Source organism: Theobroma cacao, chromosome 5 (assembly GCF_000208745.1).
Source record: "Theobroma cacao cultivar B97-61/B2 chromosome 5, Criollo_cocoa_genome_V2, whole genome shotgun sequence".
NCBI lineage: Eukaryota > Viridiplantae > Streptophyta > Magnoliopsida > Malvales > Malvaceae > Theobroma > Theobroma cacao.
The window spans coordinates 3,422,624-3,475,486 of NC_030854.1; the positions used below are offsets into that span (position 1 = coordinate 3,422,624).

The 52,863-nt window shown below is 35.5% G+C and overlaps 6 protein-coding genes across 15 annotated transcripts; 3 read left to right on the top strand and 3 right to left on the bottom strand.

The window, feature by feature from the left end:
- LOC18598030 lies at positions 2,677-9,354 on the top strand. 3 transcript variants are annotated; one of them, XM_007027366.2, is made up of 13 exons: positions 2,678-3,072; positions 3,181-3,300; positions 3,696-3,850; positions 3,942-4,295; positions 4,637-4,841; positions 5,119-5,182; positions 5,275-5,325; positions 5,444-5,497; positions 5,705-5,824; positions 6,351-6,475; positions 7,324-7,375; positions 8,196-8,339; positions 8,759-9,354. In XM_007027366.2, exons 1-12 carry the CDS (start codon positions 2,918-2,920, stop codon positions 8,292-8,294), a joined length of 1,554 nt encoding a protein of 517 aa, XP_007027428.2. In that variant the 5' UTR covers positions 2,678-2,917; the 3' UTR covers positions 8,295-8,339; positions 8,759-9,354. The 3 variants fall into 3 exon arrangements, with proteins under 3 accessions (XP_007027429.2, XP_017977492.1, XP_007027428.2); XM_007027367.2 differs by lacking the exon at positions 5,444-5,497 and having other exon boundaries at positions 2,677-3,072; XM_018122003.1 differs by lacking the exons at positions 6,351-6,475; positions 8,759-9,354 and having other exon boundaries at positions 2,677-3,072; positions 8,196-8,266.
- Positions 9,752-12,373, top strand: LOC18598031. Its single transcript, XM_007027369.2, has 6 exons — positions 9,752-10,351; positions 11,240-11,337; positions 11,462-11,533; positions 11,634-11,758; positions 11,857-11,929; positions 12,080-12,373. The coding sequence occupies exons 1-6, from the start codon at positions 10,054-10,056 to the stop codon at positions 12,182-12,184; spliced, it is 771 nt and encodes a 256-aa protein (XP_007027431.2). The 5' UTR covers positions 9,752-10,053; the 3' UTR covers positions 12,185-12,373.
- Positions 23,635-26,185, top strand: LOC18598034 (S-adenosylmethionine synthase 4). Of its 3 annotated transcripts, none has more exons than XM_018121500.1 (2): positions 23,635-23,832; positions 24,639-26,185. In XM_018121500.1, exon 2 carries the CDS (start codon positions 24,641-24,643, stop codon positions 25,811-25,813), a length of 1,173 nt encoding a protein of 390 aa, XP_017976989.1. In that variant the 5' UTR covers positions 23,635-23,832; positions 24,639-24,640; the 3' UTR covers positions 25,814-26,185. The 3 variants fall into 3 exon arrangements, with proteins under 3 accessions (XP_017976989.1, XP_017976990.1, XP_017976991.1); XM_018121501.1 differs by having other exon boundaries at positions 23,635-23,827; XM_018121502.1 differs by lacking the exon at positions 23,635-23,832 and adding an exon at positions 23,839-23,966.
- On the bottom strand, positions 26,349-27,627 carry LOC18598035 (thioredoxin-like 3-3). The gene is made up of 3 exons (XM_007027373.2): positions 27,134-27,627; positions 26,998-27,023; positions 26,349-26,733 (listed from the first exon to the last, which is right to left on the bottom strand). The coding sequence occupies exons 1-3, from the start codon at positions 27,278-27,280 to the stop codon at positions 26,514-26,516; spliced, it is 393 nt and encodes a 130-aa protein (XP_007027435.1). The 5' UTR covers positions 27,281-27,627; the 3' UTR covers positions 26,349-26,513.
- LOC18598036 (FAD synthase) lies at positions 27,789-34,362 on the bottom strand. Its single transcript, XM_007027375.2, has 17 exons — positions 34,122-34,362; positions 33,834-33,942; positions 32,088-32,133; positions 31,851-32,008; positions 31,645-31,762; positions 31,415-31,497; positions 31,134-31,193; positions 30,670-30,924; positions 30,374-30,470; positions 30,068-30,118; positions 29,875-29,955; positions 29,627-29,698; positions 29,087-29,149; positions 28,796-28,948; positions 28,566-28,623; positions 28,420-28,472; positions 27,789-28,313 (listed from the first exon to the last, which is right to left on the bottom strand). The coding sequence occupies exons 2-17, from the start codon at positions 33,932-33,934 to the stop codon at positions 28,236-28,238; spliced, it is 1,527 nt and encodes a 508-aa protein (XP_007027437.2). The 5' UTR covers positions 33,935-33,942; positions 34,122-34,362; the 3' UTR covers positions 27,789-28,235.
- Positions 37,352-44,940, bottom strand: LOC18598038 (pentatricopeptide repeat-containing protein At2g29760, chloroplastic). 6 transcript variants are annotated; one of them, XM_018122104.1, is made up of 6 exons: positions 44,691-44,940; positions 44,030-44,207; positions 43,515-43,700; positions 42,697-42,784; positions 41,640-41,706; positions 37,352-41,560 (listed from the first exon to the last, which is right to left on the bottom strand). In XM_018122104.1, the coding sequence occupies exon 6, from the start codon at positions 40,289-40,291 to the stop codon at positions 38,129-38,131; it is 2,163 nt and encodes a 720-aa protein (XP_017977593.1). In that variant the 5' UTR covers positions 40,292-41,560; positions 41,640-41,706; positions 42,697-42,784; positions 43,515-43,700; positions 44,030-44,207; positions 44,691-44,940; the 3' UTR covers positions 37,352-38,128. The 6 variants fall into 6 exon arrangements, with proteins under 6 accessions (XP_017977593.1, XP_017977594.1, XP_017977590.1 ...); XM_018122105.1 differs by lacking the exon at positions 44,691-44,940 and adding an exon at positions 44,485-44,645; XM_018122101.1 differs by lacking the exon at positions 44,030-44,207 and having other exon boundaries at positions 43,515-43,723; positions 44,691-44,938.

The window sequence follows — 52,863 nt, forward strand, 5'->3', positions numbered from 1 at the left end:
CTCCTATACCCATTAGTCCGAATAATTGTTGTTTAAAATAGTATATAAAAAAATGATAAATATATGAATAACTCAATGAATTACCTGAAATTATTAAGCATGTTAGTATTACCAACCAACTAATTAATAAACACGGTCATGTAGATTTCATCATTTTATATTGTCATTGCATGTCACATTTATTTTGCAAATGGCGTGGGAATCTCGATGATGGGATTTTCCCGAGGAGTTTGTAGAGACGAGTTCTTCCGGAGATATTTCTAGGTGAGAAAAATTTCGAGATTTCATCAAAACGTTGGGATGGTTTTTGAATGATTTTTCAATAAAAGATTACCGATTCTATTATTTAAAATAAACAAGTCACGACATCATTCTACGCTTGCATCATATGTATACGTAAAACCAAGTGAAAAACTCAGTCTGGCAATTCAATAAAAATATTAATTAATACAAATAGGGATTAAAACTAAGAAAAGGCTATATTAAGATAACTTAAGATTAAATGGTACCGTTCGTAGAACGGGCATCACGGAGGTGCTAACCCTTCTCCGTGCGTAACTTCGCACTCCCGAACCCATCTCTAAGAAACGTAGACCAGTTCTCGTTTTTTCGACGGACTTAAAATTAATTTAGGACTTCGTCGATTAAGAATCGGGTTAATAGGTGACCAATCACACCTAGATAAAAAAGATTGGTGGCGACTCCCACACATATTTAATTTTCGCCCGCGTCTGGCGGACGGGTTCTCGGACCCGCACGTTACGACAATTACAAGTCTCAAATGGAGATTGGTAATGGTGAATATCTCAAAATTCTTGGGCATGGGACAGTTGGAGTGCAAACTCCCTCGGGTATTAAGTCTATTTCAGATGTTCATTATTTACCTAAAGCTAATCAAAACCTGAAAACCTGTTGAGTGTTGGCCAGCTCGTTGAAGAAAATTATACTTTGCTATTCAAAGAGAAAGTGTGTACAATCTTTGACTCCTCTCGTGTTGAGCTACTGTCTGTTCAAATGAAAAACAAATGTTTTCCACTTGATTGGTTAAAGGTGGAAGACGAGGCATACAAGTGTGTAACCAATGATGCCAAATTATGGCATAGAAGGCTCCTCCATGTTGATTATACTTCTATTCTATGAAGCATATGGCATTTGCTAGTTTAGACAAGAACTTCCCTATACCAGCTGAACAGGAAGATGTTTGTGATACTTGTCTCCATGGAAAGTAAACCAGATCATTATTTCCCATGAGCAGCTTGACTCAAGCTACAGAAAGACTTCAATTGATACACTCCGATGTTGGTGGACTTGCTGGTGTTGTTATGGTGGATTTTTAAAAAACAAATGAAGACTCAAGGAACAAAGTGGATGTCTGCAACATAGACCTCAAAGAGGTGTGTTGAAATTGAGGTCTGAAGTTGCAGAACATGGGGCTAGAAGAAGGCACGAACCTCCACATGATGCCACTAACTTACTGGTCGATGGTTGCTTTTAGTTTTTTCTTTTCTTTTATTTCTTAATTGCTGCATGTTATGTGCCCATTAACCATGATGTAAAAGAACTACCTATAACATGTTTAGTGCTTAAGTGGTTCCTGATTTTATTGTTTTCTATTTTCCTTTATTCGCTACTTGTATTTAAATTACCAAAATTTTATTGTAATCGTCATCTTCTACTCTTATTGATAGTTTCTCTCTTCTGGTTTTTTGAGCTTTCTCCTAAACCTTAACAGTTATGTCAAAATCCACTTTGTTACTCCATGTAATTCATCTTGGCTCCTTAACTTTACTTGTTGTAATCATATGACTTCTAATCTTATTCTCCTATCTTATCCATTAAAATGTTCTCTTCGTTTCTTCCTCTTATCCATACTGCAAATGATACAAAAACGAATAAAACTTACATTGGTCATACTTATAACTCACATCTTAGTATTCTTGATACATTTGTGTTCCTACTTTAGCATTGAATCCTATTTTCGTGGGTCAATTATGTGATCTAGGGCTCATTCTTCTCTTCTCTCATTCTAATTGTTAGGTATAGGATCCATAGACGAGGTAGATCCTTGGGATGGGTTGCAAGGTGAGAAACTTGTTTGAGTTTGTCTCCCTTCATCTCCTTGTGAAACATGTGTCAGCTACCACAACAACTAATTTTTTGTATCAGTGGGATCTTTGTCTAGGTCATGCTTCAGCAAGTAAACTTTGTCATTTAATTTCTTGTGGATTGTTGGTTCTACAAAATTTGAGTTTTTTCATTGTTTGAACTATGGACTTCTAAAACAACCAACTTTGTCTTTTAACAATAGTACTTTTATTTTTTATTTTCCTTTATGGGTTAAAACATCGGTTGAACTTGAACAAAACTAGAAGAAACAAAGCTAACACACCGTTGTATGAAATATTTTGAGAAGGGAAATGTCCTTCACCATGGAGAGACCGCATCTACAATAAAAACCAGGCACAAGGATTTAGTTTATGGATATCTTCTCACGAACGTGTATGGGCTGTTAGCAGTAAAGACCCAACATTCATTCCTTTTGGGGCTTCCAAATAACAGTGAGTTGAGTTGGGTGGGCCTTTATTCTCCATTTTCATTTATCTTTTTCTTTTGATTTTTATTTTTCTTGGTGTTCTTGTAAGAAACCCAAAAAATTATAAGATAATGTCTACTTGGACTTCGTTTGAATCATTAGAATATTGACAGTTGAAAATCTAATAGTAAACTGAAAATACATCCTCTAGACATCACTGCCGTGTTTTCTGCAAACTCTAAACTGAGTCTGAAATCATAATTACAGATCAGAAAACCTTGTACATTCCCAACTCTAGATTTGCCTTGTCAGGTTTTCTATTACTTCACAATAAAAAGATTATAGTACTAAAGTCTTCAATGCTGCAACAAGGTTTCACCGCTAATGGCAACCTTGTTTCACTTTCCAACTCTCCTATTCCTCTCTTCTCATAAATCCCTCATCTCATCAAAGCCGCAGCAATGGCTAAGCTGGAAAATTCATGAATACCCACCAAGAAGAAGCTTGAAAATATGTGCCTTTTCTATTAAAAGACCCAGGTTTGTACAAAGTTCTTGTTTTTATTGAAAGGTTCAAGATATCTTTTCTTCCTTTTTTTGGGTCATTTTATCTCATTGGTTTTGACTTGCTATTTGTTCTTAACTCAGGAGTGGTAGAAAGGTAAAGAGCAATGAGGAGCTTTGTAATGATATAAGGGAATTTGTAGCTGCGGTTGAACTTCCAGACGGTCAGGTTCCCTCCGTGAAAGAGCTTTCTCAGCATGGAAGGTAATTAAAACTTATACTTTTGGTTCCTTTCTGGTTATTTTTTTTGTTTCACTTGAACATGGGTTGTTTGAGTTGTTATGGAAATAGTTGGGTTGTATGAAAAGTTTATCCGTTTGGCCTTGATTGAGAACAAGTTCTGATTTGGGAGTTTTATGTGTTTCTAAACTACTAGTGATTGAAAGGTAGAAATTCATTTAGTCCTAGGTTACTGTTATTCATTTACTCAATTACTGTTATTCATTTACTCAATATGATTTATTGTGATGCCAAATTATGTACTAATGGCAAAAGAGAGAAAAGGGATGAGGGAGAGAGGAGAGGGGAGAGAAAATCTTCAGCCTTTACTTTTATCCTTATTGATGTGCTTTGGTTCTTCTTGCCTAATTGTTCTGTAGGAATGATTTGGCTAACATTGTTAGACGGAGAGGATACAAACTTATCAAAAAGCTTCTTACGAGCTCACCTGAGATAGACATTGATGGATTTAATGCGGAGAAAAGTGTAGTTGAAAAGTGTGATGCTACTGTTGACTCTGAAGATATTTTGGAAGGTCAACATAAATTTCGTTTACCCGTTCATGAACCCTCTCATTCTAATTAAACTTTGCCTGTTGTTGATAAAGTAATTTTATTATTTTAAAGGTCAGAATCAAAAGGGGGAGAATGCAATCGAAGATGTTTCCTTGCCAACTGAAGTTTTTAGCATGGGGAATAGTTTAATTGGAGTATATAGTGATTCTGATGACCATAGTTGCATGAAGGAAAATACTACGCACACTTCAGGAGATCAAAAGGAAATGGAAAATGCTATTGTTGAAGATGCTTCCCCATCAACCTTTCTCTCAAATGAGGAAAACTATTCTGGGAGTTTGAATGCTAATCCAGATCTTAATTCTGAAGACCGTAGTTCCATGCCTGAAAAATCTTTAGCCATGTCAATTTTGGAGGAAAAAGTTGCAAAATTTGTTCAGAACGGAGATTTGGATTCAATTGACTGTAAGCTTTAGTAGATAAACTGTATCGTTAGTTCATTCATTGGTCAATTTGTGCCCAATGTAATGAGGATGAATTTTTACTTTTGGTTTGAACATATAACACAAATTGCTCAACTCATGATATTTGAAGTGTCCTGCTCCTGTAGTTTACGTGTGCTGTTAGTACTTCCTCATTATGCTATTTTCAATAGAAAGAATGATAATGTCTGATGCCTGTTTTCTAAAGTCAAAACTACCAAGATGTTCCTTGATGCCTGTTTCTATATTCAAAAGATTGCCGCTTTATTTATTTGTTTGGGACTGAAACATGAAGTTAAGTATCTGCTGCTGTTTGATATGCAGATAATGTTGGTGGGATGTTAAATGAAAGTGCTGATAAAGAAAGCAACGAAGTTGTTGAAACTAATATTGAAGTAGCAACTCAATCTAGGACCAATAGTCAAGAATGCTCAGAACATGCCTATGGTGCTGCTATCACATTGAAAGGAAGTACAACTGTGGCCAAGCAGGTTGCTCCTCCCATGGCAGTGAATTACCTTCCTTGGAGGTCAGAGTATTGTGCATCTGTTTAAAGTACTGGAGCTAAACCTCTAATTACTTTTGCTTAAAGTATGCAATTATTTAGAATACTTTTCTGTACTATCTTATGACCAGTGGGTAGTGTAATGGCGCTTACTGTTAATAAACCGGGAGGCATGGATGATAAATTTTCATATTGCAGTTCATTCAACTTGAGTAAATTTACGTCATTACTTTTCTTTAATCCTTTTGTTTTGGTTCTATCAACAAAGGCTCAAGACTTCTGGTATTTAATTTATTTGCAGTCATGATAATATGGAAGCACATATGTTAAAGGGTGATGATTTGAGGGAGGATTTGAATTCTGAGGTTGTTACACATGCCCTGTTGTTCTAAGTTGGTTTAAATTCAGTGATTACTTTGACATATAATCTGTTAGTGTATGTTCTTCTATGTTGTAGACCACTGGAAGGGACAATCAAATTGAGATTAATCACCTCAAGTTTATGCTGGTATATATTTGAATGTCTTTTGTCTCTCACTACTCGCTACTCTTATGATTTTGTCTGTATATAAAGTTTTGTTACATAAACTGTGTGGTGTCTTTATTGTTTCTGTTTGTGTGCATAGCACCAGAAGGAATTAGAACTATCCTGTTTGAAGGAGCAGATTGAAAAGGAAAAGGTACATGAACTACTTCAAAAGGCATGCTTCCTAGTAAAGCATTTGCATGATTCTTGCACATACATGAGGGTGCTGTGTCCATATACCAATAAAGACATTAAACTATGTATCTAAAAGTTGGACAAGCACAGATTGAAATGTTATGCATTTCTTGAGGTGTTTCCATTAGTAAACCATTAGTATTTTGCTAATCATTGTTCTCCCCAGATTGCTTTGTCTGCCCTGCAAACCAAGGCTGAAATAGAGATCCACAAAGCTCAGAAACTTGTCTCCGAGAAGGATGCTGAATTGCATGCTGCTGAGGAAAGCCTCTCAGGACTAGAGGAGGTATTCATCTGTTACTTTGCTTGGCTGTTATCACATGCATTTGGTATATTTGAAAACAGCCTTAGTTGGCTTCTTTTATTTTAATTTTTTTATAACTATATCTTAAATGAGCATGGTGGTTTGAAGAGCTGGCAAAGCTGACCCAAACTTGAAAAACCTGCCAAACCTGACCCCAACCCAATCTGATTTGACTTGATTTTACTTTGAAAATCAACAACTTGAACCTGAGTAACCTTACTGTCAAACCTGAATGACCTGAATGTGAAATGACCTGAACCCCAAATGCTCCAAACCCAAAATAACCCAAACTCAAAATAACCCGACACTACCTGATCCGCCCAATTGCCACCTCTAGACTAGTTTTCTCTTATTGCAGTCAATAAGAGAAAAGATTATATGTTATCTTTTTGCAGTCAATCTCCCCCAGCATTTTCCTGTTCATTGTTTGTTATTGTAGTTTTTTACAAAATAAATAAATAAATAAATATCAGACCACATGAAGCTGAATTTTAGACTGCTATAATAGGTCCAAATCGAATACTCTGGAGATGGTGAAATTGTGGAGGTAGCTGGTAGCTTCAATGGTTGGCATCATCGGATTAAAATGGATCCTAAGCCATCTTCTACCATTAAAAACCCCATTGAATCAAGGTGTTCAATGTTCTCTTTTGTTGAATAGTTTTCAGCTTGAGTATTAGTCTTTAGATTTAATTATATCTTCTGGTTTATAACATTTTGTTATTATTAGCTTAAGTTACTCAAGTTGTTATATTTCACCGGTAAAGTGGTTTTCAGTAATATCCTACTGTTCCCTTTTTTAATTGAAACATTATAGTAGCACTATAAAATTAACTCCTTTACACTAGAATTTCTTTAAAGGATCTGGCATTTATGCGATATTGAAGAAACCATATAGAGGTAGCGTGTCATAGCTTGACATGGACCTTAGTTCAAGGGTATGTTTTGTGTATTCCTTCATCTATGTCAAGCTTAGAGTAACCATCTTACTTCTCAATCATTGTGCTAAGTTTGAAAATTATATCAGAAAATCACCTGGTAGACAAAGTGTGTGCATGAGCTTCCCAAAGTTGAGTTGGTGCTCATTGTTGTACCTGCCTAGATGCTTTGACAAAATTTTGAACAAACAACTCAGACACCCACTTAGTTGCAAAACAACAAACAATAGATGGCCTTGAATTAGTTTAGTTGTCTTTCTGAAAGATAATGCTTGGTCTCCTTCTAGTTGCACTCGTATAATACTCATTCCTCAAGATTTTTTGTGGCATGTTAAAATAAATTGACACCTCACTTGTATTTCATCTGAATTGCATGATATTTTCTTCTATTATAACTAGCAAACAAGGTTTCTTTTGGATGTGTAGCAGCATATCTCATTCTCTTTGTGGGTTCTTCATGCTATCTTTTTTCTCTAAATATTTTTGTCTCTGCTAATAATTGTTACAAGAAAAACTATCTTACTATGTTTACATGCTTTCCAGGATGTCCAAACTCTGGTCGACAGTGCTATGGCTTTATCCTGGGATATATGAGGTATGAACTGCTACCAAATAACATACCAACTTTATCTTGATATCTGAAGAGAATTAATTAGTATAGTTGTGGCTGTATTTATGTGGTTTCTTCTAGACATTTATTGCCCCTATATGGAAGCCATTTTCTTTTTCAATTTCCTTCACTCCAGAAGAGGCAATATTTTTAGAGCTGCCTGTTGCTACAGAAATTAGGTTTTTATCACTTTTGAGCCCAAACCAAATTAATTGGCTTTCAGAAACCAAACCAAACTGAACAACATGTTGTTCAAAACTAAGTATGAAACAAAATTGAATCCCATTTGGTTTTTTGGGTATTAAATAGAATTCTTAGATCCACATACTACACTGCCAATTATTGATGTAGGGCATGAGCCTCCACCAAAATTAAGACCAGTTAGTCAATAGGGCCCTCTGGTTTAGGATTAAAAGTGCAACTTATTATCAGAGGCTTCTCCAATGCTTGCTTAAAAAATCTATTAAAAAGCTGAAAAGTTCACAGCTCTTTCGCTAAGAGCACTATTCTGGAAAACCATGGAGAATGAGAGAAACAACTTATCATTTGCCACTGCAATTTGGAAGGCTTAAAGGGGGAGAGAAGCTTTTACATTATATCTACAGCTAAATTCTTACTTTTTTATTCCAATTGAGAAACAGAAGATCCCTCTGAAAGCTGAGTGAAGTTAAAGGGTAACTGCCTTAAATTTTGAATGTACATCATTTTTGGCTCTGGTGTTGTCATGGAAGATCATAATAGTGCCTATGCATGATGAAAGGAATGAACCTTTGTGACTTTATTCTATTATCGTGTTTGATTGCAGATAAAATTTATTGTTGATGGTAAATGGGAGATTGATCCACAGAGAGAGTCAACTGACAAGGGTGGAATATGTAACAACATTCTCCGAGTTGACAGATAAATTTCGGCTGGGTGGGAGATTCTGCATATACTGCAAAACAATAAGGTAAATGGCCTTCTTATTTTTAGCTTCTTAGCACCAATCAATGCAAAATCTAAATTGTGATGGTAACATATTATATTGATAATGACCTTAAATGATGAACCAGTATTGCTGGCTACTTGATATGTAAACTGATGTGGACCTGAACTCTGATAATGGAAGCATGATTCTTTTGTGCCTAATATTTTGATGAAATTATTATGCCTGCTGTTATTGAGAAAATCTTTTAATTATTTCATTCTCTCATTGCTATAAAGACTTTTGTTGAAACGCATGTCTTGGCTTACACTCAATTGGACTAAAGGTAAAATGCAACATTTAAAAGTTAAATCTGATGTTAAAGTTTCTTTCTAGTGGACATCATCATATCAAAAAACAAAATGCTAGCAAGCTTGATTGTTGATTTATACCTATGGTTGCAGATTGTCAGATTCCATACTGGATTGGTTTGGCACCCAGCAATATTAGTTGACAGTTGGAACAGAGAAGCACATCGCCTGCATTGAGAAAGGTGGCCGGTGTCATGCATGACCTTGAGATTTAGGGTTGTGGTTGGCTGTCTACAACACAAAAAAAAAAAGGACTTTTAACATTTTCCTTCTGATATCCCCTTGCGTTACATGCCAAATCACATAAACATTTGATATTTCATGTTCATAAGGGTAAGGTAATAGTTAGCAAAGGATGTGTAGCTTCATCAAGAAATCCATGACTTACCATAGAAGACATCGAAGCAATAGGTTTTCTCAACGTCTGGTTCTACCTGTGTACAGATGATTTGTAGCTACCGATGTATATCTCCAGTTCTTGTAAACATTGAGAACTCTGAATTCTGTAGGAGGGTTCATACGAACCTTAGGTAGAATCTTGCCATAAAAATTGTCCATGTTACCATGTGACTTAGAGCTGTAAAGATTCAGTGAGTTAGGAATTTAAAATTTGCGGACTTATGACAGTTGCAGTTTGGGAGCTCTAGCAAATATTAAATCCAAATGAGTTTAGCCATCATCTTGATTAACTTGTTGAAAGATGTGGATGGGTTGATCAGTTGCCAGTGCAAATATTCTTCTGCATGTGCGTACCATACTGAATTACTGAAGTCCAAAGTCTGTTTTCTTGTTGTGCTAGTTGCGATAATTAAGATTAATAAGATGAGATTGCATTGCTCAGCTCTTCTCCTTTACTTGCTAACCAGCTTAACAAAGTTCCCACCCAAGAAAATAAGAAGCAAATCCCAAAGTTTACTATAAAAGGGAAATCATAATTTTCCTGTATTCCAGAATATTTTTGAGATGAGTTAAGTCATTACTCTGGAAAACAAGATGTTTACACGTCCGCAACAGTTCCTGATATTATAGGATTGGGCTAAATTTACGAAACGGCAACAACAGAATGGCGGGTTTTGCACTTTTGTGCTCTTTCGGCTTTTCCAATAGGATGGTAGGACACTGGAAGGTTGAAACATCTAGATTCTGAAGGACTAAAAAGGTTTGATATTTGATGGGAATTGCGGAAGGGAGGCGTGTTGAGACCACGTGGAAAGGTTCCACATTTATTGGCGTGTCTGTTTCTTCACCTTTCCTACTTCACCTCCTGTCATCCTCTCAATCTGCTCTTTTTCTCCAACTCTGGTCTGGCCTCCGCCAAACCCAGCATTTGAAACTTGACTAAACACAGACATTCTCTCATTTCTTTGCTGTTTTATTCCGTTTCGCAAATGGCTGTAGTAAATGCTTCCACTGACTTTAGTTTGAGGGCTTCCCCTATCCTCCCTGCCGCCTCATGTCCTTATTCCCGACCTACTTCTTTTGGTACCCCAACTAGGCTTTTGCATGCGATGCAAGCAAGAGGAAAGAGAAAAGGTCTGCTTAGTCGATCTTTTGCTGTAAAGAATGAGCTTAGTGAACCTGACGATGGAGCAGATGCGAAAGTGGAAGAATTGGGGGAGCCTACAGAAACATTACTGTACTCCTTCAGTCCTTTGCCTTTGCTAGTTGTGGCTGCTCTTCCCGGAGGTAATAACCAATAAATGTTTCATTTGCATTTCAGTATCAAATCCCTCTGTTGGTCTATTCTGTTGATGTTTGATAATTTATATTGGATTTCAGTGATGGAAAACACTTGACATTTTCTTATAACATCTTTTCATAACTGCTATGGATAAATGCGCTTCACTTTAACTTACTGATTAGTTCATGGCAACTGATCATATCCTCTTCCCAGAACGTGACCTCCTGTTTACTTTTCTTGAACAATTAACCAAACCAATGATCTCTAAAAATGCTTCTCTAAAGGAGCATATTCAGCATGTGAACATCCTAATATGCAGTATTGCAAGTTTTGAGGTAATAAATATTGTTTGAATACTCTGCTAAGAACCTGTCAATTCCAAATCAAAGAAATTCACTAATGAGGAATTTCCATTGGATGTTAACCTTTTAGGCGTCAAAAACATCAGCATGTGAAGAACATATCTTAGTCCACAATTCTTGTGAATTCTTAGAACTAAAAGTAAAACTCCTGCTTTTATCGAAAATTCTGCAGGCAATATTTCTTAAGATTTTGCTGATATTTTTGTTATGACTCTTACATATTCAAAAGTTTGAGACTTATAAACGCTTAAATCAAACTGTTGCATTATGGTTTTTATCAAAGTTGATAGAAATTGAAGGCATTGTTGTTGAAAATGCCCTGAGATTTGATTGATATGTTGGTTAAACTGATGGAGCTAGAGGTAGAATTTGGATTGTTTGGAAAACTAGAAATATTAGCACTTCACAGATTTGTTTTTCAAGACAAGTTAGTGGTTTGCTGTGAGAGATCTAAAACATGGTAGGTTTTTACTCTAATTATCTTTTTTCTCTCCCAAGTACTTATTCCAAGCTCGAAAATCTGTGCAACAGCTGGGACTGTGAGGTCTCTCTTTGGTCCTTTTGTTGAGCTAGTGAAATCATGGAATCTTCCTGATTGGCTTGTGCACTGGGGACACCCCGGCAACATGGTATCAGATTCTCTCCTTCACTCTTTGTTATCTGTTGCAACTACTTGCCTTGCAATATTCTTTGCAATCTTCCTTCACATCTCTGAACTGATACAAATGGTTTTTTTGTTACTGGTATTCTTAGGCAGTAGTGCTATTTGCCATGGGAGGGTATGGAACATATCTAGGTTTCCGCATTCGCTATTCTGACAACGTTGTAAGAAATTCATCAGAAAAACAAAAAGGTCAATTGTGATTGAACAAGGATGCCTTCTTCAATCTGCTTTCTTACCTTGATATCGTTTTTATCATTTCAGGACGAAAAGGCCAAGGCCAAAGACTTGCACCCAAAGCTTCTAGGTGGGATGTTTTTCTTCTTTGCTCTTGGAGCAACCGGTGGAATAACATCTCTGCTAACTTCAGACAAACCTATTTTTGAAAGGTATTCCATCTTCTCTATCCTGAAATACCTGATCTCCAAACCCCAATCACATATATGAATACGTTGAATGAATAAACATTTTGCATCTTTCTTTGCAGTCCGCATGCTATTACAGGTTTCATTGGTCTTACTCTCCTGACAATACAAACCCTTTTGCCAACACTATTTGAGGTAATTGATGAAGCATTTGCTCCTAACATTTGAGTATCTTCTCACTCATTCTTACGTTCTTTTCTCTGCTACTGTTATTTCTTTCTTCTCCTGTGGGACAAACTCTTGCTTTCCCTGATGGTCTGTTTCTCCCTCTTAAATCATTTGTAGGGTAATCCCGGATTGAGGAATGTGCATGGAATTTTAGGCAGTGGGATCATGACACTGTTTCTTATCCATGCTGCCCTTGGACTTCAACTTGGCCTTAGTTACTGATAACAGCTCTGACTTTTGTCTTCTGCTTATATATACACATTTTTTCCTCAATTTCTGGTATTTGGGTATTATAATCCCATCGATATCAGCATTTCTTATTTCTTAGGAAGTTGCATTGGAAAGGGACAGGTAGGTACAATTTTGTAGCAAAATTTGCATGGCACAAAATCATAAGCAAAGTTATATATATATATTTTAAAAATTAAGGTTGTTTCATTAACAGGGCAAGAATAACCCTTTACAAACAGGCAGAGTATCCAATCAAAGCCATTCTTGGTACTCTGCTCAAATCAGGCTTACAAAAAATGCCAATAGATAATCTTATCTTCTGTACAAAAAACCCATCATAAACTCAATCATTCAAGCAATGCCCTCAGAACCACCCAACTATACAAAAACAAGAGCAGAGCAAGTAAGAAAAGGAAACAAGTCCATTAAGCACATTTCCACTTCTTTCAAATCCTTACACACTTTCGAAGAGGCACCATCCATTATCACTCCATCAAAACAGCAAGCAAAGCATCCCAGGTGAAAACACATTCCTCATGTGCAAAAACAGGATGTAACGATGTATGCCAGGGACTGAGCCTGTCATACTCATCTAGTATCACATCTTAGCGTCAATCTGGCAAGGCCATGAAGAGACCAGGACCACCTACACCCCAACAGCTGTTGTCTAAGGATACATTCGAATCAAATCGTTTGTCCTCTCAACACCCAATTTAGCGAGACTATCCGCCATATCATTACCTGATCTTGGTATATGAAGAATCTACCAACCCACCAAATCATTTTTGAGTGCTATGATCTTCAATATAAGTTGTCGCAGCGTCCATGAAGAAGCTTCAGGGTTGGTTATCCAAGCAACGGCATTCTTGGAGTCAGACTCAATGATAATACCAGTGTCGCTTGCCCATGAAGAAGCTGCAAATATGACCACAACCTCCCTTATCGCCAGAACTTCCGCAAGATTTGCATCACCTCATCCCGCTTTCTTGGAAAACACAAGCTTAATCTCCCCCATGTCATTATGCAAAACCCCACTGTTCCCTAGAAGTCCATGACACCCTCTGGTAGCCCCATCTGTGTTGAACTTGAGCCATCCCTGAGGTGGTCTTTCCCACGAAGTATTTCCTCATAATTGACTCACATGCCAAAAAGGAGGCATTCACAACATCCGTGATAGACCCATTTTCACTTGGCCACTTGGATTTGACCTACCACACAACTCTCAATTTAATTATATCCATAACTTTCGCAATATCCCAAAGTTTTCCCTTGAAGGTCATTTCATTTTTGTAGAGCCAACTGGACCAAGTTATAGCGAAAAAAGACATTCTCCATACTTTTCTTCTTGTCGTTTCCACACAGTACGAGTTCCATGCCACACAAAAAGAGGTCGCATCCCTTGGCATACAACCAATAATTCCCCACTCCTCATACCACCTGCTCCACACCCTCCAAGATTCAATACAAGTCAAGAACAGGTCAGTGACCGACTCCATTCCTTAATTGCAAAGCACATAAGTAGCGACCTCTCTAATCATAAGATTTCTGTTCACAAGTTCTTCATTAACCGCAGCCCTTCCTTTGATAACTTGCTAAATAAAAATCTCAACCTTTGAAGGAGGCAAACCATCCCACACATTCTTCCATAATTCCACCTCCGTCCCATTATTGCCTAACCCTGCTCTACAAAAGGAACTTGGGGAGTAGTGACCAGTTGGGGTGTGTTTTCAAATCAGCTTGTCTTTAATGTCTTGAACAAGAGATATATCTCTCAAGCATGCTTTAAATTGCTCCCATGTCTCAATCTCCCAATCTAGGACTTTTCCTTCTAGCTCCATTTTCCGTAGCCATTCCCGATTCACCCAAGATCCAAACTCGCTAACTTTACCAATTTTGTTAATGACTTAAGCAAAAATGCGAGGGAAGGTCGTTTTGAGGATAATGTCATCAATCCATTCATCCTACTAAAAGAATATATTAGCACCATTCCGGACCAAATAACCAACACTTGTAAACAAAAAAGAGGAAAACCTCTCCAAAAGGTTAAAGAATAAATAATATTTCGCCATATGATAGATGGACATCTACCGCTGGGTCATATGATAAAAGACTCATACCATCCTTTTCATTTTTTATAATTATTATTGATTGCCATAAACTGTCTCTCTCCTCATTATACCTCTAAATCCATTTATTCAACATAGTCTTATTTTTCAACCTAAGATCAACAAAATTAAGTCCCCCACAATCTCTAGGGTTGCAAACCAAATCCCAATCCACCCAATGTAACCGTTTCCTCTCCATTGAACTAGCCTATAGGAATCTCCTTTTGATTTTATCCAATTCCTCTTTAACCCCTTTAAACATCTCAAAAAGCGACATGAAGTAGATCAGAAGGTTGGCGAGGACGGATCTAATGAGAGTATCCCTCCCCCTCAATTGAAAGGAGGTTGGAACTTCATCTTGCAAGTTTGGTTTCAAACCTTTCAATCACCGACTGCCAAATACTTAAAGAATGATGTCTCGCCCCCAATAGAAGTCCTAAATACATCGAAGGTAAAGAACCAACCAAACATGGAATCTTAGCAACCTGATTCTCCAAAACATCCCCAACTTTAATTCCATATAAGCTACTTTTTCAAAAATTGATTTTAAGACCAGATATCACTTGAAAACATCGCAATACCCTTTTAAGATTTAGAACACTTTCAAGTTTCAGTTTGCTAAAGATCATTGTGTTGTCCACATACTAAAGGTGAGAGATAAAAAGTCCATTGTTTTCCACTACCACTCTTTTGCACATACCGATCACAACCGCCTTATGCACAAGTGCACTAAAAGCTTCTGCAACAATGTTAAAAAGAAACGGAGATAACGGGTATCCTTCTCTTAATTTGCATCTCAATTTAACTTGCCTAGTGGGAAACCCATTTACCAGAACCGAACCGACAACCAAAGTGATACATGAAATGATCCACCTCTTTCACCTTTCACGAAACCCCATTTTTGACATCACAAATTTGAGAAAATTCCAATCCACACTATCATATGCCTTTTCAAAGCCCACCTTAAAGAAAACACCACCATCCCTACTCTTTTGGAGGCTATCAACGAGTTTGTTAGCGATAAGTGCACAATTAACAATTTGCCTACCTTTTATGAAAGTAAATTGGTTAAGGCCCACAACCTCACCAATCACCACCCTAAATCTATTAGCGAAGACATTTGTCACTACCTTATACATGCTCCTGACTAGACTTATAGATTTATATTCATTAAGAACCATAGGATTATAACATTTAGGAATTAAGTTGATAATCGAAGAGTTAATCCTCTCATCAAACGTGCTAATATCATAGAACTTTTTCATGAAAGCCATAACCTCTTCTTTGATTGACACCAACTGAGCTTTGAAAAAGTTAAAGTTGAAACCATCTAGCCTTAAAGCCTTATTCCTATCACAATTAAAGATAACATCATTTACCTCATCCTCTGAAAATTGACACTCCAAAAACGAAATGGACTACTCTGAGAGTATACTGATATCCTTATCCTAATCTCTTAATTTGGCCACCGATCTATACCCATAAAGATTCTCAAAATGTTGTACAACCTCCTCCTTGATGCTCGAAAGATCAACTACCACTGTGTTATTTACGATTATTTGATCAATTAAGGTTTTCCTCTTTCTTGTAAAAGTAACGACATGAAAGAACTTAGTATTCCTTACCCCCTTAAGGAACCACTTCACCCTCGATTTATGGTGCCATAACCTTTCCTCTGCTCTATATAAGGATCAAAGTTCAACTCTCATATTTAAGATTTCCTCTCTAAGCAATCCATCTCCACTACCATTCTACCATTCCTGTAGTTTTCTTTGGATGTCTTCCTTTGGCATTTTAATTTAGTTTTGACTATTCCTCCACTTGTTAGATTGCCAACTTTTAATCATGAGTTTGATGAGTCTAAGCCTTTGCTAGAGATCTCCCTTGGCTCTATTCTTCCGGCAACTTTCTTGCCAAGCTTCCAAGAAAACCTCTTTGAAACCATCTTCATCAATCTAATGACTGAAGAACCGAAATGGTTTTGGTCCCCATTCTGTGTCATTCTCCCCCAACAAGATCAGGTTGTGGTCGAAAAAGGAAGATGACAAGCATATATGTCCCAAATTCGATAACCTCCTACCTCACCCTTTGTCATATTAATAGTGTCTTCTGAACTGTCATTTGACTTTGTCTGATTCATTTGCCTTCGCGTCAATTTTTTACCCTTCCTATACAACCTTCATCTTTCCATCGATTTTTCAATATATTTTCTTCCCACACTTTTATTCTTGCCAGCAGTTCCTTTCTTTGCCTTTTTGTTTTCTTTCTTTTTTTCATTTTTGGCCATCCAAGCTGTTAGTGAAGCAAAGTTATAGTAACACTTGTATTTTGCATGTTTACTTTAACGTACTTTTCCAAAATCTCCACTTCTCTAACTTGTTGTCACCTAAAATATAAAATCTAAGGTAAAATATCTAGACATCCCCAAATTTTTGATAAAAATTATACGGAGGTCCATTAGTTTGAAAAATATATACTTTGCCCTAAAAGCCTTAACATTGTAAACAGAAAAAATGAATAGACTAGAATACCTTTTCTTTTTTCTCTCAACTTTTACCTTTTTTCAAACAATTTGATTGGCCGACGATGTTTCCTTACGCTGATCAGCCGACGACGTTCCCTTATGCTAATTGGCCACCCCATGGCTAGATCTGGCACTCTTTGATGTAGAGAAGCGCTAGATCTGGCGCATTTTGGAACGCTAGATCTGGCATGATTTGGAGTGCCAAATCTAACACTATCTAGAGCTCTGGATTATGTCCCCTCGTATGGGAGCTTTGGCATTCTCCCGAGGGAGCACAATGCGCCAGATCTGATTGAATCTAGTGGGAGAACACCAAATCTGACCGAATTTAGCTAAACAAGAAAGGTAGGTGTCGTAACGTGCGGGTCTAAGAACCCGACCGCCAGACGCGAATGTGAAAACTCACTAAAAAAATTAAACTAGGAGTTACCACCAATCCTTTTTTTTTACTAAGTGCGATTAGCCACCTATTGACTCGATTCTAATCGATGAAATCTTAAATTAATTTTAAGCCCACCGAAAAGAACCTTAAACTGGTCTACGATTTTCTAAATCTAAGCTCGGGAGTACGGTTATGTCCGGAGAAAGATTAGCACCCTCGGAACGCCCGTTCCATGAACGGTACCATTTTTAGATTATCCTATTAGGCTTTTATTATATTTCCTTAGTTATGATTTTTTTTTATCCCCTATTTATCTTAAAATGGAATGCAAATGTGAAGTAAGATGAAATGCATGACGTGGGGATAAAAATATGTCGGACGAATAACTTTTGATCGAGGATATTTTCCCGAATTCGCCCATCATACTAGTGGGACTCGGGGTATTCTCTCACCTAGAGAATTATCCGAGAAACTCGCCTTCGTAAATTCGACGAATAATTTCCATCATCGGAGTCATCGTACGTTTTCTTTTAAAATAATATTTTCGTGCATAATGAACCTAATTCGGGCAAAAGCCTTTTATTAAAGATGTTTCTCGAGCCCTCCCATCATACTGATGGGACTCGATGACATCTTTTCACCTAGGAAACTTTTCAAGAAGTACTCGCTTTCGCAAGATCCTCGGAAGATCCCATCATCGATACTTAGACTCAAAAATAAAAATATTTATATGCAATGATATGATGCAATATATATATATATATATATATATATGCTATGCTAATACAATTATCTATTTTTTGGTCATTTATTAATATTTAATTATATTTTTTATTTTTATTTTTATTTTCTATTTTATTTCTAATTATTATTATTTTTTTATACTTTACATTTTTTATTTTAAGTTACTCTTATATTTTCCTTTTATGATTAAATAAATTGTTTATGATTCCATGTTACTTTAGTGACAAAAATTTTATATTTATTTTATTTTATTTTATATTTTTATATTTTGTATATATATATATATATTTTATATTTCTATATTTTTATTATTATTATATTTTTTCGTAAACAATCTTTTATCCAAACCTAAAGCCTAAAATCTTATTTTATATATCTATATTTAACTCTTTTTTCTTTCTTATCTTTGTCTTCACATTTTTGATAATATAGTTTATGCCACTTAATATTCAATACTTAATTTTAAATTAGTTATTTTTTAATTATTTATTTATTATTATTTTTTGAAGATTTTGTGTTGTGATTTTTTTATTTTTTATAAAAAATTTCGGGATCTCAAAATCGAGGCCCTCCCATCGTACTAGTGGAGTCTTAATTCGAATTCCGAACCTAGGGAATATGGGTCTGGGATTGCAACTTCTCGCGTCCCGACCGATCATCCCATCCTCGATACAATTTTGTATTATTTCCATGATTAATATTGTGGTACCTTAAAGCTCACTTAATATACTATTAAAACTATTAATATTGTTCTAAAATAAAGGATTTGTTGTGGTAACTAAAAAAAATAATTAAACCCTTTTTACGACCTTTTACTATTAACATTATTATTTCACATTTTTCTGTCAATTTAAATCCTCTAAAGTCCTCTAAAATATTATTAAAAGGATTTTAAATATTATACTCCAACCATTTAATTTTATTAAATACAAAGCTTAATCAAATAAAAAAAAATGGGCTTGCCCCAAAACAACCAGTCCATCACAGATCCATACAAAAAATAAGGCCTTTTACCTGATCAGGCTTGGCTAGCCCAAACTACCGTTGGATCTGACCCGTGGCGCGCTCCAAAGCCCACCATTTGGTTCCCTGCCTAGTAGCCTCCAAATGCCCAAAACGGCACCGTTTCAACGTCTGCTTCTCCTTTCCAAAACGATGCCGTTTAAGCTCATATCTGACTATAAAAACCTTCTTTTTTATCCTCTCTCCATTTTCTCCCTTTTGTCTCTCTCTCTAGGATCAAACGCTCTGACCTCTCTTTAGAAAAAAAAACCTTTATCTCCCTCATCACCTGTCGGCGGCTAGTGGGGCTTTCTGCCGTCGTCGGCAACTCAACCCAACTGATCGGATTTCTCTCTTTCTTCACTCCGGCTTCGACCTGATCTCCTTTTCTCTCTCTCTCGCTTCAGCGTCGACGTCCTTCTCTTTCTCTCTCACCTGCCGTGTAGACACTAAAAATTATAACAAAAATCATAAACAAAAAATGAATTAAAAAAATAAAAATAATAAAAATTAAAAAATAAAGAAAAAATGAAAAAAAGGTGGAGAGAGGTACGACTGGCAGGGTGCGGACGCACCCTGCCAGGCACCTCCCTCACCCTGCTAGACGAGAAAAATTCGCATCTGGCAGGGTAGTGAAACTTGCCCCCCCAGTGCCCAAGAACCGGGTATAAAGGGGAGAGGGCACTGTAGTAATCGGGGAGAGAACTTGCAAGCCAAAGAGAAAAATCAAGATAAAAAATCCCGAGGAGCAAAAAAAAATGAAATTCCTAGCTCTCTAACAGCTTTCAACAATCCACAAGAAAATAAAAAAAAAAAAAATCAAACAATACCCAAAAAAAAAACCCAAAAAATGTGTGTGCAGTGAGAGTTGGGGCTCTTGCAACCGGTTGGAAGAGAGGTTTTTGAGGGTTTTTGGGTTTTCGTTTGGGAGAGATCTGAAGCTGATTTGGGTGGCTACCGGTAAAGAGAGAGCCAACTGACAATAGTTGAGGGATTTGGGGAGAAGCTGCCGGTAGGTGAGAGAGAAAGAGAAGCAACCGGTAGGTGAGAGAGAAAGAGAAGGACGTCGATGCTGAAGCAAGAAAGAGAGAGAAGGAGATTAGGGCGGCATCGGAGTGAAGAAGGAGAGAAATTCGGTCAGTTGGGTCGAGTCGTTGACGACGGTAGAAAGCCCTACTAGCCGTCGGCAGGTGATGAGGGACATAAAGGTTTTTTTTTTAGAGAGAGGTCAGAGCGTTTGAACCTAGAGAGAGAGACAAAAGGGAGAAAATGGAGAGAGGATAAAAAATAAGGTTTTTATAGTCAGATATGAGCTTAAACGATACTGTTTTGGAAATGAGAAGCAAACGTTGAAACGGTGTCGTTTTGGGCATTTGGAGGCTACTAGGCAGGGAACCAAACAGTGGGCTTTGGAGCAGGCCACGGGTCAGATCCAGCGGTAGTCTGGGCTAACCAAGCCTGATTAGGTAAAGGGTCTTATTTTTTGTATGGATTTGTGATGGACTGGTTGTTTTGGGGCAAACCCATTTTTTTTATTTGATTAAGCTTTGTATTTAATAAAATTAAATGGTTGGAGTATGATATTTAAAATCTTTTTAATAATATTTTAGAGGACTTTAGAGGATTTAAATTGACAGAAAAATGTGAAATAATAATGTTAATAGTAAAAGGTCGTAAAAAGGGTTTAATTATTTTTTTTAGTTACCACAACAAATCCTTTATTTTAGAACAATATTAATAGTTTTAATAGTATATTAAGTGAGCTTTAAGGTACCACAATATTAATCATGGAAATAATACAAAATTGTATCGAGGATGGGATGATCGGTCGGGACGCGAGAAGTTGCAATCCCAGACCCATATTCCCTAGGTTCGGAATTCGAATTAAGACTCCACTAGTACGATGGGAGGGCCTCGATTTTGAGATCCCGAAATTTTTTATAAAAAATAAAAAAATCACAACACAAAATCTTCAAAAAATAATAATAAATAAATAATTAAAAAATAACTAATTTAAAATTAAGTATTGAATATTAAGTGGCATAAACTATATTATCAAAAATGTGAAGACAAAGATAAGAAAGAAAAAAGAGTTAAATATAGATATATAAAATAAGATTTTAGGCTTTAGGTTTGGATAAAAGATTGTTTACGAAAAAATATAATAATAATAAAAATATAGAAATATAAAATATATATATATATATACAAAATATAAAAATATAAAATAAAATAAAATAAATATAAAATTTTTGTCACTAAAGTAACATGGAATCATAAACAATTTATCTAATCATAAAAGGAAAATATAAGAGTAACTTAAAATAAAAAAATGTAAAGTATAAAAAATAATAATAATTAGAAATAAAATAAAAAATAACAATAATAATAATAAATATAATTAAATATTAATAAATGACCAAAAAATAGATAATTGTATTAGCATAGCATAGCATATATATATATATATATTGCATCATATCACTGCATATAAATATTTCTATTTTCGAGTCTAAATACCGATGATGGGATCTTCCGAGGATCTTGAGAAGGCGAATACTTCTCGAAAAGTTTCCTAGGTGAAAAGATGTCCTCGGGTCCCACCAGTATGATGGGAGGGCTCAAGAAACATCTTTAATAAAAGGCTTTTGCCTGAATTAGGTTCATTATGCACGAAAATATTATTTTAAAAGAAAAAGTACGATGACCCGATGATGTGAATTATTCGTCGAATTTACGAAGGTGAGTTTCTCGGATAATTCCCTAAGTGAGAGAATACCCCGAGTCCCACCAGTATGATGGGCGGATTCAGAAAAATATCCTCGATAAAAGGTTATTCGTCCAACATATTTTTATCCCCACGCCATGCATTTCATCTTACTTCACATTTGCATTCCATTTTATGATAAATAGGGGATAAAAAAAAATCATAACCAAGGAAATATAATAAAAGCCTAATAGGATAATCTAAAAATGGTACCGTTCATGAAACGGGTGTTCCGGGGGTGCTAATCTTTCCCTGAACGTAACCGTACTCCCGAGCCTAGATCTAGAAAATCGTAGACCAGTTTAAGGTTCTTTTCGGTGGGCTTAAAATTAATTTAATGCTTCATCGATTAGAATCGAGTCAATAGGTGGCCAATCACACCTAGTAAAAAAAAAAGATTGGTGGCGACTCCTAGTTTAATTTTTTTAATGAGTTTTCACATTTGCGTCTGGCGGTCGGGTTCCCGGACCCGCACGTTACCACAGTAGGTTCTTTTTTTAAGAAAGAAAAAAATTAAAATGAAAAATAAATGTTTATATAATGTTGTAATTTTTGATATGTTTAAAAGTAAAATTATTCAAAAAATATTACTACATCAACAAATTAATGGAAACCTTAACGGTTGACTAACGATTAGACTTATGTGTCCATCGATAAACATTTTTTTGGGGTAGAGTGCCTACTTCTCAAATTAATTAATCTTCATGTAATTTTGATCAAAATTTTGAAATGTCTGAATATTTTACCCCAAAATCTATACACATTTGGTTAGGCCCAAGCTTTTATTAATAACAGGCTCTAAAGTTCAAGCCATTGGCTAATGGCCCTGATTATCGTCTCAACAATAAGAGATTTTGAGTTTGAGCATGTAAATCCCCTGCACCTTGGTAAGGCAAGTAAGGAATTAGGGTGAGAAGCTTGGACTATTATATCTATGTTCTAATTTTATCTAAGAAAAAAAATAGAATGAAGAGAAAATGCAATTGTGAAATTTTTTCTTTACATAATGGGTAATTCATTGAACACAAATCTCCGAACATTGTTTAAATTTAAAAAATAATAATGATGATTAATTTAAAACTAGAATGAATCTCATTTTGTTAGGTTCAGTAAAATATGAGATAAATTTATAAGCAAAAGTTTTCTTTTACCTACTTGTATTTTAAATTAAAAACGTAAGTTCGTAACATATGATATTACAACTTACTTAATTTTTCATTAATGTGAGACTCTTATGAAAGTACTAACATTGAAATAAATCTGAATCAAGGTAGGTCCCTTTTCAATACGATGAAATAGTCATTGCAATGAAAACATTTACATAATTAAAATAAAATGTTACGGATTCCACTATACAAAGTAAAATAAATTTTAAACTTATAAATAAAATTTTTCTTCCAATTAATAAATATAATTTTTGAATTAAAAATATTCGCCATTATCGAATCCTCAGTGCTCTAATAAGCTAATCATAAAAAAATAGTCCGAACCATCACGCCAATTGAAAACGGCCATGCCAATTTTCAAAATGGATTTTATACTTTAATATTAATTTTTTTAAAAAAAAAGTTGATAAAAATAGTAAACAGACCAAAAAGGGGCCCAACCCATGTGCAAGGCCTGGTAACAAAAACAGCAAGATCTCATCTGAATCTGAAACAGAAAACTGGAAAAGTGATGGAGCCCCGGATCATGTTGGAAAGTGAGTGCGGGTGGGACCCCATTTCTCACCAACCGCAAAGGTGGTAAGGTGGTGGAGCCAAACCTTATCATCTATTCACTCCGATAATCACTGCATCTCATCTCGCCCTTCCATTTTCCTCAACCAGATCTGGTCACAATCTCAGCGGTTGAGATTGTTTTAGAAACTGTGACGAGAAGCAGGAGATAAAACCTTATCAGGCGATAAAAACCCGGGAAAAGCAAAGGAGTAGAGCCGAGCAGCGAAAAGAGCGGGGAAACGAGAGAGATAGAAGCAGAGTAAGAGCGAGTCAAAAGACTCCTCCTCCTCGTTTATAAATACATCCCATTTTCCCCCCTATAATTCAGTTCCTCTCTGTCTCCTCCTCTTATCGTTTTCACTCTCATTCTCTCTTCTTTCAGATCTCAAGTAAGGTACCCTCCAATTCGCTGTCTCTCTCTGTCTCTTGAATTTGTTTCTCTCCGACTGTAATTCGAATTGTTCATCATTTTGCCTTTAGATTTGTTATTGATATAACTTTTCTTAGATCAGATCGGTTGGAATATCAGTAAGATTTATTTTTCTTTCATTTCTGGATTCTTTTTTTGATAAATGGAAATGGAATTCATTTCATTTGAGAATGAACTCTTTTCATATTTAAATTTTAATGATTTTCATTTCTTCTAATCGGATTTGAGAAATCTAGATGATATTAAAGATGAGAATGCAAATGATCTCTATGTTTTTAGGTCCATAAAATGCTTGGTTTTATTTCTTACGTAATGTTCATTTGTTGTTTTGTCTACTTTCTTTTTGCTTTCTATGTAAAAGAAAAGTATATGTTGAAATAATCAAAATTTTAAATTTTAAAAATTTTTTTTGAACTATAAATTGCTTGATTTTAGTCTTTTCAATAGCAAGTTCTACTTTTAATTGGCTTTTATATATTAATTATAAGCTCATATTTTATCAAATATATGAAAAAGATTTGGCTTTTTAGAAAATTTTGAGGGAGCGATAACCAAGTAAAGCCACAACGACTGATTAAGAGTATTAGTTAATCAATGTGAAATCTTGAAGTTGGATTCAAATCAGATGCGGATATTTGCAATTCTTTTTTTTTTTGGCTTCCTCAGGATTTTGTTACTATGATTTGTGCTGAATTAATTTTGTTGTTGTTCAACTTAATTTTTTATTCAAGTGAGATTAATCTAATGCATTATGATGTGGGGAAGTGCAGATATGGATACCTTCCTATTCACTTCTGAATCTGTCAATGAAGGACACCCCGACAAGCTGTGTGATCAGGTTTCAGATGCTATCCTTGATGCCTGCCTAGAACAAGACCCAGAAAGCAAAGTGGCCTGTGAGACTTGCACCAAGACTAACATGGTTATGGTCTTTGGTGAGATCACAACCAAGGCCAAAGTTAACTATGAGAAAATTGTTCGGGATACTTGCAGAGGTATAGGGTTCACATCAGCCGATGTTGGCCTTGATGCTGACAACTGCAAAGTTCTAGTTAACATTGAGCAACAGAGTCCTGATATTGCTCAAGGAGTTCATGGCCACCTCAGCAAGAAACCTGAGGAAATTGGGGCTGGTGACCAGGGTCACATGTTTGGTTATGCCTCAGATGAAACTCCTGAGCTCATGCCTCTGACCCATGTGCTTGCAACTAAGATTGGTGCCAAGCTCACTGAAGTGAGAAAGAACAAGACATGTCCATGGGTGAGGCCTGATGGTAAGACCCAAGTGACTGTTGAGTATCGCAATGAGGGTGGAGCCATGGTTCCTATTCGTGTTCACACTGTTCTCATTTCAACCCAACATGATGAGACTGTCACCAATGAACAGATTGCAGCGGACTTGAAAGAGCATGTCATTAAGCCTGTTATTCCAGCAAAGTATCTCGATGACAATACCATTTTCCACCTCAACCCATCTGGTAGGTTTGTTATTGGTGGACCTCATGGAGATGCAGGACTCACTGGCCGAAAGATTATCATTGATACCTATGGTGGCTGGGGTGCTCATGGTGGAGGTGCCTTCTCAGGGAAGGATCCTACTAAGGTGGACCGAAGTGGTGCATACATTGTTAGGCAAGCAGCAAAGAGTGTGGTGGCCTCAGGGCTTGCACGTCGCTGTATCGTGCAAGTATCCTATGCAATTGGTGTGCCAGAACCATTGTCGGTTTTTGTAGACACATACAAGACAGGCAAGATCCCAGACAAGGATATTTTGGAATTAATTAAGGAGAACTTCGACTTCAGGCCAGGAATGATCTCTATCAATCTAGACTTGATGAGAGGAGGCAAGTTTAGGTACCAAAAGACTGCTGCTTATGGTCATTTTGGACGGGATGACCCAGATTTCACTTGGGAGGTTGTTAAGCCTCTTAAGCCAAAGGCCTAAGTTGGTTTGGCTATATAAACTTTGAGCAAATGGTTACCATCGTAGCCATGATTCTGGTATACAGGGGAAGAATAAAGAAACCTTCGATGCATACACGCATTGGATGCTGAAAAGGCCCAGGTCAAAGGCGGTATTCAAGATGTATGCTTACATGTTGAGGTGTTAGGAAAATTTTAGATCCGCATAGGATTTGTGGAATCTGTCATTTGTTTCATTTTACATTCTTTACTTTCTATCTACTTTTCATCGCATGATTTGTTTCTACAACCATTCTTGCTGGTTGTCGGGGGATTCTATCTTGTCTATTATTCCATTCAATTTTTTCTTTTATTCAAATATTGCTGCCCTTATGAAGTTGGACCATTTGCACTAGTATGCTTCACCTGCTAGATTATTTGTTTTTTCCTGTATTCCCAAACTTTAGATAGGTGCATTGACAGCTATATACGTACTACTTGAACTCAGGTTCCAGTGTTGTAGCCTTTAAGGTGGATGATACACATGTACATACACAGATAGCATAGGTATACATACACATTTGGGAAGCCATATGCTCGTATATAGAATATCACTCAGCAAAATGAAGAGTCAATAGTCAGTAGAAAGCAACTAAAGTCAAAGTGAAGTTCAATAATTCAAAGACAGCAGATTCACATAATTTGAGAAGGGAGATATCCAGGAAACGCACTAGCGTAATTCTTCAGGAATGTAACCACAAGCGATCCTGGAGGCGCTCTTCTCCAGCACCAAACATCTCATCCACCCTTTCACCATCTCGATAAAAAAGAAATGTAGGAGTGTAACGAATGTGCTGTGTGGTTTCCGGGCATTCATCAATGTCTGCATATATGAAAGAGAGCTTGGGAAACTGGTTGCTCAACCGGCAAAATGCAGGGAGAATCTGACTACAAACACCGCACCTGAACAGGAAAAAACACAAAAACTTCGAAATCACTAAACATTATATTAGCCCAGGATTCATAAACAACAGGAAACATAAGTTAATGAAGTTAGCCGTAATCGATTTGTCATTTTCTCAATTCCTGGCCAAATTTTGCATCCTTTCCCCAATAGTACGATTTTCTGAATGGGAAAAACATCAGTTTTTCACTGTCACAGAAACTTTACATAAAACAGTTGCAGTGCATGATTTCGAGGAAACCCGTTCACCAAAGTTGACTTACCATGAGGCTCCGTAATTGATAACTGTCTGCAAACACATCCAAAAAGGGTAACAAATTTAAAATTTTGCAATTTGGTGGAAATATAATATAAGAAACCCATTAAGATGGAAAAGCTGAAGAAAACAGAGGCGTTTACAGAGGTTTTAGAGGACTTGATATGAAGAAGAAGGTCCCTGAGATTTTGATCGCTTGAAGCACTCTTCAAGTTTCCATGCTTATTCTGCGGCAGATCCAAGCCTGTGCCTTCCAACCCTTTCTTGCTGCCGTCTCCGCCGCCTTCCATTTTCTTACTCTTGATGATATGGTGAACAGGATGGTAAAGGTGGTAGATTTCCGACAACCCCCTTTGGTTTCAACTATCAAGTCAGGGATAAAATCTAAAATGATTGTGGATATTGGATACCCCCGCAGACTCCTGTTTAACGATTGCTCTAGACTCTATTCTTTTCTTATGTTTTCTTCTCTTCTTTTTTAAACACAAAAACAAAAAAAAAAAAAGCCCTCTGGGAATAAAGTATTCAGATGTTTTGTTCTATGTCCGGACTAATCGTACTTTGTATATTTACCCTGTAACTATAGGGTAAACATTGTTTTAAGATAGTGGTTCTTTTACCAAATGCAGAATGCATGACGAAAACCCCTAGATAATAGTTATGCCGGGTTGGGTGACAATTACAAGTAGCCTGTCAGACTTTCAGTGGGATGAGCCAGGCCCAGCGACTAGCTTTGTTTACAATCTATCAGCTAAAGAAAATGAAAAGCAAGCGACATCTAACTTGAAACTTCACGCATAAATGGAAGACAGCACTTGAATAAGAAAGAGTAATGGCGATTCAAACAAATGAGGAGAATCAGATAATTCGAAAGAATGATCACTTCGCTCTAATCTGAAAGACTTGGTCTCGAGAATTGAGCGTGGGATTCACTGATCTTAGCTAAAGAGCAAATACATATTGTTTACAGTCCTAAACTGTCACTCTGGTTTTGAACAGTTAGTTCATTATGACTGCTGTATAAACGTAAGGCCCTGCCCATTTATAGAGCATGTAACTTATTGTGATCTTCCCTTTTTGACTTTCCTTCTCCCTTATCAATTACAACTCCAACTACCAATTCTATCCAACGCCACGTTTCCATCATATATATTCTGGAAACAGGGATTAGCAGTTGCTGCAGTTAAATAAGTTTCTTGGATTTTGAAGCTTGACAAGCAAAACTTTAAAGAACAGCAGATTTATCTAGTTGACTTCAGAGAATGCCTCTGGATGGAGCTTCTTGCACAACGTTTCTACAGCTGCGTGAATTCTAGCCAGGTCCTGCAACCAAATTAGTGAAGTATTACTGTATGGAAGGGGGAAAAACTAGAGTATGAAAAGTTTAATGAGAAATAACACTTGACATCATCGTGATATTCTCCTGTACCTTGCCTTCAAAGCTAATTACCAGGGGCCCTTGTCTAGATTCGCGGAAACAGCCTTGATGTGGCACAAAAAGAGTAACATTCAGCCATAGATAGAAGAAAATATCATATTTTCCAGAAAAACCTAAATAATTGTGAAGACCCTTACCAATGTAAAGGTCCGGGAATTCAAGACAAAGTTTTGATAGGGGTTGAGCAGTTTCTACCTGCATTTTGCCCAAGCATAATGACATTAAAAGCAAAAGAATATTGATATCACAAAAAAAATCAAATTAAAAAAACAATGCAAGCATCATTTTGTAAATCAACTCTACAAGGAAAGCACACTGTGACTTAAAGAGCAGATTATTAAGAACAGCATGAGATTGCAACACATACGTCTGTCAGATTTGTTGTCAAGCGCTTTGATGAGTATGGTTCCATTGTCACTAAGCAGCCATCAGATACTGTTAATTCAATCAGACAATCCCACTGCTTGTCCAGCTCAGTAGCATTTGTTGCAGAAAGCACGATTACATTTCGGCATTTGATCTACACAGATGATCATTAGATAATTAAAGATTCAATTTTACATTTCATCCATCTTATCATATAAATAAATATGGCCAAGAAGCAATAATTGCTGTAAATTTGAAATATAATTTTCATAGTGAGGTTTTAGACACATACAAGAGGCACTGGCAGCTTTTCATGATGCAATAGTTCAGTGATGCCTTCAGGTAACTGAGCCATCTGGTGAAGAAAACCCAAGAATGAGATCACATTCATACTATGAGAAAACTACATACCTAGCATACTATGCAGAACAGAAATAAATTCAAATTTCATGTACTTGCAATTTCTGTCAAACACAAGTAAATATGTACGGCCCAACAAAAAGTAAATATTCAAATAATGATTAAAAGCAGATATGGCAAAATTATAGTAAAATTTCAGCTTTCCTTCTGAAATTGTGTTTCCTTATATGAAAGCAGTAATCTAGAAAAGTATGGGATGTCCATGGGTGTTTGAGTTTCGCATTTGAACAGCAGTAATTGCCCTTGGTTTCAGTCAACCACAAAATGATCTCCAATAGTGAAGTAAAGCTCAATGGATGACTATAATATATTCTCTCTGCTGGATTTTGAAATGTCATCCTTCAATATAAATGCATATGCAAAAAAATCTGGCAAATTTTAGGGTGTAAATCAACCATCAAAACACTTTTACCTCATTTCGATCACCAGTGCAGTGATCACCGATAAGATGCCTTAGATATTCCTCAAATTCTTCATCAGGAGCCTATAGAAACAGGATGGATTGCAAAATTTCAATGATATTCTCACAAATAAATCATATAGTTTCAATTGTCAAAAAAGCAGATTTAAGGTAAACTTCAGAAACTGATGAAATAGATTGCTAAGCTCTATGATCCAATCTTTCAATCTAAAAAGTTTACTTCAAATAAAACCACACACCAGGCGAACCCCAAATGCCTTTGCCACACCTGCTAAAGTAACATCAGAATGCAATGGGCCCACACCTCCATACAAAAACACCTAGAAGGATATGAAAGCATAGAGCATATTAAAAATCAATAATACTTATTTGTTTCATGTCATCACCACAAATAAGCACTAAAAAGCTCTTCAAACAACTGTCAAAGTTTACCACATCATTGGTAGATTTACGTCGTTCAATCTCTTCAGCCACAGAATCTATCTGATTTAAAAGAAAAGTAAAAAAAAAGATGGAATTGTAAGATACAGTCAATAAGTGAAGATTGCACAGTTTCTACAAATCTCCAAAACCATTTCCTAACAAGGAACATCAAAGCTTATCATCAGATGTCAATATAGATTCTCAATTGAGAGGCCTAACTTATATGTGTAGGGCACAACATACTATTTTGTTGAAGAAGCAAGGCAATGCAAAATTATATTTAACCAAGGAGAAGGATAGTGCCAGTAAACTCACATCATTCCTGACAACAGCAGTTTGTGATGTCAACCAACCAATGGAATGGAGCTTTCTGCACAATGAAGGTCCCAACTGATCCTCAACGGTGCCAAACCTGAGCTATGTACCAGATAAAAAGAATATCAAAGATTTCAGCAATAGCAGTTCATAGAGAGAGAAAAAAAGTTGAGAGTGGTGGCAATAAGGGGAAGTATCTACACCATTTGGTGAAGTTTTTATAGTTGCAACTGTAGTTAGGCCCCTCTAAAATCAAGACTAAGAAAATCCATGAAGAAGGTAAACAAAGGACTTACAGAATCTCATCCCCCACACCAATAACTGAGGCAGTAAACATCCTGTTTCTATGTGAATCCACACTGTCTAGGCCATTGTTGATGGCAGGAAGACGAGTGCCATCTGAAGAAGAAATTTTTTTAACTCTCCCTGCTCTCTCTAATCTTCCATCAGGAAGCAAATATGCAGGTTTGAATTTTTCTTTGCTGGAGGTGTTGCTAATGGATAGCAATGCATTTGGCACCGTGTCATATATGCTCCCAATAGATGTATAACTGTGAAAATTTAAATAACAATCAAATGGAGAACAGTTTGATAGTAACAAACAAATAGGGAACCAACTATAAGTTATATGCACACATCGAATATGTTGCAAAATACGTTTGCAACTGAGGTAAAACCAGTAAACCTTAAAAACATAGCTGAAACAGCAAAAGATTGAGCAAGAGATCTAACATTTCATGCACAATAGAAGAATTATTACCCCTGATCATAAAGACTGCAGTATTGAACCTTGCAAGTCAAGAGGAAAGCCCATACATCTCTGCCAAAATGCCATAAAAAAGTTACAATTTATCCCAGACCAAAACCATGAGAAGTGCAATAACATCACAACATCACACACCCATCGGCATAGAAAGTAAGGACAATCTAGTCAAAGCAACATTTCTCTGCTTTTTTTTTCCCCTCTTTTCAATCCAATGAATTTTTATATGTTGCAAAGAACTTTCCATTAACAGTAAAGAGGAGAATTTACTGAGAGACCTGTATGACCAGTCCAAGATAGGATTTACTCTCATGAAAGATGGCCATCCTAGTGAACTAGGGGAGAACTGCTCTTGGCCTACCTGCAAGATTTTAAAGCCATATAAACATAAAGTTTAAGCTTTTTTCAACATATAGAATCAAAGTAAAAAAATTTTACAGGATAATCAAGAGGTAAAATGGATAGGAAAATATGTAACTCAGATATAATTGTACAATCAACGAATTACCGCAGTGGGATCACCAATCCGAACACCAAGAAAAATTGCTCTGATTGGTTTAGCTTTTAACAACATCTCCAAACCAGACTTGAAATCTGAACGGATAATATCCATTTGCATCCCATACCTGCTCACAGAGAAAACCCATCTATGCATTAGAATCCATGAAACATACTTAAGTATATAACGACAATATTGAAGAAAAGTTTTCTCACATCTTGGCTATATCATAGGTAAATGAATTTATTTCTGGGAATGCAGAAGCGCTTTCAAAATATATTGTTCGAATTGGAAAATCTGTCAGAACCCCATTAGGACAATTTTGCTCCCGTCTATGCAAAAAATAGCCAGCCCTAAGAAGGTGCAGTAAAACCTAAAACATCAAAGGTCACTGTCACTATCAAAAAGAGCAAACAGAGGGATTACTTGAGAAAAATGTATGTTAAACTTACAGTAGAATCTTTTCCTCCATTGAAGCTGAAAGCAACCTCTTCAATACTGCAGAGGGAAAAAAATTTTAGAACTTACAAGCATCAGCAATTTACTTGTTGACAAACAATTAAGAATCTGTGCAAGTCCATAAAGTATTATATTTTTTCCGGTACAATAGGTAAGCACTATGGCCCAAACTTCCCCTCCCCAACCACCTGAGACAAGCATTTAGAGCACATAGAATTTATTGTTATCTTCCGATTTGGCATTTTATAAACTAAGGCAGCAAATTTTTAAAATGAATTATATTCCATGTTGTAAAGACCATTCAAGATTTCCAACTGCACATTTGAAAATTTTCACCAGCATAATTGAGACATGCATAAACTTGTTTGAAAATTTTAAAATAAATCCAAGCTTTCATCATATTATTCATTCTGCATGTCCATAGTGAGACAGAATACAAAGAAAATGACAGCCAATGAACCAGTCACCCTTCGGGAAATTTTCATTGCATTAATATTACTATAATTATATTTTTCTTTTTTGCATGTGAATGATAAAAGAGAATGCTAAGAAAATGATTACCAACGAACTAGTCACCTATTTATATCTATGGTTCAAAATTTATGAAAATGCATCTGAAAAATACATTAAAGGAAAATAAAAAGAAAAAGCTTGATATGCTACTAGCCTCCTTTTAAAGAAGGAGGACAGAAACTCCACATCAATAATCAGCAAGCATGAATGTTTTTATTAAAGTTAAAGAAAACTACACCAGTTATACTGGTCCTACGATACCCCACTCTGCCACTGTGACTTTCCCTCCGCTTGCACGCATGTGTACATACATAAAAGGAAATTAAGAGGAGGAAAAAAAAAAAGGCACCGCCACTCCACATGTGCATACTCAAAAGGAAGTTTAAAAAAAAAATAAAGCAATCATATTCATATCTCACATCTGCAGTTCCCATAACAACTAATCACTTGCAGCAACTATTTTAAAAGGATCTTTAAAGGACAGTGAACCAGACAAATATCAGTAACTAGCATGCATTAAGAGGCAATTTGTCAAACCACCATTCATTCATATCTGATCAGAAGTAACTAAAATAATTCCAAGCATCCGTACCTGAATGTTTTCATCTGTCTTTTATGCATCAAATTGAAAATGTGTTGTTCTAAGCTATATTGCATCACGACAACTCATAATTAAAATATTTCTTAAAATGAAGCTAAAACGAATAAAATCTCCCTGAATTTGGCAATAAATCCGTGCCTAAATGCCAAAACTAACAAGTCAAACATATTGGAATTAAAAGTTAAATCCATGCACCTATTACGAACATCTAGAGAAGATAACTTCTACTGACACAGGACAAATAGATACATTGATGTTAATTTCAATCATTTGCGTGCTGGAAAATGTAGCATGACAGGATGGTTGGTAATGTTTTCACTATCAGACCAGAGAACGAAAAGACAAAACCTCCCAATTCTTGGCTCAGCCTAAACATGGTCAACAAGGTTTTCCTCCATAAAACTAAAAAAAAATAAAATCCAACATTAAACAATTAACCTCCCTTATTTCCTCAATTTTCATAGACAACCAAATTGAGAGTCAACCAAATTCCCCTGGCCTTACAACATTCAGAACCCAGTTCACAGAAAATTCCATGAATCACAAAGCTATAAACTTTACATCAAGCAAACCCAGAAGCAGAAAAATAAAGCGAGAAAGAAAGCAAGAAAATGAAGAAACTTACGAGTAAAGAGCAAGAGCTCTTTTAATAACATAGACGGCGTTGTTGTACTTGGTCTTAAGCCTCGTATCATCACTTTCTCTGATTGCTTTATCGATCTCCATATTTTTCACTGCCACACCAAAAATGAAACTTTCCTTAGCATATGGGGCTCATAAAAATTTAAACAGAATCATTAAACAGTACGCCAAAACGACAATACATTGAATCCCTGGCAAATTGGATATTCACCAGATTTCCAAAAATGATTGCCTTTTTTGGTAATATTCTAAAAAAATTGCAAAATTCCACCTTGCAAAGGAAATGACTTTCTTTGGACTTCAAAGCCAAAGGAAAAGCTCTAAAAACAAACGTATATTCCTCCTTTCCTCTTCCTTGAGCCTTTTTCTTTAATGGGTTTTCGTTAGAACAACAAACAAAAACAAAATTAAAGAGATATTTTGGTGAAGAAGCAAATATATCAAGTATAAAGAAAACAAAGTGAATGGGGTTTCCCTTAGACGCCACAAATTGTTTATCTAACAAGCCCCTTTTACTTATATTATTTTTGTTTGCATTGGCATTTTGGTTATAATATGGAAAAAAAACACTAAAAATGGAAGAAAATAAACAAATTTTAACAAGAAAGCAAGATGGTTGAAACAGAAATCGGATATTGTGGTTTTGGGCACGGAATACTTTGTAATGATGAATGAAAGGGATGAAGTTTTTTACTCTTACATTATTGCCCCCAAAAGTTTTTGGAATAATGAAAGTGACCCAGAATGAATATGCTTCACGGAAAGTGATATACGTCACAAAAACGTGACATACCAGCTTACTTGGGGAAATAATAGTGCTTTTATATCTTAATAACCTTTTTTTTTTGTGAGGTAATAGTAATAATTATAGAATATACATTAAAAAATTCAAATTTTAACTTATTGTAATGTTTTTTTGAAATTATATTCAGTAGTAATGTCAATTATTGCGTTTGACATCACGAATTAAGTGATATTAACCCAATTGATGAAATTATTTAAAAATTTAGACATAATATATAAAAAAACTCTAAACTATTTAAAAAAATTCAAATAAGTCTTTATACTTTGTTACATTCAATCAAGTCTTTTATATTTTTATTTGAACCAAAAAGTTCTTATACTTTTTTATTTTGAGTTAAATAAACCCTTATAATTAATAATTGACTTAATCAAAATATGATTTATTATTTTATATTACACGATGCTGACATGATATGTTAAAATATCATTATTGATTATGATGTGGCATACTGACGTACCATAATTGATGATGACATGACATGCTAATTTAACATGATAATATGATCATATGATATTTTTCATCTTCCATATCAATATCATATTAATACTATGTGGATATAAAATAACAAGTAATATTTTTATTAATAACAATTAGTTAATTATTAGTAATAAAAGTTTATTTGACTCAAAATAAAAATACAAAAACTTGATTGAACCCAATAAAAGAGTAAAGACTTATTTAAATGTTCTTAAATAGTTTAGAAGCTTATTTGAACATTACATCAAACATTTATAATACGTAACTCAATACATTTCACAAAAGCATGGTAATTGTTTTAAAGAATTTCAAACTTTTTGTCACATATTATCTTATCATTACAATGACTTACCTTATTTTACGTGTGGGTAGAGTTTTCCTTGTTAGGCAGGAGATTGCGGTGGATTTAGCATTTTTCCTATAGGAAGGAAAAATCACAATCCTAATTGTTTTGTAAAACAGGTTACTTAGGTCACCGCATTAAGAAACTTCAATGAAGAAAACCCAAGGTAGAGGCTGAGAAAATTCAGAGCTCCACCTTTTAAAAAATGGACTTGGACTTTGACCCACCAAGCCTTCCCATCCCTTGTAAATTCAACCAACTTCTCTTAGTCCTACTTGAATTTTTCCTCCCATCGTTATCCCATGGCATGATGGAGAAACTGCCCAAGACATAATCCCAAGAGAACAATGACAATGAATGGATTTAGTTTTTAAGATAAGAATGTGACATGTTACGTGATGTTAGTCAATTCTTAAATTGGTTTCCTCTGTTGAGATTTCCTTACCTAATACTTAAATTAAGAGTGAATAAAAATTCGTTAAAATTCAACTTAATTAATTTAATCGATTCAATTAAAACGATTAAATAAATTGATTAAATCAGATCGATTCGATTAGAAAACTTATAAATCGATTAATCAAATTAACTTTTATATTTACTATTTTTGAAGACAAGTCTTGTATGTATCTCACTTGCATAGTTTTTTTATACCCACGCATATTAAAATCAATTGTATCAAATGAATAACAAATAGTATATAATCTCATTAATATTTCTTTTTTGTTGATTTCAAATTTATTTATTTATTTTAATGTACATAAATATATAATCTATACCGATATTCAACTTCACAATGCAACATAAAAAATCGATTTATATTTTTATAAATCTTTATTTAAGCATTTATATCATCGATATAATCATATAAAACACCTATAAAAAACCAAAACATAATGCAAAATTAATATCCATAAAATTATTTCCATAATTTTTTTATCGAAAATTTATTTATTTACAAGATATGCGACCATCATCTTATTTATTTATTCAAAAATGTGAAAGATTTTTTTATTAAGATGGCTTTATTGGAATAAATCACTTACAAAAATTACAAAACACTTGTATAAAATCTAAACAAATAATTAACCAATTAAAACTATTTATTCAATTCTTATTATCTCTCGATCTTTTAAATCAACTTCACTACAGTATATATTAAGATAATTTTAAGCTTAGAATTAGAATTGTGAATCAATACACCAAATAAATTTTATAATTAAATAATATAATAACTTTTATAATAATCTTTTGTAAAATTTTATTTGAAACAACTACAAAAACGTTAGTCGTTGCCAATTTAACCTTACAGACATATGTGAAAGTCATGCTAGTTAAATTTGGTAGTTGAATCAATTCTATTTTTCTATCTAAAACACTTATGTCACTAATTCATTTTATTTTACTAAGAAAATGTTTTGTATTCTTTTTATTATAAGATCAAAGTAAATATTTAAAAAAAATTTTCTCAAAATAAGTTTATATTAATCATAAAAAGACATAATGTCAATAATTTTCTAAATTAAACTACTAAGGAAATTACTTACTTAAAAAAAATTTTAAAATGAAAAAAAAAAGATTAAAATCAAATTAACTAAGTAAAATAGCAAATCAGTGAATTTGACTAAGAGCCAAAGTTGATCAACTGGATTAAATTTCTTAAAAGAAATCGATTAATAGCAAGTTTTGACCGACTTAACCTATTTAATACATTATTCACTCACCCCTTACGTGATGCGAAACAAGTCAAAATAAAAAAGTCAATTCATTCATTGCATTAGTTTGTGATGAGCACATGTCAACTGTCGATGCATTTTACATGCTTTTTGTGAAACACATGAAAAAGTGTGAAATGTTGGGAATATTTAAGTACATCGTATTTGTGATTAACTATAACTATTCATAGGAAATTAGCATATAAAGATATACAAGCAATCCAAACACAGATCTGTCAACTTTCTTAGAAGAAGATGCTGATTGAGAAAAATTCAGTCTCATTTAACTTAGTCCAAACACTGGATGAGATGCTGTCTATCCTCTTGCCTAACCACATGATTTCTAATTCTATTTTTTAGAACACTATATTGGAAATAAATCAGGACAGCTGTCCATCCATTCTTTGAAACTCTAGTTGGAAAGAATATACTAGGCAAGGCAATGAGCAATGAGTTGCATAACGTCCGGACATGGCTGAACGTGCAGCAAAGGTAACCTGAAAATGGCTGTCCAATCTCATGCTAAAGATAGCCATAGTTGGATGATCACAGAAGACAGATTTCAATTCATGAATCACAACCGCACCATCACTCTCCAACAAGATAGGTTGCATCCCAATCCTAGGCACAGTTGCAAGCCGCAAAGTATGCCACAACAGCAATTCAGACTAAAATCTCAACTCTCTGACCAAAACTTGGTGCCAAAACTACCATTCCCTTGTTGAAAGCAAAGCACAGAGAGCTGTATCACAATTCAGCTTCGAATAACCAGTGGAGGAGCATGCCACCTCAACCACTCAGATTACCTCATATGAGACCCCTCCACCTTATAAGAGTTTACAACACTTATTTCACCTCATACAGGTCTCAACAACAAAATGAGGTTTTGACCATCCTTACCAAAATAGAACCTGTAAGAAACCACATTCTGCAACCTCTCATCACCAAAAATCCTTACAAGAGCAAGATCCATTCTTAAAATGGTGGAACCTGGTGGCATCCCTAACTATGATTTCTCGTCTGTACATTTCAGATAAAAGCTTAAACGCTGAGTGACAGTCTCCACAAACTCGAAGATTCTTCATTATTCTTATAGTTTCTCCAGGGCTGGCGTTGACTAACCCAAATGCCAATGCCAATTTCTCACTGTGATAAGAGACAACAGTTTCCTTCTCTTCTTCATCTACATCAAACACTACTTGCCCTGTGTCAGGGACATACCCGGCAGATTTAAGACGCATTGCCATATCCTGGAGCATGGATTGAATCTCTTTGTCGTGCAAGTGAGACTTATCACTAGCAAAAAAGTGATGAAGAGTTCCCTCCAACTCGATGTAGCTCCACCCAGGGGGCTTCTGGATGCCTCTATCTTCCATCACCTTCCTCACTCTCCCAGCTTCTTCCCATTGGTTTGAATTGGCAAGCATGTTGGACAACAAAACATAACGAGCTCCATGATCAGGCTCCAGTTCAATAAGTTTTTGGCTAGCAACTTCACCAATCTTAACATTTCCATGGCGTTTGCAAGCACCCAACAATGCTCTCCATATTACTGAGTTGGCCTCAAATGGCATACCTAGAATTATATCATAAGCTTCTTCCAAACAACCATCTCTGCTAAGGAGGTCAACCATGCAACCATAATGTTCCATACGTGGTTTAATACCATAGAGATCCGACATTAATCTAAATAACTCCTTGCCCTCTTCAAGTAGCCCACTGTGGCTGCAAGCAGAAAAAACTGCCACAAAGGTGACTCTATCTGGTCTCAGCCCTATCGGTTCCATTTCCCTAAAAACAGCTAAAGCAGTCTCACCAAGCCCATGCTGAGCTAGACCAGAGATCATGGAATTGAAATTTGAAAGAGTCCTTAAATCTTTAGGAATTCTGTGAAACATATCTAGAGCAGAATCTATTTTTCCGCATTTCGAATACATATCTATCAATGCGTTTGATAGAATAATATTTTGATTGCATAAATCACCCTCAATGTACCTATGGTGAAGTCTCTCACCCAAACTGAGAGCTCCAAGTCTGGCACAGGCTGAAAGAACAGCAGCCAATGTAACTTCATCAGGTCTTATTCCCAAACCTTCCATTTGCAGAAAAAGTTCCAACGCCTCACTGTACTGCCCTGACTGAGAATAACCATTTATCATAACCGTCCAACAAACCAGATCTCGTTGGTCCATCTGATCAAACATTCTTCTAGCAGCCTCAGTTTCTCCACATCGAGCATAACCCGATACCATGGAACTCCAAGCCGCAGTACTTTTGCTTGCCATTGAGCTAAACACCCTCTCAGCCAAATCCATCAACCCACATTTTGTATACATGTCAAGAATAGCAGTCTTAAGCACTACATTTGAGTCAATACGACATAGATTCCTGTAAACAAAACCATGAATCTGTTTCCCGATCCTAGAATCATTCAGTGATGAAAAAGCAGACAACAAAGCAACAAAAGTGAACTCATCAGGCTGAATACCGAAATCCTGCATTTCTTTAACGAGACGCAGAGCAGGGTCAGGTTGGCCCACTAAAGCACTCCCATTTATCATAGTATTATAAGAAACAAGGTCTCTAACAAGACTTCCTTCAAATACAATCTGGGCATCGTTTAAATGTTTAAAAACTGAATAGAAATGCATCAAAGCATTCCGGACAAAAAGATCCAAGTCAAAACCAAATTTAATTATATGACTGTGAACTTGAATTCCTGGTTTCAGGGTTGATAATCTTGCACAAGAATTGAGTAAAAATGGGAAAGTGAAGTTATTGGGAGGTCGGTTTTCTTGGTGGAGCATGGATGAGTAAAAGATAAGTGCTTTTTCAGGGAATTCACTGTGGGAAAAGCCTCTTATCATGGTGTTATACATAAACTGATTCGGATGTTCAATTTGGCAGAAGAGAATTTGGGAGTAATCAATACCAGCTCTGGAGCCCAGCAAGGCAAAGAAGGAGATGAGTCTGCTGATGGGGAAGAACTGGTGGTGATAGCCATTGAGGATTATTTGAGCATGAACTTGAAAAGCCTGCTTTATGGATTTACATGATTCTAACAAGGGTAATATAGGTGAGATTTCAAAGGCCAGCTTTTTCATTGTTCCGAAATACTACAACTATCAAATTCTCAAATTTTATGACGGGCAAAAAATCTTGATCATCAATCAAAATTGGGACTTTCTTTAATGCCCCAAGGGTTGATGACCCATAAAGGCACCAAGGCGGTTGATGAGTAACGGATTGTTTTGGATTTCAACCTCTAAAGAAAGAGTAAACTTGCAATGCTTCTTTCTTTGTGGCGTGAACTTGGAGGCAAAGTTCATGTACCGGGAAAATAAAAAGAGCCCGGTTGTTTTTGGTTGTGCCTTGGTTCATTTTTATTTCTTCACATTCTTGCAGCTTTATTGGCATTATTGTTTTTGATGGTTCACGAGTAGCAAAATATAAGATTCAGTAACTTAGTTCAGGGACCATGTTCTGGCCCATTCTCCTGGTCTTAGTCAGCTGTTGTTGTTAGCTGATGCTTGTGTTAAGTTCATGTTCTATTTAATCATTTTGATCATTTATAATTAATTAAGAACATTCTGTTGTTAAGCACTTGCTTTTGCTTTTGAAACGACATTTGAAGAAACCAAATGCAAATAGCAAAATCGTCAATTAAGTAAAAATCTATTTTGCATCTTTATGAAAGATGAACATCTATTGTCAGAATCCCACTTTCAATGAACTTGGAAAAGAATTTTGCTTTTGGTAGGTTGGCAAATGGGATTGCTCTGTTTGAGGAGGAAATTCACCATCAGCTAAGAAGTGGCTCAAGGGTTGATTGTTGATTACCAATCTTAGCGTTCCTCTGACTTAACATACATGATGAGTTGATGACACTACAAACAGTACTATCCAAATTTCACTCACCATTCAAAGCCATGTAGAATCCAGCGTCATTTCTCCTCGCCCTTGGCCAAATTTTCTTGGCCATTTTCTTTATCAAGATGGCAACACATTTGATCATCGAACTCACTAACATCAGAATAAGTCAGCATAAAAGCAAAAAATTTTGTCAAACCAAAAGAATAGATCTTTACTTAAAAAGGATTAGTCAATTACATTAACTAAAATCCCACAAGTGCTGTTGAACTGTACACCAGATTGATTTAATGTCTCTTGTTCATCTAATCAAGAACAAGAGAATCCAATATATTAGTACCATTCAATCAGTTTCAACAGGGGAAATCTGTAGAACCTATGAGTTTTGCTTCATCTTGGTCATCTGCACCAAAAAACTGCGCAACTACCATAACAAATTTCCCAATTTTCTAGTCATATAGGCCTTCCTCATGCCAGATGTCAACTAAAAAATCCACCATCTCCTGCATTTTCACCACACAAATAACACATCAATGTTGGCCCAAAACTGAAAGTTGAGGGAAGATGTTCTGTGACACGTACAGCTAATGGGATTGACTGTTGAAAAGGTTCGGTAGAACAAAGCAAATCCTCATAAGTTGTGGTCCAGCTGCAAAAGCAGATTCCAAGGTTAAAGATTGAGAGGAACTTTTAGGTCTAGGACAGCTATAATCACAGATGTAAGGTTATATTCCAGGAAGCACCTTGATGGTTTCTCAATGAAATGACTCCTAAAATGACTGACACCCTCAACTACTAAATGAGAAAAGAAAGAAAAGATCATTTGATCGCCATCTCAATGTGTAAATTGAATTTTAAGATTAGATGAACAAGGGCAAGCCTGCTACATTAAAAATTGAAGCGAAGTAAAGTGGCACAGGAAGCTTGTAATAGTGTCAGGTAACCTTTCTCTTTCTTCTTCTTCTATTTTCTCTTTTTATGGGCAACACTATACACATAAATATTGTATGTATCGATGGTTTTCTGATAAAAATGAATATATGGAAGGTGAACATTCAACCTAAGAATCAAAGGCTACTATGTGGCAGCACTATAAGGGAAAAAACAGAAAGAATTCAGGAACATATAGTTTTATTTTATTGCTTTCCTAATTACATCTGAAGGAATGTCAACTAGATACACATCTTGGAGTAGAGACAAACTTCATGCACCCTATTTGGTTCATAAAGGAGGGGAAGTGGCATGTCCAAAAAGTGGCTTAAAGCAGCATCAAAAGATATCCTTTGCTTGGTTTCAAAAATTCATATGTCTACAATTAAGAGTTTAAAACTTATGTTTAAATAAGAGTTATAAGCAAACAGTAAATACCACTAATAGCACTCATTACTTTAAGGAAAGATTCAAACAAAGCAATCTGAGAAGAGAGGAAAGTGAATGTCCAGAAGCTAACTTAAAGCAGCATGAGAAAGTAGATTATGCACTATATAAATGCCAAGGTTTAAGAAATTAAATTGTTATTCTTACTAAAGCTTTTAAAAGCTAGGTTTTGAGAATTTAGTGAACAACAAATCACCAATGGCACTCAATATTTGAGTAGGAAGATTCTAATAGAAGAGGGGAAAAATCTCCAGGCATGTACCTCATTATTGGTTCCCGGGGCATTCTTTTTGATTTTTGAGACCGATCCCCGACCCACTGTCTTCTAATCTCATGCCAACTTATTTCAGCTGCACAGTAAGCTTGTGCGCATTATTTCAGTATGCACAACTCTATTTCAAATTGCTTTTAACAAGAAGTAGCAAAATACTCACATTAAGGTGGTAAAAAATAGAACAAAATATTGATTTCGGCAATCTCCTTTGGAATTAATACAAGCAATAATTTGCAGAATAAAAGTACCCATTATGGCCATACCACAAATTACATTTTAGCATATAGCCCCTTTATCGAGGAAACTCATAGACCGGACACCAACAAGTCCAAACAGTAAACAGATCAGACCCATTTCATGCCAATATATGTTGATAAATCCTCTGCTGTTGAAGTTCATATCAGATAAGGCCACTATTAAAAGGCATCATTAAACTATATACTCATTAAAAAACATTTGACACTTAGCCCAGCATCTAAAACCACCTTCTGAATAACATTTGATTCTCAAGTTACCTGACTACATCAACACTGAGGAAATAAAATGAATTCATCACATGCAAGCCACCTAGCAGATACAATATCAATACTAAAAATTCAAAATGGCTTCTTGCAAAATGAGTGCAGGAAATCATTCAGGTATGAAGTTTGAGTATGCTCAGAGCTAATCTAGTTGCTTTTAATTCTAGTAAGATTTTCAAAAAAGCAGCTCTACTATTCAACAGTCATACGGAAGGCAGATTTCATCAGAATGGCAGGCTTCCTGGGAGAAAATCGATAGCCTTTAACAGCAAGTCAGCAACTTACCACGGTTAACAAAAACCTCGTTCTCAGTGGATTGATCTTTGTTAGCATTGTTTGAACTCGTTGGAGGCTGATTTTCATGGGAACAGCGATTGCCACTGTTGGTTTCCATTTGCTTCAGGTTGGGCAACCATTGCCTTCTAAACTACAATCATTGATCACGTCGAGGGGAAGAAATTGGAAAAGTCTCTGTATAAGAAACAATCCATGAGCTTCATATGAGAAAAACTCATTGTGTCAGTAATTTACATGGCAGGAAAAAGTGCAGCTCATGCAGGTGACAATAATCTGTATCAATCTCTAATCTATAACCAGTAACCAAATTGATAATCATATCAGTTTTATTTTCTTATATCCATTCCTGCTCAACTGAGCTCCACACAGTTAAAGTGTTTACCCATTAACTTTTCGTCAACAACTACCCTTCTATTTCAACTTACAACAGCAGCATCAAAAATTGAAAAGAGGGCAAGGAACAAATACCATACTCTATCAAACAATTTCTAATTATTGATCACCTGGGTCATGGACAAGCCAAACCTAAAACTCCCATAACACCTTAGTCGATAAGAAACTTTTCAGGGATAACCTCAGTGAAGGAAGATTATCTAGAGCAGAGGGACATAGATATAAAGAAGGAGAAAAAGGGGCTCTTCACGCACTCTACGTAATCTCCAATGTTAATTGACTCTGCACCTTCAAATACATAGACCAAATTACACAAATCAACAACCTATTTCCCAAAATTTTCTCAGAATCTTCTGGACTCTGACAACGTCAATGCAAACCTATTCAGTTCGTTAAACACACTAAAGCAATTGGTCCTAATCACATAGCAACAACTTCAGTATACTCTCTTTGTTTTCGTTTCCTCCTTATATAGAAATAGTTTCATTCAAATAAAATCGTAACAGGAACAAGCATACAAAACCAAAAACCAAAAACCAACTACACTCAACGAGAAAGAAATTACCACTAAGCAAAGAAGCAGTTGATGCCAAGCCAAACCCACAAATACCCAGAACTTTAAAAAGGGATGGAAATGAATATAAAGATCAAAAGCACAAAAATTAAGCCGAAAGAGGACACTCCCAATGAAAATGTCATTGCTTTGAAAGCCCAAAAAAAAAAAAAAGAAAAGAAAAGCATCTTGATGAAGGAAAAAGGAGGAGACTTTACCTGGAAAGCAATTTTCGACTTTGAACTGTGTGGACTGTTGAAAGAGGACTTTGGGGCCTGCCTTCTTGTTGTTGTTGAATTTGTTAGGTAAAAGAGAAAAGAGAGCTCTTCTTTAGATTCGAGAATTTTAGTGATGGAAATAAAGCAGAAGGACAAACAGCTTCCAACATCTAATAGATTCCTTTTTTTCCTGGGAAAGGTCTGGGATCCAGTATCTGATCTTGGATGATACGTGGCATTATGTAATTGCATAGATAAAGGACGGACGTATGACCTACGAAATCTCATAAAACGATAGTAATGGGGTTGGTAAATGGAAAATGGACCTCCAACTAGCTTTGTTATCAACTTTATCTTCTTCTTAAGGGTGCCTTTGGGCAACCGCTTACCTACACTTACTAGCTTTCAACATAATCTTTTTTTTTTTTAAGATAGGCTTTCAAATCAAGTATAGGTTAAATGTCTCAATCTTTTTCAATAAGTCAATAATCCGACATTTCTTTCTATACTTAATATAATTTGAGTATAATCAATTAATTTTTTATGAAATTTGAGTTATATTATTACTTAAAGGTAATGCAAAAAGCATTTGTAAGGATAATTAACATGTAAATAGGGATTCGAATTTAACTTTAATTTATTAGTTGGATTATGGTTATTGGTTTGTCTATTTGTATTTTAATGAAATGTTGTTAAAGGAACCTTATATAATATAAAAAAAATGCGATATAAGCATTGGGGCAAGCCTAGTCCGACCTAGAAATTTGGGTTGGGCCGGACTTAAATGTTACTACAACTTGAGTATTCTTGTTAAGGTATTTGTTTCATTATATGATGATGAAACTTTGATAAAAATTAAAATCATACATGGTAAGTAAGTCAAGTTTAGCTATCAGAATCTTAACTCTTAATACAAATTAAAATGCAACTATTTCTTTTTTTGGGTACAAATTAAAAATGCAAAACACTTGATTGGGCTGATTTATTGTCCAAGCGTAATTAACCAATACATTGAGTTAGTATGGTGTCCATCAGTCCATGGCAAGCCCAAGCTTAGTACAACATTGGCTTAATACGTTTTATTCGAACCTTTGACTTTAAAAAATGAAGTTGTCTCGGACCTGTCAGTTGGTGCTCGTCGCTGTGGGGATGGGGGGCAAAGAACTTGAATCATGCTGTGTGAAAAGGTGAAGCAAGCAGCTGCCCAAAAGCAAACCCTCCATCACAAACTGACATAACATCCCTCTCGATTGACAAAGAAAGAGTGGGTGCACTTGATGTGAACATGTTGTCTTTTGTTTCTGTTTAGACAACGTACACAGTATACATGGACGGTTCAATTTGATGGGTCGAAATGAGTGATATTGAGCCATATTAGGAACAAAGATCATTTGCCACTGACTGACAGCCGTATATTTTAAGTATGTTTAGATGGAAAAATGAAATATACATATGCTATTTCATAAAATGAAGGATGTTTTGATGGTAAAATGAAGACTGGGAGTGATCATATCTCGTTTCTTCAAGATTGGATCCACTGGAAACTTAAAAAACAGGGGACAAACTTAGATATTTGGTATCACATGAATCAGAGACTGCTCAGTCAAGTTGGTACACATACTCATGCTGATGTTCTTTCATTTTGGCCAATGCTAGTGTCAAATTTGTACATATGGAGCAATGATTTTACCCCCTTTTTTTATAAAAAAAAATATTTACCAATTTTTCATGGCTGAGAGCTGGATTCGGGTGGGTGGGGGATGGTGGAGGAAAGAGCAAACCAGAGTCTAGCTGTACATGTGTTTCCATCGACTGGAAACTTTCGTCTTCCAGTGACAACATAATTTTATTCAAGCAGAATGTGGGGCACTATTCCAGATTTGGCGAAGCCCACATATTTCCTATGCAATAATTTACAGACTGAGACTAATCACTCTTCATTCTTCAATTGCTTTTCATGCTCTTTTCCTGAGGCAGTTCATGGAGGGGGGCTTCATTCTGGGCTTCTTAACCTTCTCCAGGGTACTTGGATTACTAGATTTTAATTACTCCTGTCAGTTCCAGGAGTACATTTTGCTAAGGGGAGAATAGCAGTTTTGCAGACTCCTTTAGTAATTGGCTCAGTAGTCACTTTTAAGCAACTCAACACATTCTTTATTTATTTTAGTTTCTCTTAAGCTGGATTACACTTTGAGTAAATTGTACAAACACATCCATTATCTTAATAAAACTCGCAAGTAATTTTTAGAATATTCTAAATTTATTAATTTCGTTGATAATTAAACATTCATATACATGTTCACATGGTAAACATAAGTAGACTCAGGCACTTGGATATCCACATGGTAAAGAAGGGAGACAGTTTGATCTTTTAGACTAAGATTTATACTATACAGACATTCATATGGTGAGATAACATATTTCGTTAATTTTTAAAGGTAATTTGGCAAAATAAATGAATTTGAAATCTTTGTAAAAAATTACAAATTTAAAAATTGAATTTTAAGAATTACGAAAAAAAATAAAATATTACACAAAAATCATGAATAATTAAAACATTTTTTTACTCACTTCATTGCATTTTTATCCAAGCAACTTGAAACCAAGACAACATCCTATCTTTCGGCTTTGTTCTTTGTGGAGGGTCACATCACCTTATTTGATATAGATTACATGTTCTGAAAGTGTGATTGCAACAACCAAATTGTCCTGTTATACTATGGTAAGTCTTGATACATATATATAAATATACAGAAAATTAAAAGGAAAAAGTTAATTATAATATACCAACGTATACATATATACATGCACACCATACAAACATTTGTATTCACACCTTATAATCTTCATGAGTACTGTAGAGTTTATATGGTAGAACACTACTAAAAAATTAAGTTTTACCAATGAAAAAATTCATCAGTGAAGACATGAATTCATCAATAATTAAAATTACTAACAGAAAAATTCGTCGTTAATCAATCGAAAATACCATCGTCGGTAATAAGTTTCCATCAGTATTTTAAAATTCCGTCAAAAGCATCACCGACTAAAGTTTTCGTTGGTAAAAAATTCAATCCATCGGTCAAAAAATTTATCGGTGGTGTCAAAACACCATCAATAAAGTTACTGACTGAAAGTTTTGCCGTTAGTAAATCCGTCGATAAAATACCGACAGATCTCGACTTCGGCAAAGTCGTCGGTAATTTACCGACAGATTACCTACAGAATTCTCGACAGAATTAGCAACTAAAATTTTTTACTTATTCCGTCAGTAATGGATATTATTCCGTAGGTAATGAAGCAAATTTCATCAGTAAAAAAAAAAGTGTCGATATTAAAAGAATTTCATCGGTAATAATTAATTTTATACATTTTTTTATATTTTGTGTTTCTTGCATTAAGTAATAATATTATTAATATATTAAAAGTAATAATTTTGTTTGAAAAATTACTCCAAATGTACTATATAATGGAAAAAAACATACCTAATATTTTGACAATTAAAAAAGAAATGTTCAAAGTCAATGAAAAATGTTAATATAAAGAATCTATAACATAACAAAAAGGAATTATGTTTGTCCATCGGCCGAATCATTAGGAAAGAGAGATTGTTGTTGTGACTGAGGATGCAATTGCTATGATGATGAAGACCCACCAGCTGGATCTGGCAGCCTCTCAAGGACAACCTTCATGATGGACTTAATATCATGCACGTTAGTTTTCAACTCCTTCACATCGATCTTCATTTCTTGATAGCCCTCAGGTTCAAATGATGAAACTCGTGCAGTAGCAGCAGAAGGCATCGAACCACAAGCAAACTCAAATATAGCAGTTGGCGTAAATAGTGTAGCTAGTCGCATCCTGGTGCTAAACCCATAAGTGTGGGTCTAAGTGGTTTATGGCCCTCCAATTGCCTCAAACTATGCTACTGGATCGAACTCTAGTTAGGATGATGGATCATCACCGTACTTCTACAATATAGCAGATATATATGATTCCTACAAATAGAAAAGAAAATGATATTATATATTAATGAAATTGTTAAGGAACATAAACACATATTCAATAATATAATTAAATAAACTAACTCATATCTATTACTTACACTAACAGTCTTCGACTTGTTGTCGACAAACTCTCTGATACCTTTTTCTTGCTTAGGAGTGTGCTCGAAAGCCTCGGAGAATGTTGTCGAATTTTACAGCATCTCGGACTGCAATCACAATAAGAAAAAAAAAACACATGATCACAAATATGCATGTTTTCACAATCTTCAACAACACAATGACAACATGTTTTAAAATTGTAAAACAACAACAACACATAACACACTCAAAAGAAAAACAAACGCATCATCAAAACATAAGCATTGTTTCACTTCGTAGTCATCAATAATACAACGACAGCATCAAAATGCTCACAATATTGACTTTACAAGTTAAGAACATGTACCATTTTCTTCTGATGTAAAGCAAAAGGTAAAGAACCCCTTGTGTGCTTTGCTATGCCATTGTCCTTCTTTGTCAGCGATTTTGTTGGGCCTTCGCAAATCGACATTGCCACTCGGGTCTAACCCAGACATTATCGACTAGTTGATCGAAAATCTCTACAGTGATCCAAGGGCACGCCTTCCCCTTAGTCAAAAGGAGATCATGATGAGTGCATGTGTTCTTCTTGGCCTTCTCACGCTCGTCGACGAACAAATCTTTTAATTGGTCTTTGCAAATCTTCTCCCATTTGTTGTAGATCGTTGAAGCATTAGTATTAGCCCACATAAAAGACTCTTACATTTAAAATAAACATTTATATAAGTATTGTTAAAGGAAACCTGGATAAATATACAATAACAATACAGTACTTTAAATTTACACCACATGGCATCTTTCACAACGTTAGGAATCAACCTTCGTGTTGGCCAGGGTCCACTGAAGTAACTTTTGATTATTCTCGTGATGGTTGGAGTCATTCCAGTCTTCACAAAAGTACTACAAAATCAATACATCTTTATTAAAACACATTAATGAAATTACTACATATAATGAAATAAGCTAATAACTGTAAATTACCTCTCTTTAACAAGATGCAAAGGATTTGTCGGCCCGGATTGGTAGGAGTGGGCAAGCCTACATTAGGCCTTCGACCCCTAAACTATGATATAGAGTTTGACGCACTTGCGACAGTAGTCGGAGTTGGCGACATTTCCTCTGGATTGAATGGAGTAGCTACCTATGTGGACATAAGAGTGGACATTGATGGTATTGATGACTGAGGTGGCATCGGCGGTCACATAGCCGATGGTGAAGATTGACGATTGAAGATTGCATAGCTGAATTACCTACGCCACTCAATCATGCTCGAAGGCTAGGAATAATCTTATATTAACCATGAGTATGCAAAAATCTGTCATCAGATTATCGACTAACCATTATTATGAACTGATAATAAATGTACTGCATAATCACTAATATTAAATACTGTCATAAAAAATTTCAGACATTGGTAGCATACATGAGTTGGGGTTAATATCGAGCAAATCTACATATAAAATTTATCATTATTATGTATGTAAACTATTTTGATGAGCTAAAATCCCAATGTTAACTTTGAATTAAATTCAATGGCAACAGCAATCACAATCCCCACACTCCACAGTCAATTAGCAAGCAACTCCATTCAAAAAACCAAAAGTTTCACAAAACAACAAAAAACTCGAAATCACAATCAATAAAATAGATCAACAGCTTTCAGCTTCCATACAACAACCAAACTCAATAATCAAGCAACAACTTCTAATCAATAAACAAGCACAAATAAAAAATCTTCAACTCAATTTAGCAACGCAATCCCCCACACTCCACATTCAATTAACAAGTACTCCGATCCATCCAACTTATATGCTTAACTAGTTTCACATAACAATACAAATAACAACATACCCAATTCAAAAAATAAAGGGCAAAATTAGTAATAGGATTAATAAAAAAAATTAGGAATACAAAAAAAATTGCCTTACTTGTCCTGACGAGGGAAAAGGCAATCAGCACAGAAAAGTGGGGGTGGTCGACACCGAATTCAACTCTGGACGGGGTAAGGGGGTAGTCAACCAACACGAGATTCAAGCTTGGAAAGGGTTGGGGGTGGTTGGCCACCTCTACATGTCTGTCGGCATTAGCAAACGGGGGAAGAGGCTCCCGGTCATGACTGAAAGAAAGGAGGGGGCTTGTTGGCTCGGTAGAGCCCGATAGGACTTGGGTCGACAATAGAAAGTGTCTAGTCGGGGGAAGGTGCTGTCCGAGGACGTCAAAAAGGGAAAGCTAGAGGTTGTTGGTAGGGAAGAAGATTTGAGGGAAGAGAAGGGGAAAAGGAGAAATGCTTGAAAAGAAAACCCTAAAATTTTATTTAAAATTATCGATGAAATTTTCAGTTGATAACCCTAAACCCTTTTATTGACAGAAATTCTATTGAGAAATTTGCTGGTGAACTTTACAAAAGGAACAATGTGTACATCGACTAAACTTTCATCGATAATTTCGTCGCTATAATCACAGTGTTGCCAACAAAAATTTCGTTGATAATTTTCTTCAATATAGTCATTGCCGACCAAAGTATTCAGTCGGTATTTTTCTCATCTTCCAAATTAAATTGTCGCCAATGCGTTATTGACCAATTACCGACTGAAGTACGTTCGTCGGTGTTTGGTGTAGACACTAAATCATAAACGAAAAATAAATAAAAATGATAAAAATTAAAATAAAGAAGAAATGAAAAAAGAAGGGAGTGAGGTACAACTGGCAGGGTGCGGGCACCTCCTTCACCTTGCTAGACGCGAAAAATTCGCGTCTGGCAAGGTAGTGGAGCGTGCCCCCTCCAGAGCCCAAGAATCGGGTATAAAGGAGGGGACACTGTAGCATTCTGGGGGGCAAAAAAAAAAGATCTGCACATCAAAAAAATTTTCCAGATTTCCAGCAAAAGGGAGAAGCCACAAACAAAAAAAAAGGGGAAGAAAGAAAGAGGGCAAGGGGCTTTTTCTTAGTGCCGCCGGTTTGGGTGAGTGAGGAAGGGGGGGATCTTGGGTGAGAGAGCAAAAGGAGATCTTGGGTGAGAGAGCAAAAAGAGATCTTGGGTGAGAGAGCAAAAGGATCTTGGGTGAGAAAGCAAAAAAGAAACGGGTGGAGAGAAAGAGAAGTAGCTGGGCACTAGAGAGAGAAAGGGGAGGAAAAAGGGAAGAAATGATAAAAAATAATGGGGTTTCTTAAAGTGTATTATAGGTAGACCTCCCATTTCCCACCCCAAATGGCATATTTTGGAAGAATAAAATTTGCTGGCTTGATTGGAGTGGGCTGTAGATTTGGAGGAGCTTAGAAAGGTAAAATATTTATCATTTCTCTTAAATTTTTATGGCTTGAGTTGGTTCATTTTATTTATTTGTAGGACTATTGTTTAATCATTTAAGATTAATACTTCAATGTAATGTTCTAAAATCCTTAGGTTTTATTTTTGAGATTTAAGAAAGTAATACAAATAAAGGAATATATAAATATAAAAATTTTTACATAAGAAAAGGATTCAAATGTAAGAAAATATTTATTAGAGGTATTGAAACTTAAGAAAATAAAGCACATAGCAAAAAAATAATAAATTGCTAAATAAAATATGTTTATAGTGATAGATCTAGAGATCTAATATAAAATATAAAAAATATAAATGAATGAAATAGATGATAGGCAAAAAAAAAATAATATATATAAAGGTTAAGTTAAGTAAAAATTGGAGACTATTGAGACATTGGTGAGGTATTCTTGGGTAAAACCATGTAAGGAGCATATAAAATATGTTTATACATTAGATTATAAAAATATATTTAGTGAATGAGAATAAACAAGGAAGAAACATTTTATGTTAAATAAAAAAATATATAGTTGAGCTAGTCAAATAATTATAATAAGATAGGTATTAGAATTGACCTTGAAAAAATTGAATTTTAAGACACAATAATATTAAATAAGTTAAGTAAACAATGCCGATGATGGGATAATCGATCGGGATGCGAGAAGTCGCAATCCCGGGCTTATGTTCCCTAGGCTCGGAATCCGAATCAAGGCTCCACCAATACAATGGGAGGGCCTCGATTTCAAGATACCGAAATTTTTAATAAATAAAGAGTTTGACTATA

Coding starts and splice junctions, on each gene's coding strand:
- LOC18598035 (XM_007027373.2), bottom strand. CDS start 27,280: ATGGAAGGCGGCGGAGACGGCAGCAAGAAAGGGTTGGAAGGCACAGGC. Junction 27,024..27,133: donor TCAAGTCCTCTAAAACCTCT/GTAAACGCCTCT, acceptor ATGTGTTTGCAG/ACAGTTATCAATTACGGAGC. Junction 26,734..26,997: donor ATCAATTACGGAGCCTCATG/GTAAGTCAACTT, acceptor TTTCCTGTTCAG/GTGCGGTGTTTGTAGTCAGA.
- LOC18598030 (XM_007027366.2), top strand. CDS start 2,918: ATGGCAACCTTGTTTCACTTTCCAACTCTCCTATTCCTCTCTTCTCAT. Junction 5,498..5,704: donor AGCAGATTGAAAAGGAAAAG/GTACATGAACTA, acceptor TGTTCTCCCCAG/ATTGCTTTGTCTGCCCTGCA. Junction 6,476..7,323: donor AAAAACCCCATTGAATCAAG/GTGTTCAATGTT, acceptor CATGCTTTCCAG/GATGTCCAAACTCTGGTCGA.
- LOC18598038 (XM_018122104.1), bottom strand. CDS start 40,291: ATGAAAAAGCTGGCCTTTGAAATCTCACCTATATTACCCTTGTTAGAA.
- LOC18598031 (XM_007027369.2), top strand. CDS start 10,054: ATGGCTGTAGTAAATGCTTCCACTGACTTTAGTTTGAGGGCTTCCCCT. Junction 10,352..11,239: donor TGTGGCTGCTCTTCCCGGAG/GTAATAACCAAT, acceptor TCTGTGCAACAG/CTGGGACTGTGAGGTCTCTC. Junction 11,759..11,856: donor GACAAACCTATTTTTGAAAG/GTATTCCATCTT, acceptor CTTTCTTTGCAG/TCCGCATGCTATTACAGGTT.
- LOC18598036 (XM_007027375.2), bottom strand. CDS start 33,934: ATGGAGATCGATAAAGCAATCAGAGAAAGTGATGATACGAGGCTTAAG. Junction 32,134..33,833: donor AGAGCTCTTGCTCTTTACTC/GTAAGTTTCTTC, acceptor TTCCCTCTGCAG/TATTGAAGAGGTTGCTTTCA. Junction 31,194..31,414: donor ATCTTGGACTGGTCATACAG/GTCTCTCAGTAA, acceptor GCATTTTGGCAG/AGATGTATGGGCTTTCCTCT.
- LOC18598034 (XM_018121500.1), top strand. CDS start 24,641: ATGGATACCTTCCTATTCACTTCTGAATCTGTCAATGAAGGACACCCC.